Raw genomic sequence first — 68,970 nt, 5'->3', positions numbered from 1 at the left:
TCGATGTTTTATTATACATAGATATAAGTTATTAATATTAAAAAAATCACTGAAATACTTTTCAATTTCAAAGTTAGATATTAAATGTCCTAAAATTCACAGAAACAAACTTTTCCAAGTAAACAATAACAAATAAAAATATAACAAAATAGATTTAAATGAGAAGATCACTTATAAGAATTATTTGTACAGGTACATGTTTTCGCCAAAAAACCTTTGGGTTTACTTTTTTTAAAGTAGTATACACAAAACATATATTGCAGGGACAAAGGAACTTTGGGTTTGCTTTTTTAAAGTAGTATACACAAAACATATATTGCAGGGACAAGGGAAAAAACAGGAAATATACATATAGGATCATGCAGTCACTTCTTTTTAAAGACCGCTAGCATTACATTTGAACAGATGGTTTACTTCTTCAGTAGTGGTCCTGATTCATACAAACAGAACTGTGATTGTAAAGTAAGTACATTATCATTAACATTGACTATAACGTACACATTTAGTCCATCTCAATTGCAATACAGAAAACGACAGATATAGTCTGCTTCATATCTTGATTTTCATAACCAAACTTTGGGACAAAATAGATGACTACAGCTTAGGAATTGTGAATATCAATTTGAAACTTGACCACTTTCCATCAGCGCCTGCATATGACACTTAATTTAATAAACTTAACTAACAACCTTTAAACATCTTGATCTAAGATTTTTAGAAATAGGTTATTTAAGAGGCAGTAGTTTATTGGTGTTCACATTTCATAAATGTTGCAATATTTCTTTTATATGTCATGAAAATATTATACCTTTTCAATTTTTGTTATCATATTCTATCTTTTAGACAATTGTTGAATCTTGGTCCAAACCTGACACAAGAAAAGGATGTAAGCTTAATACAAATGTGGGTAAAAGTTGTAATTATCATGAAACAGGATTATGCAAGAGAAAAGGAGGAACGTGTGGCTGGGAAAATGTTGAGTGTAAAAAACATTAAATCCATAAAAAAATAAAAAATAAATATGATTTTTTAATATTATTTTAAATTACAAGTAAGTTGTGTGTTCAGTTTGTATCAAATATTGAATAAAACAGTAATGTAATTAAAATGTCTTTGGCGTATCATTTTATATAAGATGCAAGAAACTATGACCAGTTATTCATGAGCCGCCAAAAATGATAAAGACAATGTACGTTGTATTGTGTTTATCTGTATTAAGATCGAAAATTGAAAACAGGACTATTGTCACAAGCCTCGGAAGAATATCGTTGACATTAAACTTTCAAGAAAAAGGGACAAAAGATACCAGCGCAAACATGTTAACTCATGAATCGGAAACAAAACCAAGACCAACTTGGCTAAAAAGCAAAATACAAACAGATCATTTTTTGTATACAAAACACAACATAGAAAATAAAGACTGAGCACCACGAACGTCAACCATAGTAATGTCATTGTAGAGGTGTTTCATGAAAGAAATACTTGAACGGTTTGAATTAATCTCCTTCACTGTTTCAAGTGTTTTTCAACCTTCCATATGTTCTAAGTGATATGACAATTTTTATTTTCCTGAGGCCCCTGTAGCCAATTATTCTAAGTCGAACTATTTCCATCAAGTCCCAGTCAATATTGTGGTTGTCAGTTCTAATCCCGCAATAGGTATGTGAACGTTACTCTAATCCTTATGGACTAGGAATATTAGTTTTCCTACGAATATCGTTTGTTATATCTGTGTGTCTAATTTTAGATCAACAATAAGAAATGAAACGAAACAGCTCAAAAAAGTTGAATATTGAGTTTAACAAGAAACAAAAAATGACATCATTCCAAGAATTAAATCCATTTTTTCATTATTTTTTTCTTCAGAATATGCATGTTAATTACATGTACTACCCATGTCTTTTTAGAATAAGTATCAACATTTTTTTCATTATTTTTTTTAATTTTCTAGAGTTCGTTTACCGTTTGGAATACCTGCGTAACAGTATAAATATTCATGTTCCAATTGTTGACACCGCAATCCATTTCATTGAATGTGACCAGTATGTGTTAAACTTGTAAGATGCTTAAAGAACTTTTGTGCTGCATGTTTATATACTGATTGAACTCTTGCTTTATATGTTTAATGTTGTGTGCATGACTCGATATGTATGTTTTGTTTTATTTGTTGTTATGTCGGTTTTAAAAGCTCTTCAGAGCTTATGTTTGTAATTGCTTGCTTATACCGACTCTAAATAAAGCTTTATGTCTTATGTCTTATGTCTATATGTGACCTACAAAATGTTAATGTCCACCGGAATTTTACTTACATAAAAAAACATTGCAGATGTCACACGTGGAACATGATCTGTATACTAGTCCCGAGCACCCGAGATACACACTATTTGTGTATGTTGGAATCCTATTGTTCAGTGTTTAGTTTCTTTATTGTGGTTTGTGTACTGTTGTCATTTTTTAGTTGTTTTGTTTTAGCTATGAAATTGCCAGTTTGGTTTCGAAATATGAGTTTGCCTCTCTCTCTCATATAAGTATGAACAAAACAATAATCTGCATTTTCTCTAAGACAGTGCATCCCAGCACAGGAAAAATGCCTTCAATCTTTTACAATAATAATTATGATTATGGCAAGCCGTTCTCGTCAAAACTATGTTTAAACAATCTTTCGATCAAAACACACACTGAGAATTTAAAATTACACACTGAGAATTCAAAATGACACACTGAGAATTCAAAATTACACACTGAGATTTCATAAAGACGCACTGAGATTACAAAAATGAAAAACACACACTGAGGATTGAAAATTACACCGTGAGAATTCAAAATTACACACTGAGAATTCAAAATTACACACTGAGATTTCAAAAAACCACACTGAGATAAATAAACTGAAAACACGCACTGAGAATTTGAAATTACACACTGAGATTTGTGCGCAGTTTTTGTGCGCACATATCTAATTTGCATACTTAATCTGAATCTATTACAAGCTTAAAACAACTACGAAACAGAACTCGTTAGTCCTTTGATATTGTTCCAAATTATTTAAAAAAAAACCTTTAGAAATACAAGAACAAGAAAAATACCCACTTACTCTTATTATAAAATATAACCATATGGTGAAAAACCTTTTTAAAATTAAAAAAGAAAACATTGGAACAAACTGCAAAAAGAACAAAGAATGAAATTTTTTTACTCAAGTATATAAAAAAAAGATGTGGTATGGTTGATAATGAGACAACTGTCAACAAGAAACCAGATGGGGATTGGCTCTATAATGACAAGAGTTCTTGAGTTCAAGATATTAATCTGTTGAATTATTCATCTCATGAATATTCATTAGTAATTTGTATATTAATCTCAGTGTGTAATTAACAATTCTCATTGTGTCTTTTTAAAATCTCAGTGTGTAATTTTGAATTCTCAGTGTGTTTTTTTTTAATTTTTTTGAATCTCAATGTGTAATTTCGATTTCTCAGTGTGTTATATATTATAGGTTTTTAAATCTCAGTGTGTACTTTTTTCGAAAAAGGGTTTCAACACAGTTTTGACGAGAACGGCTTGCCATATATGATCATTGCTTTAATTTCGTGCATTTTAAATTTTAATGATAATTGATATAAAAACATATGGTATGGATGCCAAAGGGAAAAATCTCCATATAAGTCAAAATGTCCCGAAATAAACCTTTATAGAATCAAAGAACGTTCTTCAATACGGAGCTTTAAATCACACCGGATATAAAGCTAAAAAGGATCCCAAAAAGACTACGGTTAAGCTATGTGAACGGGAAACCAAACGGTCTGATCTATATAAAAAAGTTCAACGAGAAGAACTTATGAACAATATATACAACCAACAACCGCTGAACATCATGTTCCTTAATTAAGACCGGTGTAAACAATTGCAGCGGGTTTAAACGTTTTTATAGATACCAATCCTCACCTTTACCTGCGAGTTTAAAAAAAACGGATTTATATTGTTTTTTCGAAACTTGATTCAGAAACCTATATTACATCCTTTATTCTTATAGCATTGTAATAATTTATTCTTGTAATATTTCATTAATGAATACTGTTTCAACTAACAATAGTTTAACATTACAACATATGATATATAAACCGACACTATGAAATATCAATTGGAATGACCTAACTCAATCAGAATACATTGTTAATATTCATCTCATGAATATTCATTAGTAATTTGTATATTAATCTCAGTGTGTAATTAACAATTCTCAGTGTGTATTTTTAAATTTATTTCATCTCAGTGTGTCTTTTTAAAATCTCAGTGTGTAATTTTGAATTCTCAGTGTGTTTTTTTTTATTTTTTTGAATCTCAATGTGTAATTTCGATTTCTCAGTGTGTTATGTATTATAGGTTTTTAAATCTCAGTGTGTATTTTTTTCGAAAAAGGGTTTCAACACAGTTTTGACGAGAACGGCTTGCCATAAATGATCATTGCTTTAATTTCGTGCATTTTAAATTTTTATGATAATTGATATAAAAACATATGGTATGGATGCCAAAGGGAAAAATCTCCATATAAGTCAAAATGTCCCGAAATAAACCTTTATAGAATCAAAGAACGTTCTTCAATACGGAGCCTTTAATCATACCGGATATCAAGCTAAAAAGGATCCCAAAAAGACTACGGTTAAGCTATGTGAACGGGAAACCAAACGGTCTGATCTATATAAAAAACGTTCAATGAGAAGAACTTATGAACAACATTCACAACCAACAACCGCTGAACATCATGTTCCTTAATTAGGACCGGTGTAAACAATTGCAGCGGGTTTAAACGGTTTTATAGATACCAATCCTCACCTTTACCTGCGAGTTTAAAAAAAACGGATTTATATTGTTTTTTTCGAAACTTGATTCAGAATCCTATATTACATCCTTTATTCTTGTAGCATTGTAATAATTTATTCTTGTAATATTTCATTAATGAATACTGTTTCAACTAACAATAGTTCAACATTACAACATATGATATATAAACCGACACTATGAAATATCAATTGGAATGACCTAACTCAATCAGAATACATTGTTAATACAACCGAGAGTATTGTTTACTATTTGTACACATGTACCTGTATGGTTTTTAATGTATTATATAAACATGGCATAATTAATATATAGAATATGTCCTAAAATTCAGCCTCTCTCATACATCTCTAGACATACACAAGACCTAAAATACTAAAAAAAATCTCAAACACAGATATTCCGAAAACATTTTCTAACAATTTGTTTGTTATGACTCAATTTGTAAGATAGTTCAGGTAGCAAACGAAACTACTTTTTTATAACTATTGTATACAAGATGCATTGTTTATTTTTCGATAGACTATGTTCAACGTTCGTTTCGTAACCAGTGTAAACAGTTTTCATCGATAATAATACCGACGCTTATCGTTGAATTAAATAACACACACAAATATTTGTTTAAATGGTAATCAGACGTTTTGCAGTTTATTTAGAATCATATTCAAAACAGTGTGGTCCTGGCCATTGATTGACGACCTTAATTATCCCATTGACTGGGACAGATTATGTGAACGTTTGTCGGTAACAATCACTGCTTACTATGTATTTGTTAAAGACACTGAATCTGTGGGGTTCTCAACACCTAAATAAAGCAATTCGAAAAACGAATCAGGAATAATACGATGTGTTAATTTATATCAATAATAGAAATCAAAACATTAAGGTTATTCCAGAATAATATTTCGAATTATTTTATTATTAAAGGCATTAAGAACCTTTGGTGACCCCACAGTTTAAATTCTATAATAAGTAAGAAGTGAGCAATGGTCGTTACAGACAAACTTTCACCTAATCTGTCCCAGTCAAGGGGATAATTTAGGTCGTCAATCAATGGCCAGGACCACACTGTTTTGAATACGATTCTATTATCAGATAGCAATTTTCGTTGAGTAAATATTTTTGCGTTAACCAGCAAATATATGCATGCACCAGGCATATTTAGTGACATAAATTAAAAAAATACGTGTGATAGACCACCATTTTGTCGCTTCAAGGTAAGATTTTAACTTAGTATGCCAGTTATATGAGGGTTATAATTATACAAAATAGTCCACCAAAGACTATATAAAGTAAGAAAATAAATGAGCCATCGCTCAATATTATTGGTTATCTCAATTTTGCAAACACGTCGATACCAATTTTAGGAATTAGGTCAAACATGCAGGATATCGGCAAATTTTCATAACAACATCTTGATTACCAAGAACCGCCTACTTTATCAACAAATGAGCATGTCCGAATTTTTTATTGTACTCGGGGAAAATAGATGGTACTCACAAATATCCATCATTATGGCCAAAAAACGTCTTATTTTTAAGAAATGAAAAAATTTATGTCGGCAACACATCTAATATCGAAGGATGTCGGGGACACATCATATACTATTTTTAACACATGGTATTCAACATGTCATGTGACTAGATCTAATTTCTTATTTTTTCAGATAAAACTAATAGTCATGAAAAGACGCAAATCAAACTCAAACCGGCGGAAACAATCACGAATACAACCTGATGTTGACCAGCCGACCAGATCGCCCACTAAATCTTCATCCGGAAAAAAATCAAAACCATGCAAATCCTCATTTGTCATCAAAATAAAAACGCCTGCCAAAAATATTAAGTTTCACCCAATGTCAATTACTCAAGGAATGTCAACAAAACCGCCAATAGACTTGAGCAAAGGTCTCGATAGAGGACCAACAGGGCCATGCATACGATTGTTCAATCCACCCTTTTTTTCGTAATATGTCCTGTACCAAGTCAGAAAAATAGCCATGGTTATATAATAGTTCGTTTCTGTGTTTGTTACATTTAAATGTTGTATTTTTGTTGTGTCATAGTTTTCTTCTTATATTTGATGCGTTTCCCTCAGTTTTAGTTTGTAACCTGGATTTGTTTTTATTTCTCGATTTATGAATTTCGAACAGCGGTATTCTACTGTTGCCTTTATTAAACACCCGCTAGGTGTAGGGCCAGATAAAATGTCATATATATAATATAGTATCAAAAATACTTGGTTCTATAATTTAGCCCTGTGGAACCCCTGGCTTAACTGAAACGAAATCAGATTTTCTCGGAATATTTACAAAAATTGAATCCTGAAATTGAGTGCATGAGATAGAAGCAATAAAGGAACACTAATCCTGCTTTTTTATTATCGTACCTTTATAATGGTTGATAAAATCAAAGGGCAATTACATTGTTAATATATAAGTGTGTCCCCGACATCCTTCGATTTTCGATGTGTTGCCGACACCCTTTTTCCATTTTTTAAAAATAAGACGTTTTTCGGCCATAATGACGGATATTTGTTATCACCAAGTATTCTCCCGAGTACAATAAAGAATACGTACATGTTCATTTGTTGGTAAAGTAACTGGTTCTTGGTAATTAAGATGGTGTTGTGAAAAAAATTGCCGATATCCTGCATGTTTGACCTAATTCCTCAAACTGGTATCGAAGTGTTTGCAAAATTGAGATAACCAATAATATTGAGCGATGGCTCATTTATTTTCTTACTTGTTACAGTCTTTGGTGGACTATTTTTATAATCATAACCCTCATATAACTGGCATAATAAGTTAAATTCTTACCTTGAAGCGACAAAATGGTGGTCTAATTTCAATCGCCGACACCCTGCGTGATGACGTAGATTCCTCCTCCGAAACAGGTAATTTATAAATATAACCATATCAATGATAATTCATGCCATAACAAAACAAAATGCTGACTACAGGGCTGGTGATACCCTCAGGGAAATAAATCTCCACCAGCAGTGGCATCTAACAAGAAAGAGGGCGTAAAAAGGGGGGTATATGCATGGACGATCGAGAAACAAAATTGTCATTTCACGACGAAAGAGCAATTAAAATTTTCCTGCACGTTGATCTTGTTACCACTCTCATGAAACACGCTGAATAGCGAATCCTTTTCACGGCTGCACGTGAAATAAAAAAAGCAAAACACGTTGCATGAAAAAAACTTTTTACCATCCACTATAAACCGGACCAAGTCACTTACAAATATATCATTAGATGGCGTTTAACGTAAAGAAACACTAATCCGTGCCTAGTCTGAAAGAATATTCAAGAAAGAAGTACATATTTAAAACAAAAAAGTTCCTACGCATATCTTTTTTTAATTTGTAAAATATTTTGGCAATTTTGGTATAAGTATCAATTAACTCATCATAGATACCAAGACTAAATTTTGCATGTACTCCAGACGCGCGCTTCGTCTACAAAAAAGACTCAACAGTGACGCTCGAATTCAAAAAAGTTAACAAGGCCAAATAAAGTACGAACTTGAATAGCATTGAGGACCAAAATTCACAGTCAGTCAAATGAAAGGTGACTGACTGTGGATGATTGTAGAACCTTTGTTAAATAATTATATTAAAATATTTAAAAAAAAGCTGTATGCAATTGAAACATGAGACCATTTAATACCTGATTCTCAGGACTGAAGTACAATGTACCTTGTGTTAGTACTTCCGAACTTCGTGGAACCAGTGCGGCCTTATATGCAATTAAAGGTATGGTGATTTTTTCAGCATAGGTAACCAGAACGTATTGTTTTAACATGGAATGAGTGTCACTTCATTTGAACTTATAACAAAAGAGTTATGAAAGCTTGAAATCAAAAAATTTAACATAGAAACAACGGGACCATTAATTAGTGGTTTTATTCCTTAAACTTCTAATAACCTTCTGTATTCTGGTTTGAAATCATAATGCTTTTTCTGAAATCTCAATTCTTTGAATTATTTTAAAAATGTGTAAACTGTAGCTACATTTAACACATGCTAAATTTATGACTTAAATCTTCCCTGAAGATCACTGTAGAAAATGAAGATTTGGAACTTCAAAAACCTTTTGTTTTGTTTTTACAAGTATTTCCACATAAATGATTAATTGACTGTTGCTTGCGTAAAGACAATGTCAAACATTTCATGTATTTACAGGAGTAGAACAAATCATCAACAAAAACAATTGTTTTTTTTTCTGTAAAAGACGCCGTCCGAGATGAAGGTATTAGAAATTGAGACTGCCGCTAAAAAAATGAAGCTACATTAGATACTGACAGAAAGTTTGCGTGTTTATGACTTCTTTAATATTGTCAAATTTTTAACATGTTAACACTGCACATAGAAATAAAAAGATGTGGTATGAGTGCCAATGAGACGACAACTAACCACCCAAGTCCCAATTTGTTAAAGTCAACGAGTATAGGTCAAAGAACGGCCTCAATCACAAAATGGCATTGGCTGACACATAATAGTTAGTTATAAAGGGTCAAAGATATGACGAGTATTTGAACCATTCAAACAGGAAAAACGACTGTATAGTCTATGTCAAAACGAGGCACGAGGAGGACTTATGAAGCACATCAACGAATGTCAACTTCTGAACATCAGGTTGCAAACAAATATAGCGGGCTTCAATGTTTAAACGCAAATCTTAACACAACAACATGAAACAATAGTGTAATATCACAACATAGAAAGACACACTATAAGATATCAATTGAAATGTCCCAACTCAATCAAAAGACGTACTAACAAAAACAAATCATCATTCACTGAACGAATGAACTTGCTCTATGACACAACGGTAATACAAAATCAATCAATCAAGGGGGTAAGATGTAAATCGATATCGGAAACAAAACAATAAACATGGACAAAAAACTGCCAAGAAAATAATGTACACAGGTAAATAAAATTTTGTAGTTTGGTGTACAGTGGGTACGGACATATTTATATAACAAATTGTTTGTTGTTGTTTGTAGTAACAAAGAGCAGAAGTGAAAATCTATTGTCGTACTAAACATTTCTCAAAGGTTGATAACATACCCTAGATACATTCTTTTTTGTAGTATATTTTTAAAGTAAAAGTCACGCAACATACATGAATCAAAGATCCATGGAAGGTTTTTACTCTGATATTTGTTCTGACGAAGAAAAATACAACTTTGGCGAAAAAATAGACATTGTGTTAATCTGCCTTACTATAATTTTCAAGCATCTACAAGTTGTAACTTTTCACCTTAATTCAAATATATACGTTTAAATAGATTTTATACATGTAGGTTAAAAAGTTTCAAACATTAACATGTTTGTTATTGATTTCAACCAATAATACAAACAGAGTTAAAGGTTAATTAAGACTTAACGACTGAAGTATGTAAGAAAGGTCTTTATTAGATACCAAATTAATATTGTGAAAATATTTTATAATATGTTAAATACAATATATTAGATGTCGTCTGTGTTTTAACAGGTTAAGGATACATCTAGTGTTTGTGCATGGTACATTAAAAACAACAAGGAAGCATTGTTTTATATAAATAAATTACTGTTAACAAACATATAGTATTTATGTTTCTCATTAGACAACTTAAAACTATGTCGTTCAGAAATAATAAATTCTTCCTCAAACAAAAATACACGAAGACAAACATTTTGTACCTTAAGCTCAAGAATCAACTTTTATAAAATTTCTTTTTATCAACTTTACACAAGGTGAAACTGTATAATTATATACAGTCAAATATTTATGAATCAAAACTAAATATTTCCCTAAACACCATGAAGAAAAAGTTCAAATTCACCTGTATATATTAAATGTGTACGCAGTTTTCCTCAGACGTTTACCGACATGTGCATGTGATCTTCTTAAATGCAATAAATATGGATTTCGATGACAATATCCCGTAATGTAGGTTAATAAGGATTATTTTAACAATTTGGCGGTGTTATATGGATGATTTACATGAAAGTTTAGTTGTCAGTTTGTTTTAGATTTATGAGTTTGACTGTCCCTTTGGTATCTTTCGTCCCTCTTTCGTTACGATTTCATTCTTCTCAAAGATTCAGAAAGATACAAATACTATCGGACACAAATTGAACAAACTAATGAAGTCTTTATAGTAATATAATTATAACGAGCATGGATTACCCAGTAGATCTATCTTAGATATATAGTAAAATGAGGCATTTGCAAACTGCAAAAAGCATAACAAAAAAAACAACAAGAAAAAATAAAATATAAAAGAAATACTAAGTTATAAATAAATTTGTTCAATGAGTTCTGTGGAAAGTGTGCTTCTGTTTATCAGAACGTATTCATTATATACTGCGAGGAATATACTGTTTTCTTTTATAAAAGTAAAGACCTCTTCGGTAGCACAATAAAAAGATTTTATAACTCCAACTTCAAAATTTTAAAATGCTGTAAATTCCTTAATAATGCTTGAAAATTTATAAAAGTGATAGTTTAGAATAGCTAACAGATTAATCTTTCAGGTGAATGCAGTTAGTATTATGCAACAATTACGAAACCAATTATAATGTTAACTGTGTCTAAAATATTTTTCACCAAATTATTTCCTCTTTCAAATGAAATTAGCTTCTGCATAGGTATCCCTAGAGGGTTGATTTTATTATATGTTGTTCCTATGGCCATTATCTACAAAAGGTGTCTCAGATGTCAGATTAAATGTATAGAACAAATGTTACACCTAATTAAACATTATCTTCTTTTATGTGGTAAGGATGTTGACACTAATTAGAGATTTATGAGAGAATGGAATACCATAGAGACAATAGAATTATCAAATTTGTTTCGTTCTCTGAAAGCTGAACACAATAAATGCAGAATGTGTTAAGAACAGTCTACAAAATGGGGAGTGTTCGTTAATTGCGATTTCATAGTGGATAAATGGTTGGACATTGAATAGTTAGTGAAATTAATTTGAATTAGTATTGTGGAGATACTCTGAACGGACGTCAGATTACCAGTTCACCAGTTGATTATAATTACTTATATGAAGATAGCTTTATATGATAATATCTAAAGCCCCTAGGCAGAGTAAGAACTTATTTTTTGTACCATATGACCAAGAGGCGAGATCATATCAAAACAACAGTCTATAAATTGGTACTCATAACTATCTTGATACGTTCAACTATCGCTTAATTATCAAACACAAAAAAAATTGTTGAAGAAATACGTTTAAGAATTATTTTCCTATATATCACACTAAAATAAATGATTCAACTGATACATACACATTCAGATATGATTCTATTGTAACAGTTGTAGATTGTAAATGTCTTTGCTAAATGTGTTATTATTTTTCAATTTACACTTCATTATAATGATATAAAGTTGACCGACCGATATCGTGTTACAATTTTTCATTCTACTGAAAGTTGAATTATTTGCGGTTTTTACTGTAACCTTTCCCAAATTTTGTGAACAATATAACGTGACTTGATTAAAGCAAACATAATATTCCCCTTATCATATAAATCAGTGGACCTTTACATATATAACTACATACGTGAAAATTGTTAGGATATAGTTTAGTGTGAAAAACATAAGCTTGTTTTAAAAAAAATGTCGCACACAGTTACCCGTGTCTTACTTATCATCCTTTGTTTAACGTATGTTACAAATGGATGTAGGTGTTCTCCTCAACATCCACAAAGAAGATTTTGCCATGAAAATGCTGTAGGTCAGTATGCTTTTTTTTTATATCATATAGGTTAATTAATAAGGTTTTTTTTTACCTAAAATGTATATAAAGTGCAAAAATTATGGACTCAATCACAGGGACATTCATTGAATTCACAAATCTAAGTGGCTCTTTGACACATTCCCCATTTCCATTCTCAATTTTATATTGAAAAATAATTGAAAGGATACGATTTGTTATCATATAGACATCAAATTGTGGTCGTCAAATGTAGTTTATACTGAGTCAAAAATCATTAAGAAATGAGTGCTCCGTACAAGGCTGGTGGTATTTTCTGCTGTTTAATATAGACTACCATACACTCCAATACATTTTAAAAATATTGTCATATATGTGCAGGACTCGGAACCGCGATGTTACTCCAAACCGCGATTGTCACGCTGAAGTGCGAAGGTCTACGCTGAAGAGTTATGGTTAATACGCTGAAGTGCGATGGTGGCATCGTGACTTTATCTTGTTGATATCTACGATGAAGTGCAATGCTAGTTACGCTGAAGTACAATGGTCAACCTATGACTTTGAGTAAAAGCAACATGTACATAAGCTGTTTTAATAAAAAAAAAACCATTAAAAAATGGACACTAGTAGCTACCAGCCTTTCATTTTGAATATGCTTTAACTTCTGTTAAGATCAAATCAAAGACTTTAATCTTTGTTTTAATCTAATATTCGAAGTCTCAATGTCTCCATCTAGCACGCAGGAGTATGTTCTAAGGTGTTCAATGGGGAAATTAGGTTTTATAATAAAACTTAGTAATTGCTTAAAACAGTTTTTCATCTATTTATATATAACTGATGTCGGAACAGTATCCACGAAGTAAAACACCGACAAGTATAAAGCTTTGCTTTACTAATAGCGAGGTTTGTCAATTATTTCACACAAAATAAAGATGAGGATGATAAATTGGGAAGTACAAGTCAGGTTAAAATCTGTCTGACCTGACATGTTGTAGACTATCAGCACTGAAACGATAGAAAAACACTAGATCGACGGTGTTCTTTCAAAACAAAAACAAATCTCTCTTGGGAATAAAACAACATAACATGAACTTGATATAGCAAAATTTAAACATTGAAACATTGCTAGCATAATTTGTTTATTAAATTGTCCACCACAAATCATGTGACGCTTTCGTAAAGATGAATTAAGATTGATTTTGTGATTAGTATACTGTATTTATCGTACAACAAGTCCATAAAAAGTGACATAATTCAGAATACTGCTTAGGCCATTGAGAGTTCAAGATCATCTTTAAGCCGCTTTGCTGCCTAAAATGTTTAAACATATTTTTGTAACCCCAACATGTAATGATTAGAACTGTTCGGGACTTGAATACGGTTCGTTTCTTTCTTTTTTGTCTTACTTTCCTTTAATTTGTAAGAATGACACTTTCATCTACAAAACCCTATTTTCCTGCCATCTGAATCCATTTTGTATTGTGACAACGTCACATTATTCAAACGTCATAAGCATAACCATCGAACTTCATCGCAAGGACCATCATACTTCGGCGTGGTCCATCGCACCTCCGAGTCCTACATATGTATCATTTATGTCAATTTCAAACATAGGAAAATTTCAAGCATGGAAAAAACACCCAAATATTACGAGTGTAAAACCATTATTCTATATATAAAAATGTACAGAAAGGTTCGGATGGTGTTAAGTATATTGAGTATATACGATGACCTATAGTTCTTAACATCTGAGTCAATTGGTCGCTTGTGAGAAGTGGTCTTAATGGCGAACATACCTTATCTTCTTATTCATATAACATGAATGTTTTCTATTGATTTCAATACGTGATGATCCTTTTTCAGTGTTTGTTGGGAAGGTAACAAAAGAAGAACTTCCTAAGCTAACAGAAAGCAGGCATATTAAATATCACTTAAAGTTACTGACTTCATTAAAGGTAGGATACTTTTCAAGATAAGTTTAAAATGTCGTCATATGAGCAAATATATTCAATGAATTTATCTTGTTATAGAATGTTTAGATATATCATTTAATAAGATACATCTAATAGGTTAAAGTGCGGGACATGGTGCACGTGCAATAAACCAATTCGTTTCAATTTGAAGTGTAACTAAACGTACGCCGTTTTGGGATTTTCGTTGGTGCATGTTTAATATACTCTACTATCGTAGGACGGTCATAAAAAGTATCATACAGAAATCAGAAATATGCATATGTTTATAGATTTAAAGGTTATACTTAAACATTAATGTAAATTTCACAATATTTTAGGGAATTAATGGACCAGTTGGGTCATCAATCGTTATACAGACACAACTGGATTCTTCAGCATGTGGTATTAGACTGACCGTAGGCGATAAATTTTTATTGTCAGGTAAAGATTACACCATAACATATATATATATACACTTTATTCATACAAGTCGATATTATTACTTAAATGGCGTGTGAGTGACCTATTACGATGGCTGGTGAAATCCTCGGGGAAACAATACAAATCTCTACCCGCATTGGCATCGACCCAGTGGTAGTAAATAAACATATCATAGATACCAGGGCTAAATTTTGTATATACGCCAGACGGGCGTTTCGTTACATAAGACTCATCAATGACACTCGAATCCAAAAAAGTTTAAAAGGCCAAAATAAAGAACGAAGTTAAAGAGCATCGAGGACCAAAATTCCTAAAAGTCTTGCCAAATACAGCTAAGGTCATCTATGCCTGAGGTAGAAAAGCCTTAGTATTTCAATAATTCAACTTTCTAATTTGTTAACAGTTAACTTATATATATAACCATATCAATGACAATTCATGTCAGCACAAAAGTGCTGACTACTGGGCTGGTGATACCCTCGGGGGAAAAATCTCCACCAGCAGTGTCATCGACCCAGTGGTAGTAAATAAACTCATCATAGATACCAGGACTAAATTTTGTATATACGCCAGACGCGTGTTTCGTCTACATAAGACTCATCAGTGACACTCGAATCCAAAAAAGTTTAAAAGGCCAAAATAAAGTACGAAGTTGAAGAGCATGGAGAACCAAAATTCCTAAAAGTTTTGCCAAATACAGCTGATGTCATCTATGCCTGAGGTAGAAAAGCCTTAGTATTTCAATAATTCAAAATTTTAATTTGTTAACAGTTAATTTATAACTACATTGTTGTATAACCATATCAATGAAAATGCATGTCAGCACAAAAGTGCTGACTACTGGGCTGGTGAAACCCTCGGGGAAACAAATTTCCACCAGCAGTGGCATCGACCCAGTGGTAGTAAGTTAACTCATCAAAGATACCAGGACTACTAAATTTTGTATATACGCCAGACGCGCGTTTCGTCTACATAAGACTCATCAGTGACGCTCGAATCCAAGCGATATAATGGCTTTTGTATATACGCCAGACGCGCGTTTCGTTTACATCAATCTCATCAGTGACGCTCGAATCAGAGCGATCAAATGGTTTCGCACCGAAATGAACACATTCTAGTTTCCAAAGTATATCCTGAAATATCAATCAGAATCGTTATTTGCAAGTCACTACAATATTAAACAATGATAACCAAAATACATATATATATAACTATGACACAAGAAACCCCTGCAAGCGCACTATAAAACGGTTGATTTATACCATAGCCAGGTTGAATTTAGATAACATACATACTTTTAAAATATATACTTGTACAGCACAGTGAAAGGAAAACAAGTCAACCGTACTATATCTGTCAAATGGATCACTAGGTAGCAAAAGGAAACGCAATAGCCTATACTCACTTTAATACAACAATAATAGAATACTCCAACTTTGCGAAACAAATTATTTACACTATACTCTATTCAAATCAATTAACTATAGCAAATAAAGTAGAAAATTGAATGCTATATATTTTTAATGTCAAATAGTTTGTCAAATATCTTGTCAAATTGCTTTCCCTAATATGTTCCCTTGATATATTATTAGAATTCCTAAACTTAGAACTATTAATAATAATCCACAATTCACTTGGAATTCACGTTTTTAAGCCAAAGAACAAATTAAACTCACTATTCACTATATATAAATGTATCCGTTAAGAATGGTACATACACTGACACTGAACTGTTCTCTCTGTGCGATTTCATAGTACTACCTGAAAAAACAAAACAATTTAAGGGTTGTCGAGAAGGTATTCTTATCGGTTAACAAGTCTTTGATCAATAAAAGGGGTGTTCAAGTACTTAACAAAATGTGCTCTTATTTAGTAGGAACTAAATGTAACAAATGAATAGCTTGACATGCTTTAACCCTTTTCACTCCTCGGAATTATTGTATACAATAATAAAACAGTAATTTCCTTACATTTGCTTGTTTTGAAAGAGAGGTAAATATGTTATGCCAACATTAACAACTTGTTAGATTTAATTATGTTTTATGAATTTATTATGATAAGTCAGAACAGCATAAGTGTAGGAACAAAATAAGTTAAAATTATATTAGCCTATGGAGTTCCTCTGCGACATATTTAAAAAATCCACTAAATCGCGGGAAAAGGTTAATATTGTGTAAATGACCTTTTATGAGCCGTTGAAGCCGTATATGAAAAGAACAATTGGTTTTATTTATATACATCATTAAGCGTTGTTTACAAACGCACGTATATGTGAGGAATTCGTTCATTTTGTTAACACATATAAAAACAAGTAAAGTGTAATTTTAAAAAACAATTAATAAAAGTTTATAAATGAATATGCATACAAAAAGATTGATCCGTTATGAGAAAATAAAAGTGCATATATAAAACGAACTCTTAGGCAAATTTAATAAGTGGAAGTCTATAAAAAACTGACAAAATGATAAATTACCAACCAACGGATTCAATGGAAAAAAATGTCACATCTATAACTTTGTACTATTATTTTTGAAAGAATATTGTAAGTTAAATCTAGAGTCAGGAAACCGTCATCTCCCCATTGCAATAAATGTCCATTGTTATCTATACTATTAAACGAGAAGACCTCATTTTTTGTGTCGCTTCTCTTCCTTCCACAATAAATCAATCATCATGCCTCTGTGTCCTATAGGTAACATGCATAGTCGCAGTTGTCATCCATTCTTATGACTATTCAGATTGAGTTATTTTGGGGGAAAAACGACAAAAAGGGAGTCCGGATATGATTCTGTCATCGGACTAACTTTTAGTCATAGATAATATTTCCGGTTTAAAAGATGCACACATACAACCAATCGTATGATATATAACTAAATATGAAAAATAAATAAGCCATTCAGAGCGTTCTCCATAGCATTGGGCTTAGATCGTATGAAACACAACTATTATACCTCCTCATAGAGGACAATAATTATTTTTCGCGTTTATCTATATGTAAACTACGATTATGATACCTAAATATATAGAGACTGTATTCTGTCTACTGTTTTCTTTGAAATGTTTACTACTTAAAGGGTCATTCCACTTGTATATATATATGCCATAAATTTGGGTGTAGAAAGATAAATAAAGAGACGAAATTTCATGATTTTTGAAGAACATGAAGAAAAAATAGTTCAAATGTATTATATGTTTAGAAAATAGATAAAATGAGTAAGACAATGTAAGAGGTGTAGCCGGGTATTTATCGGGCCAACAGCAATACAGGTGAGATATATATACCGAAATAGGTGAATATTTAGGACGTTTCACGAACAGATCGTGGAGATGATTTAAAACTAGTAGATTAGATGAAGTTGCAGAAAAATATCCAATTCAACACAATTATCAATGTTGTATAACGTAGAATATGTTCATATTGAACTAAATAACTTCAATAGAAATAATAAGAATTTCGAATGTATTCCATGGCATTTTTTATAATTCGTCGGCATCTATTTTTGTGGTTGTTTGCATCCAATGCAATGACACTTCATCACTAAAAACGTACATCTATGGCTCAGATCGAAATGGGATAGGAGAGAAAGGGGTAAAAAAAAACACTACTTTTACATTCGTTTGGTGTGCTTGAGCATTTGTGTTTGCCATTGGATTAGGAACTCTCCGTATTGCAGATTCCTCGGAGTTCATTTTTTTGTGATTTACTTTTTTCTAATATTTTTCAAATACATTGCTTCTTGACTGCTTCATTTCCACTGGGGCTTACTATGTTAAATCTGACCGTGAAGTTAGGTTTTTTATTTTAGGTACAGTTGTAAATTGGCCTATTTTATTAAGGTTTGTGGGGTCCAAACTGTCTAGTAATAAATCCTTTTGGATTTAGAAAAAAATGAATATTTGGAGTCCTTAGGCATGCATGCTGAATCTAACCGTATATTTGAATTTGGGATTTTTGGCAAAGTTATTAAAATGGTCCATATTGAGGTCCATATGGTCCGAAATTCAACATTTTTTCATTTCATCAATAAAGAATTATAGCTTGAATGTTGTGTACTAACTTACCCCAAGTGTACAGGGTTTGACATCTGCGGTAGTATCAAGCTTCGCATTACGGATCATTTTATTAAGTTTTTGTGTGTATCAAAGAGCCCTACATCACGTACCGATGCAACTTTATCAGTACATACATATCAGACAGAATAGTTAGCCCCATACGACTTACATTTCACGCGTTAATGACCGCGTGTATATTTTATATCACATGCCGTTCATCTTATACAGTAAAGAACATGCAAGCAACAATCGATTCAAGAACATTTATTTTACCAAAAACTATCCTTCCCCCAGAATATGGATATTGAAGCAGTTGAGGGCTCAACAGAAGACGAGGCAAGTGAAGATATTAAATCATAGTAAAATAGTCAATTGTATAAAGATGTTAATATCAGTGAAAATACACCTACTTCATGTAAAATATTTCTACAGAAAACAGCACTTTGCTGTCAATATAAACAAGCACCTGAACAACAAACCATATAAATGTGGGAAATGCTAGAAGTAATCTTTTTTCAAACATAATTGAAACTAAATGCACCAAATGCCATTTGTCAAAATAAAAACAACCACAAGTATTAGTGTTTTATATGTAAAGTAAAGTTTGCAACTTCAAAAGGCCAAGCGAATCACAAAGCAGAGAACAAATGGCAATTCAGTTCACACATGTATCACTGTATAATTGATCACATTTTGATCCACAAAAAAAAAAATCATCGCATCTTCGAATATTCTACATCAGAAATAATTGAATATACAGTGATAATTCATCGCATCTATAGCCAAAATGGGTCGCTTTTAATAATCGATATTCTATATCATGATGCTTTTATTAGACATACATGAACTTTAATACTGCTATTGTACTTTAAAAAGATATATCACAATGAAAATATGTTAAAACTTATTTTTAAATCAATTTTTCTCTTATTTTTGAAACAAACAAAAAATTCCCATGACCCTTTATTCTACAATAATCATACTCGCATACGACAGTGAAAATGAACTTACCGGATTCGCACTTTATATACACTGACTCATCTGTAGCATATTTTGCATTATTTTTTGTTTGCTCTTTCATTTTGGATTCTGGATATTCATTTGGTGTCTTTCCTTTTGCACAGGACTATTTTATACATTCGAAATACTATTTTCATCAATATCTACTCGTTTTTTGCCTTTGACGACCAATTTATCGATTGTCAGAGTATACTATTTCGTTGTTCTATTCATTAATTGCATTTTTTTGCCAGTGAAACACTGTAAATCACTGCAAACAGTAAGCCAGTGAAACACTGTAAATCACTGCAAACAGTAAGATTGCCCCTAAGCATATATTACATAACGTCTCTACCAGTTGTTCGAGGGCCGTGGTTGTTTGGTCACTATATTATGTACAAAAAAATTCGTACAAATTATAATTTGTATTTTGACTTTGTACAATTTGTAATTTGTACAAAATATGCCACTACAAATTACAAATTGTACAAAATTTGACGAAAATTCACTGATACTTGTACAATAATTCAAAACATGTATTTTGATGGGAAAAGCATTTATACACACTTCATATTTCCTATGAAATGTCCACATCGTGCACCTTATTGATCAAATTCTAATAAAAGTAGTTGTTTATTATTTGTTTAAGCAGGCGAGTGAAATATGGGAGTTGCACAGCATCGTTTGACAATCACATTTACATTTAGAAGTGTTAAACCCGCCTATGCCTTCACATGAAAGAAATTCCGGACCTGTTTCGGAAGTAGCTTTTTAACTGCTTCACATACATTTGTAGCGCAGTTTGAAGTTCAAGAACCTTTGCAGTGAATAAAAATATGTGCCTTTCAGAGCTTTAATTTAATTTTTCGACATACATATCCTGTACAAATTCATACAGCTTTTCCAATTTAATACTCAAAATCTCCAGATTCAATATTTACGCCTCAAATATTTTGATAATCGGTTTGACCATGATCATACTAAGGAATATGTATAATAACACTAACCATTAACAACAATTCTGATAGATACTGCATAGTTTTTTGTGGTAAGATATAAGTTTTGGATCTATTGTCCAAACGGCGCATGATCACTGGCTAGAATGATTGGTGTATCAATGTCAGTTTCATACTTAATTAAACTATAAGCCCAATGCGCTTGTCATTGGAGTACACATGATTGTTCTTTCATGTAGCTTTTCCTGCTAGTATGTTCAGAAAATTTTGGACAAATTTCACCTTCAAAAAATGCCGGCCATGCATATTTACACTGTTATTAGTACATCATCTGAGTAATTGACTAGAAGAGTGTAAATGATAATACATTTTGTACCTGGGATGTATAGCTTTGGTAACTTATTAAAGCAACCCCCCAAGTAATTAGACGTTGCGAAGTGTTAAAGAAGAGGTGAATGTGAAGGTCAAAAGCTGCAATTTTCCCATGCCATAATTAACTTACCGGCTCAAACGAATGATACAAAACTATTTTTGAACTTTGGGAATACAGTGTTCAGTATGTTTTTTTAATAACAATTCTATTGTGGTATGTATCAATTTTGTTTCCACCAAACTCCATAGTATAAATGATTGTACAAGTTATATGTGAATTTTCGACAAAAATTGTACAAACTCAAATTATGTTTATTACAATATGTTTACTTGTACACAACAGATACACGGATTTTTACTAATCAATTAAAACATTGTGCTTCAATTGAATATAATCGAAAAGACGAATAGTTGTTTCTTCATTATAATGTTTGTAGTATCGGTAGTATATGATAAAATGAATCCAAATTACATGTTCCTTAATTAAGCAAGTTAACATTACACATTTTTCCTTCCTGAAGTAGCCATAAGAAGACATATATGTTCCTTTATTAGGAAAGAGGTCAACTAAACTGTGTCAGTCAAGTTTGACTTCCGAATGTAGTTTGAGATTAAGCACTCTTGGAGTGCGATTCTTTATATTTTATATTTCAAGAGAATATCAAAGAAAACTTCGGGCCAATCATACCAATATTTCGGACCTAATTTATATTTCAAAAAACAACGGCAGACATTATCTGTTAACAAAACTCTGTTCGTTACCGGATAATAAGTTAAATAAATTTTTGGAGGATTGCAACACAATTTCATATAGCTGTCCTAAGTATGAAATTGTTCAAATTATTATGGCATATTGTTATTCTAAATTATTTCCCAAAATTGATCACCCTGAAGATCATAAAAAACATTTTATTAAAATGAAGAATGTCAATAAAGGCTTTGATATTGTAAATATTGCCGGTATATTTAACGACCATTCTGTTAAAGAACAAATTCCTGGATACTTTGACAATACTGAGCTACCTCTTATTTGTTATATTAACAAGAAATCTACCTGGAAATTTGTGTTTAATTATAGTCAATTGTATAAAGATGTTAATATCAGTGAAAATACACCTACTTCATGTAATTGCAGTAATTCCGAATATATTTATGGACCTATTTCCCATGTTATAACAGGAGATCTTAACATCGTTCAAGACCGAGAGTTAAAATAATTTCTCAGTAAAGGACCTAAATATCGCCCCCCGTCAATTATTAATTGGAATGAGTTTCGTATTACATCCACGACTCACTCCATACTTACTGTATGAAATGGATAAAACGGGAAAAAGCTGACAAAAAATCTTTGGACTCTTTTTTTTTATTCAGTAATGAAGATAGTTGATATACGTATTCAACATTTTAAAGAACATTTTACTATAAACAATAACCACAATAAACCTATTTCTCGTATCAAACATAAACTAAAAGAACTAGCCAAGGAATTTGTTTTTGTTCCGGCCGATAAAGCTGCTAATAATATTATTATTGTTTGACGTAAATTTTACATTGAGGTTCTGAAAAAGGAAATCACCAATTCACCAACATTCCAACTGACTCCATTTTCAGAAAACGAAATCTGTAACAAACATAAACTTTTAGCCACCGCTTTACAAGCAGAGCCAAATACAATGAAAGTCCCAACTATGTATTGGCTTCCGAAGCTACACAAAACCCCTAACAAATATAGATTTATTGTGTCTTCAAGCCATTGTTCAACTACTAAATTGTCTATTATTCTTACCAGCACACTTGGTACAATTAAAAACATTATAATAAATTGTTCAAATAAGGCCTTCGAAAATAGTGGAATAAATTACTTTTGGAGTGTCAAGAACTCGTTGGAAGTACTTGATAAATTGCATGCTTATATTGGTGATTTTGAATCTGTTCAAAGTTTTGATTTTTTCTACCCTGTATACCACATTGCCTCACATTCTCATTAAGAAAAAATTCACACACCTAATTAAATGGGCATTCAAAAAATCAGAATGTGAATATATATGTTCAAACTCTTTAAGGTCATTTTTTAGTAGCAATAAACAAAAAAACTATGTTAATTGGACATGCTTTGATACTATATATGCCCTTGAATTTTTACTAGATAACATTTTTGTTCGATTTGGGGATTTCGTATATCGTCAGATTATCGGAATTCCAATGGGGACTAACTGTGCACCACTTATTGCGGACCTCTTTTTGTATTGTTATCAGTTACAATTTATGACAAAAATAAGCAAAGACCCATCAAAACAACATCTGATAAACAAATTTAATAATACTTTTAGATATTTGGATGATATGTTGGCTCTCAATAATGCGACTTCAGTATGTATATTAATGAAATTTATCCTGGTGAACTTACTTTAAATATAGCTAATACTAACAATGACCACTGCTCTTTCCTCAATCTTGATATCGATATCACTAACGGAAAGCTGAATACTAAAATTTATGATAAAAGGGAAGATTTTTCATTTCCTATCGTTAATTATCCGTTTTTAGATGGTGACGTTCCGTTGTCACCATCTTACGGTGTTTATATATCTCAACTTGTACGATTCGCTCGTGTATGTAACAATGTTTTAGATTTTAACGAGAGAAATTTATGTATTACTGAAAAATTATTACACCAGGGTTTTCGATATCACAAACTAGTCAGAACATTTACTAAATTTTATCATCGGTATAAAGACATCATTCGTAAATATAGCTCAGCATGCAGACTTCTTATACGTTCAGGTATTTCACATCCAATTTTTTATGGAAATATTCTTTATAAAGCACAAAGGTGTCAGTATTCACCTCATAAACTTACAAAACCTTTGAATAGACTTATTAAGAAGGGATATAATTACGATCCTGTTGTCAAGTCATTAAAGATTGCATATTTTGGCGTTAATATTGAGTCACTGATAAGGTCTTTGCGTCGGAACTAAACACATTAATTCTAAAAACAGTTGTTGGCATGACACGGGTTATTTTCTTCTCATATATGTTATGATGGTATGATACTAAACCCCTAACGGGAAGGATTGTGCCTGATGTTCATATGATGAAATCATTATCTTTCAGTCAGTTTAATTGAAGTCTGGAGCTGGCATGTCAGTTAACTGCTAGTAGTCTGTTGTTATTTATGTATTATTTTCATTTTGTTTATTTTCTTTGGTTACATCTTCAGACATCAGACTCGGACTTCTCTTGAACTGAATTTTAATGTGCGTATTGTTATGCTTTTTACTTTTCTACATTGGTTAGAGGTATAGGGGAGGGTTGATATCTCACAAACATGTGTAACCCCGCCGCATTTTTGCGCCTGTCCCAAGTCAGGAGCCTCTGGCCTTTGTTAGTCTTGTATTACTTTAATTTTAGTTTCTTGTGTACAATTTGGAAATTAGTATGGCGTTTATTATCACTGAACTAGTATATATTTGTTTAGGGGCCAGCTAAAGGACGCCTCCGGGTGCGGGAATTTCTCGCTACATTGAAGACCTGTTGGTGACCTTCTGCTGTGTTTTTTTATTTGGTCGGGTTGTTGTCTCTTTGACACATTCCCCATTTCCATTCTCAATTTTATATTTTATTTCAGAAATAGTAAAATAGTTTACTTTATTTAAAATGTTGTAACTGATATGAGCTATATAATATTGTGTTCTCTTCAAGAAAATTAACTGATATTTTTGACAATTTATCATAAATTCAAATAATGAATATTGAATTATTTCATTGAATTGCTCTACAAAAATAATTAGAAATTGAAAGTCATATAATGCACAGGACATAATTTTGCATTTAAGACATTAACAATCAAAGACTCACAAAACCAAAGGACATTTACATCAACAGTTATAAATAATGATTAAGAATCAACACGAACTCCACTAAAAACCAGGAGTGAAATCAGGTGCTCCTGATAACAATACAATGCAATAACATTCAAAAGTTTGAATGAAAAAACTTTAACATGTTAATATCAAAAACCAAAAAAAGACAAAATAACATCGGAAGCATATCATTACTATATATTCGTACAGGTACACGTTTTTCCATAAAAAACGGAAGAAACTTGATATTACTAGCTCAGCTGGGTTTAAAGTATAATATTTTTTTCAGGTATGAGATCAAGCAAGAAAGACCCGATACGTATTGGTTCATGTAGTGGTTTCATTTTTGATGCCACTCAACTTACCTTTGAGCAGATGATTTACTTCTTCAGTAGTGGTCCTGATTCATACATACGGAACTGTGACTGTCAAGTAAGAACTATACTATTAACATTTGATTAGAGCAAATGATTTACCTGTTCATTGATGACTCTGTTTCGTACAGATAACACGTTGACGGTAGAGTAAGAACAATCCCGTTGACATTACATTTGAGTTTCCTCTTTAATAGTGGTCCTTATTTAAACAAACGGAACTGTAACCGAAAAGAAAGTTTAATACCGCAAATATTACATTTGAGTAGCAGTCTGAACTGTTCATTGATGGTCTTTCTCCATAAGGACGAAACTGTGACCATAAAGTATGCTCAATACATAACACTAAAGCAACTGATATACTTGTTTAATAGTTGTCCTGATTTATATTGACAACAATTCTTACAATACGTTTTTAACATTTTGATTTGTACTATTTTAGAAAATCTAAATCACACAAACTAACACTGCACGTGCATGAAAGTCGCATATAATTATATTGGCAACAATGAATGAGTAACTGAAACGGACATATCAGGTTTGAATTAGGTACGAAGCATTCATCTGTTGTAAAGCTCTTCCGATCAAAAAAAAAGATAAATGAATAGACAATGAATGTTCATTGTTAAAAATACAGATTTGTTTACCTGTTTTTTTTTTAAAATATATTGTCTTGGTTGATAATTATCATTGAAAAATTAATAATCTTTTTATTACATAATTGTCATACGAGTAAATCCTTGTATATCAACTGCATATTGTACACTGTGTTCTGGCTAATGCATGTGTACTCGTATCTTACAAATCTTGTGGTATTTAACGGATTTTCTGTTTTAAAAACGAAAATACTACTTTGTAGACGAAAACACTCGATACGCATTACTGAGTAAAATTTTATGTGTGATGCTCTAAACTAAACCAGTAAAAACCGCTGACTCAGATGTACATATTTTAGAATCTAAATTACAATTAAAACCACAACGGAATAGGAACAAATATCTAAAATCAATTGTGATCCTGGGTGGAAACTTAGTTTTTATATATTTTCTATACTTATAAACTGATTATTAGGGAAACGTATATTATTACGCATGTCAATGTCGAGCATCGAATATTTGCCAGGCCTTCCGGCAGATCGTACCTAGTACTGTACTAGATAGTTTGAATACTATTTCATACATTTGTTAGCTCAAACGTCGATTATCGATATGAAATAATTAGTTATACAGTTATGTTAGCAAGTCAGTCTAGATATAACAAGTTTAATAGTCTTAGGTTTGATTGTTGGTTGCTTAACGTCCAGTGGCAAATATTTCATGCATATTCAATAGTCTTAGGTAACAGGCATCAAAACAAGTCAAAATGTTTTCTGTCAGTATTTTGTTTAGAATGACTTTTAGTAGGTTGAATACTTTATGGTACTTATGAAATCATCGCCGACATAACTCGGATTTACTCGTATGACAATGATGTAAAAAATAAAGATTATTTTATATTTCATTCAATTGATGTATTTATGATTATTAAATGTTATTCTTTAGACAATTATAGATCCTATACACGAACCAGGACGATTTGACCCAAGAAAAGGCTGTAAGATTCCACCAGAATTTGGATTATGTAAAAGAGAATACGGAATTTGTAGGTGGAAAAATCGATTGTAAAAATGCATAAAGAAAGATGAAAAATAAATTAGTTTATAAAATGTTTGTATTGAAAAACTTTTTTTTCGTATACGAAAGAATATTCATTTGAAAAATAGGCCGACAAGTGAAAACATCGCAGTTAACTTCACGTACGATATGAAATATATGCTTACATTTATTAGCAGTGCGATGCCAAGATCTACAATGATTTGTCATACAGTAACACATACACCATTTTCCTTAAAAGAAAATGCCTGTACCACATCAGGAGTATAACAATTTTTATTCATTCGTTCGACGTGCTTGAGCGTTCGATTTTGTCATTTGATTGAAGTCTTTCCGGTTTGAATTTTCCTCGGATTTCGGTATTTTTGTTATTTTACTGTTCAGCTCTGTGTTATTGTATATTATTCATGTTATTGTACATTTAATAGAAAGTGCGAATACAGTGAATATTATTTGTTAAATGTTTTCCCAGGATCTATGGATTAAAACAAAAACAGATATCTGTTAATCAAGTAATATATAGTTTAATTTACATTTCCAAAGTTAATATTAACTTTTGTCCTTGGACTTCAGTTTTCAAAGTCAATAAAGTGTATGTCAACCCCATTAAAAGACAGTAATAGTGCATTATAAGATCTTTTCTTGCAAGGTTGATAATTGATGTCTTATGTTACATGTATGCCTGCATACATGTATTCATTTTAATGAAAATCATTTCATTATTCCTTTAGCAACAATATCAAAGTAAAACATTTTAGAAAGTGTGGTCAATCAACGATACAGAGATTTTAAAGAATTGGTTTTACAAGACAACTATGTAAAACACACCAATTAACTGAAATCATTCACAAGAATCTAAAACGACAAAATAAATGAAATAATATCCATTTATATGATTTTTTTTTTCATATTGGTTGAATTTTCATAATTTGATACAAGTTTTTTCACTTTGTTTCTTATGTCTAAACACGGTATATCTGTCTGGATTTGTCTGAAAATATTATAATCAATTTTTATTAGCAGTATTCATCTCAATACAATCTTAACAGTCTTACCTATGTTATATAATAAGATATAAGAAGATGAGGTAGAAGTGCAAAGGTGACACCTCTTTATTCAAGTCACAATTTATAATAGTTAACATTCATTGGTCATGGTATGGTGTTCAATTTTGATAACACCGAATAGAAAGCTATTAATGGCCCAAGTGATTACTAGTGTAAAACAGGAAAACCAACGGTATAATCTATATAAAAGCGAGAAACTTATGAACCACAATAATGTATGAATGTATGGTTATTGTCAAAAATACGTGTCTGAAACTTCCAATACTTAAAGCCATATGAAACAAGTGACCGGTGAAAAAAAATGTCTATCCTATTCTTGAACCATTGCATGTATGTATCGTAAACTTAGTCCTCTATGCATATGTTTTAATTTTTTAACCAACCATATCGTATAATCGTCATTTTTTTTCTTTCTCTTTGTCTGTTATGAAGTAAAAATATGGCAATTCTTAAACGTCATGTTTAGAAGCCGAAATTTTCCGATTGACACCTTATAGTAAACAATCAACAATTTAACGTGGATATTGATCACGTGTTTAACATGTTCTTCAGATAAAAGTTTGTTTTAAGAACTGATACATGCGTAAAGCGATCACCGGTCACGCTGATGTCACTTTGCATACGGAAAATATATCGGCTTATTGTTCCTGGAAGCAAGCAATTCGAACAAAGAAAACTTCTTCTTAATATAATCAAATTAAAGAATTTTCTTCAGAAAAAAATGTATTTGTACATGAGTTTTATAATGGAAGTTATCCATTTAGTTATAAAAAACATATGCATTTTTTTTAACTTGGGGTTTCATATGACTTTAATTTGAGTTGAAGAAACACAATCAACCCGTTCGTAACCAACAATTGAATGTCGATATCTTTTCAACGTCCATCGTATTTATTACCCGGAACCTCAACATATACATGAAAATGAAAGTGTGCCTCAGAACTATAAAAGTCTATACAATTTTAATACTTAAATTTTTTAATAACTAGCCATTTATCAGTTATTGCTAGTCGCATTAGGATTCATACATACTTTGAACAGACTTATCTATTGTAAACAAAGTAGTTAAAGGGTATGCCAATCACTCATCAGGGTAACAAAACGGAATGAATCACATGAAGATAAATAACATAAAGATCTAACGGATGTGTCGACAGAATAAATGTATGCTGAATTGGATCCATCATGGATCACAACAGGCTAATCCAATTCAGTGAAAATGTAATTATCGAATTTAAAACCCAGTAAGTAATATCAAAGATCAGACAACTATTATTGTAAAAAAAGATTGGAGACCGCAAATCAAGTTGCTAGTGAGTTGAAAAAACGAAATATATCTATCAATATATATATAAACAGTTAATTAGTTTAAATAGAACACCCCAAAACGAAAAGTCTGTACAGTGTTAACATTCACTTTTGTACGTATTGATGTTGACAAACTATGAAGCACAATCACCATGAATGTGTGCTACCGTATTACAGATAACACACCAGTGTGTTCCCTTGATTTTGTTCGATATCCCAGATCTGTTGTTTTAGTGAAATTGGTTTTTGACTATTGAATCATATGGTATACTACGTTTTTTTATGCGATAGCTGTTATCATTTTTCATTATAACTCACTTATGTATTATATACTTCAGGAACATATTTTTTGGTAGTATTTATGTTATTTTTTATTTCAGCTTAAAGAACTCCAAGCATTGATATTGTACAACTATTGTCTTTTGATGCGATAAATATGTGTTTTAAGGACTTTTGACAAATTGATAATTACTGAGGCCATTGGTCGAAGTTAATATAACTTTTTCAAAAGGCAATGAAACACATATCTACCGAAACAAAAGACAGAAAAGGTTGTCTTCTTCCATATTCTGAGAGATAACAGAGGTGAAATATAAATGTATGTAATGACAATAAAATTGAGAATGGAAATGGGAATTGTGTCAAAGAGACAACAACCCGACCAAAATAAAAAAAACACAACAGCAGAAGGTCACCAACAGGTCTTCAATGTAGCGAGAAATTCCCGCACCCGGAGGCGTCCTTCAGCTGGCCCCTAAACAAATATATACTAGTTCAGTGATAATGAACGCCATACTAATTTCCAAATTGTACACAAGAAACTAAAATTTAAATAATACAAGACTAACAAAGGCCAGAGGCTCCTGACTTGGGACAGGCGCAAAAATGCGGCGGGGTTAAACATGTTTGTGAGATCTCAACCCTCCCCCTATACCTCTAACCAGTGTAGAAAAGTAAAAGCATAACAATACGCACATTAAAATACAGTTCAAGAGAAGTCCGAGTCTGATGTCAGAAGATGTAAACAAAGAAAATAAACAAAATGACAATAATACATAAATAACAACAGACTACTAACAGTTAACTGACATGCCAGCTCCAGACTTCAATTAAACTGACTGAAAGATTATGATTTCATCATATGAACATCAGGCACAATCCTTCCCGTAAGGGGTTTAGTATCATACCATCATAACATATATGAGAAGAACATAACCCGTGTCATGCCAACAACTGTTTTTAGAATAAATGTGTTTAGTTCCGACGCAGAGACCTTATCAGTGACTCAATATTAACGCCAAAATATGCAATATTTAATGACTTGACAACAGTATCGTAATTATATCCCTTCTGAATAAGTCTATTCAAAGGTTTTGTAAGTCTATGAGGTGAATACTGACACCTTTGTGCTTTATAAAGAATATTTCCATAAAAAATTGGATGTGAAATACCTGAACGTATAAAAAGTCTGCATGTTGAGCTATATTTACGAATGATGTCTTTATACCGATGATAAAATTTAGTAAATGTTTTGACTAGTTTGTGATATCGAAAACCCTGGTGTAATAATTTTTCAGTAATACATAAAATTCTCTCGTTAAAATCTAAAACATTGTTACATACACGAGCGAATCGTACAAGTTGAGATATATAAACACCGTAAGATGGTGACAAATGTATAACTAAAACCAATTGTAAACGATTTTGACATAAATTATACACGAAATCGCAGGCGATTTTTTTTGCGCGGTGAAAAAACCATATCGACTAGTGAATATGTTTCTTTATTCAAAATCTAACGCATTTACAAAAACCTACTGAATTCATATCAATATGAAATAAACATAAATATAATATATTATATATAATATATAAGTATTGATATTGCAAAAAGTTAAACTGCTTAAATTTAAAAGTTTTCAATGATTGTTGTTATCGGATTGTACGTTAATAATGATATTATGTTAAATCATTAGGAAGTTACACAACATGTTACGCTGTTCGTATTTAGAGAAAATAATGGCCTTCAGAGTTACATGTGTATTATTTGGCTTATTATGGTTTACATATACATCATATGGTTGTAGGTGTTCTATTCCGCATCACCAAAGAATATTCTGTAGAAAAAATGTCGTTGGTGAGTACTTAGGTGCTTTAAACCTAGATTAGCAAATTTGACAACTAAATATTCAAGATATTGAGACAAATATACTCTGCATTTAACATCTGTGCATGAATTATGTGCATATGTATAGCCTACATATTCATACTATTAGCAATATTTGCGGTAGAACCATTGATAGTTAACCTGAAGTAATGAAAATGCAGTCTTACATACATTTTAGAAAGGTGAATTTTGAAAATCTAGCTATCTATATATCTAGAATATTGGATTTTTTAGAAGTGAATAGTGCATACTTGAACTAGTCTCTATTCGTAGTTTTATTGCCAAATTATTATCATCTATGTTGGTTAATTATATTCATGACTACTAGTACTTGCAGTTTCAGTTGGTAGGACGTTTTGGGTTGATTGTTTTAAAAAGTGTCTTTTTGTTAAGCTCTTTCTAATATTTTTTATCGTGTAGCCTACTGGATTTTGATGAATTAAATCTGAAGTTCCTTCCACTTTACAGGCTAAGTCTTTCATCGAAGGAACTAATTGTCAATATAAACTAAAATGATTTTCACATTATTTTTTTCGAATAACATTATAAAGTTCTAAAGATAATTTGTGTATCCTTATAATTTAAAAAGAATAAAGATGCAATTCCTTGGTGACCTCGGCAAGGAAATGATTTTTAAGCCATACAGAACTAAAACAAATTAAAAATTCGTTATTTTTCCCGCCAAGGATGATTTACTACCAATTTTTGATAAAAGGCCACTTAACCAAATGGTATGTACTTATTCAGCTTAACTGAAAACGAAATATGAAGTCTTATTTTTAATTTAAGCTTGCAATGTAAGGCTCTAGTTTTTTAGTTTCTTATCGTGTACAATTTGTATGCAGGCAAACATTGTTTTACATCTGTTTTTCTTCATAAAAATGTCCTGGTGTGTTTCCGTTGTGTCGTTTGTTTCCTCATATATTTTAGTGCGAATTCTCATTGGTATAAGACGTGTCTCGGTACTTTTCTATCCAAAATTTATGTATTCAGTTTTGATGATATATTTGTTATTCTCATCGAATTTTGTCTAATGCTTAGTTCGTTTCTGTGTGTTTTACATTTTGATGGTGTGTCGAAGTACTCTCTTATATTTAATGTGTTATCCTAAGTTTTAGTTTGTAACCCGATTTTTTTTCTATCGTTTTATAAGTTTCGAACAGCGGTACACAACTGTTGCCTTTATTTATTTTTTAAGCATGCGCAAAAAAAGGAACAATTCGAAAAAATCAGTCTATATTTTAAAAAAATAACTAAATTCAGACTTGCGATCATAACTTCATGAACTTGCGATATGAATATTTAATTCCCATTGGATTTCCGGTCCAGACCTCACGGTCAGGTTTAGAAAATAGCTACGGAATTAAAACTGATTATGTATGCTTTAGGTCGGATCTCCACCCAAACTCATAACATTTTCCTTCAGTGATGTACACTCTCGTCCCCTTACAGGTAAACTATTGCATGCGGGCGTTGTACAGTTCGGGACAAATCCCTCTCGTCGTCGATCCCGTGACACCAATGCAGTCGTTTTGAATATTTGCATAGACTACCAGAAAAAACAACATCAACACAGAAAGTTTTTTTTTATTGGAAAAAAGGTATTCGATCCGTTATTTTATCATTTTTAATCACCTTGGTAAGGAGTTGTGAGGTTTATGAACACATCTTTCTCCCTAACAAACAAATAATATTCATAAAAACAATTTTAGAAACACAAGCTTTTTATCAACATGGTTATTTAAAGCAGTCTCTAAGCCGCTCTCGTGGAGTTTTGTTGCTAGTTGAATATACATTTAAATATGTTTCAGATGTATTGTTGATTCTTTTCAGTTTTTGTGGGAAAAGTAACAAAAGGAGAACCTCGTATGTCAACATCTTATCACTTGAAGTTAATAAAATCATTAAAGGTAAGATAGAGTCAGCATATTGCAGTAATCATAAAACAAATATTCACATAATCATATTAATTCCGACAGCTTAAGAAAACCAAATTATGGATGGTTTTCATGTAAAACAGTTGGTTATTATTGTAGGCAAAATTGTAAGCAGAAACTCATTACGCACAAAACAATTTACGTCAAATACAAAGATCTTAAGACATACTTTCGAATATACCTGGTCGTATGTGTACATTGTTATATGTTTGAGTATAGTGTATAGGAATTATATAAGTTTATTTATATAAATATTTAAGATAGAATTATAGCCCATTTATTTTATTTTTAAGTTGTTGCATCTTATCAACGTTAACCTTACAATATGTTTTGTTTCCCCTTATATATATATATACGTTCTAACATAGAGTTGTAATAAACCTAAACATAAAATTGATAAATAAAATCTCTGCGTGTAGATGTTACTTTAAGGGAAATACTAAATATTATTTAATTTTTTCAGGGAATTCGGAAACCAGTGGGTTCATTAATCATTATACAGACGTCTCGTAATTCATGTGGTATTTCATTGTCAAAAGGCAAAAAAGTTCTTATGTACGGTACAAGACAAAATGTAACATTCATAACTAATAGTATTTTGAACTTTAATCCACTGACATTTTAGTTACTAGTTTACTACTTGCTTGGAATTATAACTTTGTTTATATGAGCGTCATTGATAAGTCTTATGAAGACGAAACTGGCGTCTGGTTGTATCTAATTATAATACTAGTACCTATTATTTGTTTTATTCATATGATTCATTAGCTACAATAGATTTATTATGACAAAGTCGTATACAGCAATGTAAAACACCACCTCATTTTAAGAACACGTACAAAAAGAATTATTATACACACCTCTAGATTTAAAGGTCGTATTTTTCCTTTTCCCTCAGAAGCGTCTTTCAGATTGAAATAAACAATTAATTTTCCCATAGGCGACAATGGTAGCCTTTTTCGAGATACAGACTTTAGAAAGTTGATTTTTTTAACGAAACCTTGCTAGAATCAAAGAAAAGTTATTAGGACAGTATTTTTTGGTCCAAAAAATATAGGTTCGCGTTGCTTTTCTTAGCGTATTTTGTACTTATCTCCCATGCCTATCAATTTTGTCCTTAAAAATACGTGTCTTGTCCTAGCGTTGAAAAGTCATCTCAGTGCCTTTAGGGCTACGGAATAATTTTTATTTTGCCTTTCATATAAAGCAAAGGGCACGAAGTCTCTAATAATAAAAAATAACGGGCGCACATATCGACCAATCAGGATTCGCCATACTCTTAATTCTGAATACCATGTTATGCTCATAAAATGGCTGCGCCCATAAAATCTAATGGTGTATTGTAACCTTCATTTTATTCATCAACATTATATTCGTCGCACTTATCTAAAATTTATCGTCCTTCCCCCTTTTTTCAGAAGGTCGTCGAACCAACCGGTAAAACTCTTTACAATGCGATAAGCTGAATTTTTTAATCTACATTTAAAATGATTTAGTCTAAAGGACTGATATTTCAAAAGAAAGTCGATATTCCAATGGATACTTATTGTGCACACCTTCTGGCGTATATGTTTATGTATTCGTAAGAAGTATAATTCATTGAAAACCGCCGAAAAGACAAAAGGAAAATCACCTTGCAAACTATTTAATTTTGATTTCAATTAAAAAGATGATGCCCAATCGCTAAATTACTAATATTTTAGTCAGTACTTGCATCTCATATATAAAAGTGACTTGATACTAGTGATACTATTGATACACGAGAGACTTCTTCGTGCCTTGAAAGTTTTTCTAATACTGACACATATGGACGATTTAGCACTTTACTAATCACTTAACAATAAACGGGATGATTTCTACTTCCCAATTATCAATTTTCAATTTCTCAGCAGTAACAAACTCTCGATTGCTTATTATGCTGTATTTATACGTTATGTACGTGCATGTTTACACCACACTGAATGCATACAGGAGTATGACCCTTATGTAGAAGCTGATGCAACAGAACAATGAGGAAGCAATATTAAGAATTATACTACATAAATTTTATGAACACCATAACTAATTGATTGACTATATGATGTGTCTGTATCTCAACTAAGCAATTAAATTTCAGCACGTCTTCTTTTGTGACTTAATGTCTATGCCGACTGTATGCCAAGCTAGGGCCGTTCCCTATTCCTGAATATGACTATTGTACGGAGTTTGAATTTGCATTATTATGCGACGTGTCTCGGTATATCTTACAGTTTGCATGTTGTGTCGACTATATTCTTATATAATTTATGTGTACGTTTCTCTGAGACGCCTGTGTATGAGCTGTATTTCTGTGGTGTAGGCTTTTCATTTCAGCAATATTTGTTATTTGTTATCCAGCGGAAGGTTTTGGTAGCCATTAAACCAGGAATCTATTTCTATAAATGTCCTGTCCCAATTAAGTTATACGGGAATTAAAAAAAGAAAGATACCAAAGGGACAGCCAAACTCATAAATCTAAAACAAACTGACAACGCCAGGACTACAAATGAAAAAGACAAACAGACAAACAAAAGTACACATGACACAACATAGAAACCAAAAGAATAGACAACACGAACCCCACCAAAAACTAAGGATGATCTTAGGTGCTCCGGAAGGGTAAGCAGATCCTGCTCCACATGTGACACCCGTCGTGTTGCTTATTTGATATCAAATCCCGTAAATAGTCTCAATCGGTAGGTCACATCCATGAAAGGGAAGGAAATTTTAGTTACGACGTAAGGAACATATCCGATATCATTTAAGTAAGTTATGTGTTAATTATTTCGTTTCTTTGTATTTTGGCGTTTGTTTGTTTTGCTCTTCAGTGTTCTTTTTGTTTCTTTGCTTTCCTCGCAATCGATGTTTGACTTTTAACACCGGTATACTTGTAAGTAATAACTTATACCTTTTAGTCATGTGTTTCTGTACTTTGTTATGACATATCTGTCTGTTTTACTGTGATTAAGATTATAACACAATGTTGGTTGTTGTTCTCCTATTTTTGACATTTTTACTTTGTTATTTCCATTTCTTTTTTTGTCAAAGCAATTGAATTGTATGTGACTGCCATTCAAAAAGTAGGTTCAATTAGCTATAACAATCAATTAAATCAATCATTTCAAGCCTAGGAGATACATGAACCAGGTCAGAATATGGCAGACGTCATCAAATCGTTTGATGAATTTGACTTTCCATTTAGAATGTTCCCCGGATTCAGTAAAACTGTTGTTTTACTTTTTGAAAGAGAGCTTATATCACAACTAAAAGAAGTATCAAAGTATTTCCTTATATTTTTATTCAAATTTGCATCAATGTTATAAATTATTAAACGTGTTGTTCTCAATTTATAACATCACTAGGTCGATACCTCTAGTGGTGGACTATCAGTCCCCAAGAATATCATCAGCTCAGTAGTCAGTGCTTCAGTACTGACATGATTTAACAAACTTTACTAAAATTGTCCGTTTATAAAAATTTAAATTATTATGAAAGATAGGGTTCCACTACTTCAGACAAAATATGGCTTTTTATTTTGGGTATTTTTTAACATATAGCTCTTCAACAGTTTTCAGTACTTATATATCTTTGGATTTCAAATGTGTTGCTTTGAGCGTTCCTGATGAAGGTAAATCCAGAAAAGCGCGTCAGACGCAAGAAATTATTCAACGTTTTGTTTTTAATTTTTTATAACAGATCATACTAAAAAGGCTATTTAAAACTTTTTTCTTTTAAAATGTGTATTATTAAACTGCTGATTATTTGAAGAATTGTTTCCATTATTGATGATTGCAAAAAAACACATATTATATTTGAAATCAAAGTAAATCTAAATGTAAATTGTGTATAAATCTAAATGTAACTTTTAAAAATTGCGATATGTTCGTTGTTGTAAAAGTATTATTCTAACATGACGTCCTTCAAAGGCTTTGAGTACACACCCGGGTAAAATATTAATATATTGATAGGGCTGTTCCTATTGTACTCCCACGTCATATGTATTTTACTGAATAAGCTATCCGACGTCATAGAAAGAACAACGACGTCAGAATATAAGCATTTTACGGGAAAATACACGCTTGTGAAACCGAAAATCATCACAACTAGAAAACGTAAGCAAACGATGCTAAAATGTGATATAAGCCAATTTTTCAAATAATATATAAGACATATAAGTAAATTATCATTTGATTCACCCAAAACTATCTAAAAACATTATTGTAAATAGTTTAGCATGTCACTAATTCAGTTTGTTCCGTTCTTTTACGCCAATTGAATGGTGTGTTTATTTATGGGAACGGCAAATATCTGCCTCTACTTAGAGCGCGTCGATCCAAAAGAATTGCCGTATTTGTCCCATTAGAATCGAAATAATTCATGGGGGCTTGAATGTATCTAGATTTTACTACGGGTTGTCCCTTTATGCCGATATTTTACCCCTCCAAATCGCTCAGGGTAAATTTAAATATTTGTCATAAAGGGCCAACCCGTGGTAAAATCACGATATATTCAAGCCCCCATGAATTATTTCTTAAATCTACAATGGAACTCGGTGGTAAAAAACTTATTTGAGTCGGAGTAATTACTTTTTAAACAGGTTATCAAGTAAAATGGTTTTGATGTCTTTAACTTTAGAAACAGAAATTTTGAAAAAAAGAGAGACAAAACATACAAAAGTCACATTGACACTCCAAATTTGAAAAGAACTGTCAAAGTCAAAAAGTCAAAGACCAAGAAACAAACATCTGTACACAAAACACAACATAGAAAACTAAAGACTGACCAAAAGAAACCCCATCACCATTTAAGTATAATATCAGATAATCCAGAAGAATGAGCAGATTCTGGATCACATACGGCATCCGTCGTGTAATTCAAATGAAAACGGAGGTAAACATTGTTCAATTAAAATGTTTTCCGTATGTAACCTTTTTTAAAGCTATAGAAACATACTTGTTTGTATGAATTACACGTTTGTGGTGAACTGGTAAAAACACATTAGGTACAAATTTCTCCACACATAAAAAGGTTAAAATTAATTGATTTTACAGCTGGGGATTTTTAAAGTAGTAGTAACCATTTTAAATATAAATATGTTTTAGGGTATAGAGATAAGACGGGAAAGATATCAACCAAATTATGCAGTTCTTTTATTCTAAGAACAACCAGTCTATCATTTGAACAAATGATTTACTTTTTTAGTAGTGGACCTGATTCATACAAACGGAACTGTGCCTGTAAAGTAAGTACGCTATCGTTAACATTATTTTTAGGCAAACTGTTCAGTGGTGGTCCTGATTCATACAGACAGAACAGTGTCTGTAAAAAAGAACAATATCTTTAACATTACATTGAAAGAAAATGTTTTCATGTGGAATGTTGCTTTTGGTTATTAGAGTCAAACTGTGACTGTAAAGTAAGTAAGGACAATACAACTGAAATACATTAAAGCAGATCCTACAGATTTTGATTTGTACCACTTTTTGAATAGTATCTCATAGTAAATATTCCATTGCAGTGTGTTTGTTTTATCTACATTTACTTGAGGTATAAAGGAGATTCGAGATCTCCTTAAACATGTTTAACTCCGCCATATTTTTGCCTTTAGTCTTTGTTAAATGTGAATGTTTTTCTTTATCTTTTTTAGTTGATTTGTTTTGAAGTTTAGTATGACATTTTACCCGAACCAATGCACATCTTTATTGCAGGATCAGCTAAACCCCCTTTTACCTCTGTGTTGAAGGCCAACTAGTGGCCTTCGGCTGTTATTTTTTGTTCTTTGGTCGGGTTGTCTTTTTGACACATCCAAATTTTCCTTCTCGATTCTAATCAACATATGAATATCAGGAGCAGGAACTGCGAACATTTAAGATATACATTAGATATCATACCTAGTGTATGATTGGGCTCATTTAAATCAGTTTTTAATTATTGTTTTATGTTTTGTATACTATTGTTTGTCTCTATTTGTTTATTGTTTTAATGTTTTTGCCATGCCATACGCAGATGATTTTCGTCTCAATTCTTTAATGAAATAGATATCCCATAAAAGATAGACAACATTTAAGTTCTCCTATTACACACAACAAATTAAACGTACATTTAATTAGATTAGTGCAACTAATTTGCAAAACTTTAATTAATTGTTTAAACTGATATCACAGCAGTGCAATATTTTATAAAGAACATTCAATAAATAACATTAGACCAATAGCATGAATAGCAAGTTTACGATAAAACTTGGTCGATGACACTTCTGGTGCAGGTTTGGTCCCCGAGTGGTTTTAACAGCACTGTAGCCAACACTTCGGTTTTGACATGAATATTAATTATATTATATAGATGTATGGCTAGCAAATAAGACGGGTGAAAGATATCAGAGGAACATTCAAACTTATAAATCGAAAATAAACTGTCAACGCAATGGAAGCGAAAAACAGACAACACTAGTACAAAAATGCAACCTAGAAAATATAAAGACTGGGCAACACGAATCCCATCAAATATTTGGGCGATCGCATGTGCTCTGGAAGGGTCAAGAGCTACTGCTTAACATGTGACATCCGTCGTGGTGTTCATAATATTACAAACCGAGTAATAGTATAATTTAAAAGTTTACATTCATGAAAAGGGAAGGGGTTGAAGTTGCGACGTAAGACACATAACTGACCAAACCTCAACCGACAGTGTCATCGAATATATTGAGACAGCTATCAATTATATGGTAATTTTTATAAATGTACTGTTTGCGAAAGTATTCGAAACACTTTAGATTGATTCCCAGGCATAGCATGCATAGATAACCTTATCCGTATTTTGCAATAATTTTGAAGAGATTCAAGTCCTTAATGTTCTTATATAGACGAAACGCGCGTAGTGCGTATCAAATTATTAGCCTGTTGCCTTTGATACATGTACCAACATACACGTAGTACATTAGGACGAACTTAACTTGATTGTATAACACGCGATAATACTTAAAGTATTGTGATGGTGGAAAGGCCTTTTACATACACATTATGGTTAAAGATTCTTATATTTCTTTTATATTTCATGCAAATATTACATTTGTTCATTATAATATTCTGCCTTTTTAGGAAATTATGAATTCTTATTCTAAACCTGAATTATTTGACCCCAAAAAAGGGTGTAAGATGACGAATGAATTGGGAAATAGATGCAATTATCGAAAAACAAGATTATGCAAGAGAGAAGGAGGGAGGTGTAGCTGGAAACATGTTGAGTGTGAAAAAGCATAAAAAAAAGTTTGAATGAATTAGACTATTCAATATTAGTTTTATTGTTTCGGTATGACTTAGAATATTAATAAAAAAAGTTTATAAACCTGTTTATAGGTCAACGTCATTTAAATAATTGTTTTACATGGTTCACGTTTTATTTGTGAATAAACGACCTTTTTTTCTTGGAAATATGGACTTCCATTATAAAAAGTTTTTATTTTCTTTAATATATGGTTTAAATGACTTTCCACGAATTCGAACTCCCTTTGCAGGGTTTGGTCTTTGGCTTCATCGAATATTAGCTTTTTTCAAAATTAAACAAAATTCATTTTATTTCACCAGGATAAATTGTATGATCAGAATTTTATGGATCTAAATACAAAGTTCATATGGGTCTTATTTGCTGACAGTTCATCAGTCTTTGCTTTCAATTTGTGAAGAAAGAAAAACAGGCGTTAATTGCGGTCCCAAATAAATATTCAGTTGTTATCAATGACGAGTTTAACCCATGAGTGCACTAAAGACGGACTTGCTAGTGTAAGGGCCTAATAGTTATTCTTTTCTAAATTGATGTTTATATTATTCCTAAATTAACATGACTTTCATTTGGATATACGCTCATTACAAAAACACAAACACAAATTAATCTTTGCGTCTTCAAATAATTAACAAATAAACAACACAGAAATAATGATCCTACCTTAATGGGAATTATTCTAATATTCTCTCAAAAAGCTTCTTTATCGTCCCTCTTTTGTCGATGATTCAAAAATGTTTTTACATTCAAAGAAATAAATCAATCCGTATCTTCCTGCGACCTTGGAAGCTGCGTGGTATTAATAGAAATACTTAATCACAAGTAAACACTGTGGTTCTGAGTTTGAATCATGCATTTGCACCTTACTAGGACTGTCAGTTTTCTACTACGAATGTGGTTGTTCTCTCTTGGAAACCGGCTTCATCCACCAATAAAAACTGACAGCCACGAAACTTCATAAGTGATAAAATTCTTTTACAAGTAACAAGATGGCATTATTGCACTTATAGACCGAAAATTAACTGAGAACGTCATGGCTAAAAAAGAAAAAGACAAACAGACAAACAATGGTGCACAAGACACAATATAGAAAAACTCAAAACTTAACAACACGAACCCCACCAGAAAACTGGGGTGATTTCAGGGGCTCCGGAAGGGTAGGCAGATACTGCATCAATTTCAATCCATATTTTGCTTTTTTTTCCCAAGCTAAGACTTTACATGTTTTCTACTACTTGTGTCTACCAATGTTTCAAACTGTATTGCTTATGACTTTTTTAAAGTTCACTAACGCCATCTTGGGTTCATTGACCGTTATGGAATATCACCGTTGTTTGTTCTATGGTCGGGTTATTGTCTCTTTGACACATTCCCCACATTTTCATTCCCAATTTTATTTAAAAGAGGGACGAAAGATACCAAAGGGACAGTCAAACTCATAAATCTAAAACAAACTGACAACGCCATGGCTAAAAATGAAAAAGACAAACAGAAAAAACAATAGTACACACGACACAACATAGAAAACTAAAGAATAAACAACACGAACACCACCACAAACTAGGGGTGATCTCAGGTGCTCCGGAAGGGTAAGCAGATCCTTCTCCACAAGTGGCACCCGTCGTGTTGCTTATGTGATTACAAATCCGGTGTAAATAGTCTAATTCGGTAGGTCGTATTCATGAAAGGGAAGGGGATTGTAGTAACGACGTAAGGAACATATCCGATATCATTTGTGAAACGGTTATTCCATAACGGTCAACCAACTCGTGATGGCGTCCGTAAAATTTACGAAGGGATGATTTCAACCTCACCATTTGGAACTCTTGGTTTATTAGCTTCCTTGTGAGCTATTAAACCAAGTTTACTTAGTTCATTTACTAAAACTAACATTATCAAGATGTTTCTTTTCTTGCCAAAAACATATCTATATCTTTTCGTCGAATATGTGACCGTTACAATTAGACATCCCACATAAATTACAATCCATATTTTTATTGTCCAAGATCAGACTATGCATGTTTCTTACTACTTGCGTCGTCGTTGACCATTATGGAATATCACAGTATCGACAAATATGTTTTAATTGTCATGACAAAATCTCGGCGTCTATTCGTCGAATATGTGTCCGTCAAAGTAAGACTTGCCACCCTATGCTTACTGGATTACGAAACATGACATGTGTCACGTGTTGAACATGATCTGCTTATAATTCTGGAGCAACTGAGACCAATATTATTTGTTATTGTTCCAATGCTCTTGTTCAGTCTTTATTATGTTTTGTGTACTGTTGTAAGTTTTTTTAGTTTTTTGTGCTTGCTATGCCTTTTCCAGTTTTATCTCGAATTATAAATTTGCTCTATCTTATAAATAATCACCGAAAACATAATCTACATTTTTCTTCCAGACATTGTCCCGTGCGCGAGACAACTTGCCTTTAATTCTTTACAGAAATGCTCATTACCTTTATTTTGTTCCGTGTTTGACATTTTGATGATGAAAATTGTTTACTTATCGTACAGGAACGAGGTTTTTTTAATTGTTTTTAGTCCATTTATAACGTAATGACTCGTCAAAAGTGTACAACTGGTCAATATTATTAGCGTAACTAGTTTGTACATTCTAAAACCATATATAATAAGTAAATACGCAAGATATTTTCCATCAAGAAATTCGGTTGCATTTTGTTTTTAACATGTTTCGAATCATAGTGCGGAGCTTTTACTTTCGGTTTACATACACGCCATCGTGAAATAATCACTTATCACATATCGATACTGATTGATCGCTGCGGTATAGCCTGTTTGCGCTAAGGTGGCGTCAGGCAAATACCAATCAATCAATTTATTATTATTTGTTGCTTCATGATGTGGCTATTATACAGCAACAGCTTTTAGCTTAAATGACAGACTTTTCTCGTCTTACGATAAGACATCAAATGTCAGAAAATGGAATATGTGTATTTCAGTTTAGATCAACTGGCATTCATTTATGATCGTTTACATGTGCATATATTGCACACTGAAATGAACTATTGAAATATCAATTATAAATACGTGTTTATTTGCTTTGATCATGTGCAATATGCAGGATTTGTTTTGCTAGAAAAAAAAACTAATAGATGCAATGGTTACAAAAAATTATTATATATATTTTACAACTCTTGACAATATATAGGCCCTCCTCCAGAGTCGTGTCTGCTTATTTGTAAATGTTTTATTTTCAACAAGTAAAGTAAACAGAATCTTAAAGGCATGAATGTATAACGCTCACTCTTAAAGTAGAACGTCATCATTTTCCTTCAAACTAAATATTTATCATATTTTTATATCAATCAATATCTAAGACTCCAAATTTCAATTACTTAATCAGCAACCCCATGTACACATCTTACCTTAAATTAAGATAGAGCGAAGTGGTATTCAGCTTTTAAGAAAGCTTAAACAAACTTGTCATTTTCTTAGTTTTCGATCATTGGTGCGTTTTTGTTTTAATCTGTTGCAAACAAGCGTTTACTGGAACGTAATATGTGTTTGCAAATAACGAAACAGGCGTTTGTCATTAACGTAATGGGTGTTTCAAAATAACGTAATAGATATTTTCAAACAATGTAATAGGTGTTTGTACATAACGTAAAAGAAGCGGGACAAACAATTATAGATGTTTGCACATAATATAATAGGCATTTGGACATAGCATGATATGATTTTGCATATAATGTAATTGGTATTTGCACATAACGTTGTGGGTGTTTGCATACAATGTAATAAGTGTTTGCATACAATGTTTAGGTGTTTAAACATAACATAAAAGGTCTTTGCACTTACCGTAATACGTGATTACACGTAATGTTATAGACATTTGCAAATATGTATAAACACAACATAAATCCATCAGACTATAATATCATAAGGTTTTCATAGAACGGAGATGTATCAAAACAAAACGTATAGAGCATTCAGCATAACAATCCTATTTGTGAAAGGACGCAATTATTAACTGATTAACTCATCATAGATACCAGGACTAAATTTTATATATAGGCCAGACGCGCGTTTCGTCTACAAAAGACTCATCAGAGATGCTGGAATCCAAACAAGTTGGGGAAAAAAAAAAAAAAAAGGGGGCAAATAAAGTACGAAATTGAAGAGCATTGAGATCCAAAAGTGTTGCCAAATACAGTTACTTAAATGACAAAGGGAATATAAAAGATTGTAAAGGTGTCTAAGTTGTGAGGTATTCAAATATATATAGTAGAAACAGCATAATTTGATGCATGTTGCACAAAACAAAGATTAGTAATGACATATAAAACAATTGTTTGACCAAACAAACAACTATTTTTATATAACACAGAGATGCAGTGTCAGGAAATAAAGGAATTTACACATACCAATGTAACAATACGAGATGACAGGACGTAATGGCAAAGTAACAAAATAGCATTAAATATTTACACTATAAGACAGTTACGGCGTCCCATAATATATGACTAAAGTTTTTAATGCTGCATACACAGGTTTCTATAGTTTATGTTTCAGGATTATACGTAAGTATTGATTATTTAAATATATATATATAAGGAAGGAACATAACGTGTTACCTAATACGTGTTCACAAAAAAATGTCTTCAAAAGTAACAAGAGTATTTCTTGGATTGTTATGGTTAACAAGTATATCAAATGGATGTAGGTGTTTTCCTAAGCATCCACAAATAATTTCTTTGTACGAGGAATGTCGGTGAGTATATAGTTTTACTTAAACAATAAAAATGATATTAACAAATTCTTGGTCTGAATTGTGACATTCATTACTCAGCATCTAAGTTGTGTTTAGAAATATTATTCATAATTAATTTTTCAACGTTTCAAAACTTTGCAGGGCATATCAAAGTGGTCGATATTTGGCGCTTGTCGAGCATTATAAGCACTCCCACACATACAGCATACATTTTAGCACCAATCGTGTCAACTATTTATGATTTACAAAAGTAAAGTTTGAAAACATTTGTGCATCGAACTTGTTAAAAGAGGGACGAAAGATACCAGAGGAACAGTCAAACTCATTAATTGAAAATACACTAAAAACACAATGGCAAACAATGAAAAAGACAAACGAACATATAATAGTACACATGAAAAAACATACAAAACTAAAGACTGAGCAACACGAACCCCACCAAAAACTGGGAATGATCTCAAATGCTCCGGAAGGGTAAGCAGATCCTGCTCCACATTTGGTAACATCGTATGGGTGTTGCTCATGTTATATTTTTTTCGGTAAATAGTCTAAATAAGTAGGTCACATTCATGATAAGGGAAGGGGATTTCGACCTAAGATACATATCTGATATCATCTGTGAAACGGTCAACCAACTCGTGATGGCGTCCGTGAAATTTACGAAGCATATACAAGAATGAAGGACATTTAAACTTTTAAATTAATCAATACACGTGCTATGTCATTGATAAACCTTATAAATGGTTATCATTGATTTAAACGGGAAACACTTTTACCCTTTTATAATTGTTAATATATCTTTTTTACCTTAAATGAGATAAAACATTTCCAGAGCAAGTGAACTTTTAGAAGGATTTCCAAATAGGATTCTTCAAAAAACAAATTTCAAGTCAGCGTTTACTGTTGTCAACGGCCATTTGAAAACAACATTCATATTTTTTTTCTCCCCCCACTAACTTTCTATTGTGGTTATTGTACCATTTTTTTGTCACAGTGAATTTTTCCATAGCAGAAACGATTGAAAAAATGATGAAATAGTCTGATTATCAAGATTTAAAAAAAAAGTTAATCAATGTTTTCTATTAGCAACTTCATATTGAAATGCAAACTACGAAGCTCCGTTCGACAGATGTCGTATGTACAGTATATATTAAATGGATTGACATAATAGAAAGGTTGACTTTATAAAATTTTCAGCTGTGTCCACTTTCATTATTTAGAAATAAAAAGTTGTAATTGATATTGAATGGAAATTGAAGAGATTTGATACAGAAAAATGTATCAAAATGAAGTTGTTGATGAATTTGATATACCGTGGCCATGATATATTTCGATTAACAAAATGAACAATAGAATTGCACAGATAAATTCGAAACCGAGGTTATGTCAATTTACCAAAATTATGAAGACTTAATCTAAATACACATACGAAATATCATGTGTCCTAATAAATTGTATTTCGGTGAGCAATTTGAAACTGTTAGGGTTTTAAAAAATATATTTGGGATGTCTTGCTTGGAAATGCCCAATATTCTTGAACATAGGATGAATTCAACTTCAGCAATTTGGAAATCTTGGTTTGATAGCCTCTTTATCTTCTTTAAATGGTTTGTGTTATAACGCAAAGGTTTGCCTTATATCGCAAAGGTTTGCGTTTAACGCAAACATAGAAAGAAAATTTTAAAACAATTGTGTGGCGCTAATACGTTTCCGCACCATTTTGTCTCAAAAAATGTTTGATCAATTGAAGCATGTCTGCAATTATTAAAAGTTGAGCCTAATATATATTGTAAAACAATTATCATTTTAAGAACAAAAAGACGTGTGCAATGTTCGATGTCTCTGTTTGAAACTTACAGTCCCTTTTTGATATTCCTTTCCATGTAACTTCAGCGTTACGATATATCACAAGAACTTGCAGAGAGAGACTTTGCGTAATGATATGAATTTATAGAAATACAATTATAAACAAGATTATAATCTCTGATTGTATTTTCTAATGAAATTGATATAAACATATAAACCAATATCTTAAACGTGTGACCTTATCGCCGTAAGTATCATATACTTGCAGATCACAATAAATATGTCACAATAAAAAACTGCAGTTAAAACGATATCTCACAGACCAATCACAACGTAGCCTGATCTTCAGCACGCTGTGGTGTTATATGCAACACAAATACTATCATTATTAACTTAACAATGGAGAACCAACAAAAATGAAAACCCCCAAAAAATTTATTGATTTGTATATTAATATTTCTTTCAAGATCAATTTAGGTATAGTTTATTAGTTACACATGGAATTGGTTTTTTTTTTAAACGGTGTCATCGCGTTATTGTTTATGTACCACGCACAGTAACGACAATATAAAAAAATGGTTGAATACTATTTATTTATTTATCTAGTATTTAAGTAATTTTGCACTTTTTTCTCGAAAGTTTGTTTATAAAGCTCTAAACTTTCGCATATAATTATTTGGAATTCAAACTGGTGTTGACCGATTCGAACTAATATTGAACAATCGTGAGTTGGAAGTAAAAAAAAATATGGATGGTACCTTTCACATGTTTGATGTGTTTTGATCATTATCAAATCATTTAATTAATTCCAAGAATGTCGAGTAAAGTAAAGTAGTGCTGATTTAAAACTGTTGTTTTCTAAAATAACATGGTCAAGATATCGTCGTATATTAAAACGAAACAAAAAGAATAAAAAAGTCAATAAAGCAAAACTCAATCATTCTAAGATTAAGCCACACTAATGCTATTCAAATACCTCAGGTGTTTTTTTTTTTCATTTTATTTTAACATTTACAAGCTGTAAAGTTTTTTAAAACTTATAAGTTGAAAACAAACTGAAAAACCGGACCAAAGTATATCAACCAACAACATAACAAAAATCACGAATTAAACTTAGGGAGGATTGACACACACTCTGTTGACTCATTTGTTCCTGCAGGGTCAGAAATGTATGCTTCACCACTGGGACCAGTCATACTACACTCGTATATACCAACCCGTAATTTTATCGAAGAAACAATTTCAGTTTCACCACTTGAAACTCTTGGTTTCCTAGCTCGCTTGTCAGTAACAACGCAGCAACCTATCAAACATAGTATAATAGGAATTATAAGCTCTTCGTTCTCGTATAAGATTGAAAATTTAAAGGGATGAATGCGTTCAACATGTCACCAAACAAATATGTTATAAATGAGAAATTTGAGTATCTTGAGAATGTCAGTTTTGGTAATTGTTTGTATGAATCATAGAAAATATTGAAATGTATCAGTATAGGATATTAATCATAATGAAGACAGTGTTAATTGGTTACTTTTTTTGGCATAACTTTTCGGTAACTGTTTTTGTTTGAGTGCCTTCGGTGAGTCTGGAGTAAATTTAGACGAAACTAGCCTCTGGTGTTCATAAGCATGAGTCTTGTTTGCATAAATTAATTAGCATTGGTCAATCATTGAGTTACGTTTAAATCACGTCACGTAAAGCAACAAAGCACTAATATCAAAATGCTATTCCCAATATCAAACGGATTTATATCAGAATGCAATGGGGGAAACATATTTGAAAACAATTTTTTTTTAAATGTTATACAACAAAACTACTACAAAACACTCCACACACAATAGAAGATTAAATCTGGAACTTTCCATTCGAATGGAACTATCAAAATAGAAAAAGAGAAAGATAAAACAGAAGTGACACACCCGGGGTCAAGTATGCCATTCGTATACCACAAGAGATCAACTGCATTGCCTGAAAAATAGTTTGAAAATTTTGAGTAATCATGGGAATGTGTAGATTCTAAGCTGACCAGACTATTGAGGTACACTATTCATACGTTCTTTGTAAACATAACAACAGTGCGTTTGCTGTTTTCCAATAAGCGTTCCCAGACAAAAATTCTGGAAAAGAAAACCTTTATTCTACAATTATGGTTCGTCGCTATATGGTTTGCGATATAAACAAAAATATGCATATTTAATCGTCGTCAACTGAAATTTATTTGTTTCAGTTTTTGTTGGGACAGTAACACAAGAAATACTTCCAACGTCAGCAAATGACTTTGATATCAAATATTACTTTACGCTTGTGACGTCACTAAAGGTAAGATAGTTTAAAGCTGGTGGTACGAAAATAAGATACATTATATCTTAATTGTGAGCAGATAAAAAATAAACCATGATACACAAAAAGTAAAATAGTATAAGGTTATGTTAAACTGTACTACGTATGATACGAATATAGCAGACAATACTATACGATACACGTAGCTGTATGACAAACAGGTTCTACAGATGAAACATATAGGTAGATATATATACTTAAGATACGTGGGGATCTATGCCAAACAATAGTTCTCAATATCAGGCAATACTATATTACCTTTAAAACTATATTCAATAGGACTGTACAAGACACAACATGATTGATAAGTATATGGCCGAGACAACTAAACAAATGTGCAATAGGACTCTGTCATAAAACACTAGATAGTTCATTTACATTTATATAATTTCAGGGCCTTATAAACCTAGTTGGACCAATAGTCGTTGTCCGGGTATCTTCATAGGGTTCACTGTGTGGATTTAGACTGACCGTAGGGGACAAATATCTAATGTCAGGTACACAATAATACATTATCACTGTAAACACATTGTAAAATTCTTTACAGGTAGGATCCAAATGTTTTTTTAGTTCTTCTTTGCATCATTTTATTTATTTTTCTATTTGTATTCAGTTCATTTCTAGTTTATTTTACAGTAACTTTCTCACAGTTTTATCACAAAAGTATTGGAATTAATGGTACCAATTTTAATAGAACTTGAGAAAAATAAATATGTTTACTCTTGGTGTTTTTCTAACTCGTAGTTAACCCTTGCTAAAGATGGTTGTCCGGTTTGTTGCCTACAACATACAACATGATATATCCCCAGCAACGTCCGAACAGAATTGGAAGGTCAAAACGCTTGTCTCGTATTGAGAGAGTGGTAAGCTTTCTGCACGAAAAACTCTTGTAACAACTCGTAAATATGTTTCCGTATTGCATTTACCCATCTTTTTCAAATGACTCTTATAATTTCCGCCCATAATCTTTCACGATCATATTGGGCTCATGGGTTTTTCTGAACACGTAAGAACTATTTTGTCATTGGTCGTTATTTAACTTATAATCAATCAATATAAATGTAAAACAAATTTAGACAGATAAAACATAAAATAATTCGTTTTTTACGAGCAATACAAAGGTATCTGTCATACTGTTTCTGAAAATACAGTAATTCTTTAAACCAATAATTGCAAGGTAAGCTGCAGAAAGTATCTAATTTACAGTTTGAGAAATATATACTCAAAACATGACTTTTTTTAGGTTTTCGGAATAGAAAAACAAAAAGGATATCTAGTTCAACATGTGGTAATTTCCATTATAAGGAGGCCCATATTACATTTACGATGATGCTCTATCTGTTCATTATTGGCCAATGGTTATACAAAAAGAACTGCAGCTGTAAAGTAGGTACAAAACTCTTTATGTATTGGATATCAAATCGTGTAGGTACAGTAGAATTACGAATTACAAATTTTCTATAGAAATGCATGCAAAATCTGTCAAAACCGTTTAGTCAGATATCCGCGAAAATACAAGTATTTATCAGATAGTTCCCAAAGGTACCAACATTTTAATTTAGTACTCCAGACGCGCGTTTCGTCTACATAAGACTCATCAGTGACGCTTATATCATTTACTGGAAAATTGGAACGATAGAAATTGTAAATTTCAAGAAGGATCTCATTTGATAATTGTCATTAGTCTCATAATTGATATGATTTGATAAGTTGTATCGGTGCTTCATTCGGTTTCAGTTAACTTGCATGTAGGAAATAGTTATAAAAGGTAACAGGATTATAAAATAAACTTATTATGGTTTTCTATAACTCTGTTTAAAATTATCCGTGTACCTCGTGGTTAAACATTAGTTGATGGTGAAATGAATATTGAGTTAAGTCTGCCAATTGATATTTTATCGTATGTTTTTATATGTTGTGATGTTATGCTATTGTTTCAGAAAAAGGGAGAAGGTTTGGGCCCATTAAAACGTTTAATCCCGCTGCAAATGTTTGCACCTGTCCTAAGTCAGGAATCTGATGTACAGTAGTTGTCGTTTGTTTATGTAATATATACGTGTTTCTCGTTTCTCGTTTTGTTTATATAGATTAGACCGTTGGTTTTCCCGTTTGAATGGTTTTACACTAGTTATTTTGGGGCCCTTTATAGCTTGTTGTTCGGTGTGAGCCAAGGCTCCGTGTTGAAGGCCGTACTTTAACCTATAATGGTTTAATTTTTGAATTGTTGTTTGGATGGAGAGTTGTCTCATTGGCACTCACACCACATCTTCCTATATCTAATAACTTTGATACTAGTTAGGTTAATAGTGGATTTTTTGGCAGGACATTTATTAACTAAAGTTCCTGACGTTTCACGTAAACCATGGGTCACGAATTTTGCAAACATATAGTGTCAGAAATCGTCATAATCTTGAAGTAAAAGGAAATGCTAAGGAGATGCCTTTGACAAATAAGTATATAACCATTATCTACTTTTGATTCTTCTCTTTTGTGGTTGAACCAATTTACAGATATGTTAACCTATAAAAGATATTTTCCGTAGTCAACTGAAGGTACAATAATAGGTGTGTCTTAAGTAGACGAAACTCGCATCTGTCTAAAGTTAATACATGTATAAATAGTAGTATGTTTATGATCAAACTTATCGCAGATCAAATTTGTTCCTTCATAGTGTGTTAATTTACGTTTTTTGATTGAATTAAGCCTTCCAATTGATATTTTATCGTGTGGTTGCTATGTTGTGATGTTATGCTATTGTTTCAGAAAAAGGGAGAAGGTTTGGAACCATTAAAACGTTTAATCTCGCTTCAAAAGTTTGCACCTGTCCTAAGTCAGGAATCGGATGTACAGTTGTTGTCGTTTGTTTATGTAATGTATACGTACAAAAATGTATTTCTCGTTTCTAGTTTTTTTATACAAATTAGATCGTTTGTTTTCCCGTTTGAATGGTTTTACACTAGTAATTTTGGGGCCCTTTATAGCTTTTTGTTCGGTGTAAGCCAATGCTCCGTATTGAAGACCGTATATTGCCGTATAATGGTTTACTTTTATAAATTGATAATTGTATGGAGAGTTGTCTAATTGGCACTCACACTACATCTTCCTATATCTATTAACTAAATTCTAACTACAAAAGAAATTCAGTAATGCCTTGAGGAAATAAAAAAAAAATCATTATATTTCATAGAAATATTGATGTCGTCTGTACGTTAAGGTATATACATTTTCCAACTTATTCGGTACCCTTGAATTATTTGGACTTTTGGGAAAAACTAAAAAAAAAACTAACCAGTGTCTGAGCAGAATGTTCAGGAGCATGTCAGATAATATCTCATCATTTTACTCAAAAACATTGATCCGATGATTCAAAGACCTTGTTGATAATTATTCCATATCAACTTCACAAATAATACACGATAGGTGTGTACATATTCTACATGTAGGTACTGACGTTGTTTGTCATTTTAATAACGTGTTATTATAGTATTCTTTTAATTGACTTCATGGATAATAATTTTACTGTTTTGTTGATTATTTTTGTGGTACTCATTTGAGGTGACGCTTTACTGATACATTCCGGCATGGTTTTATTGTTCTATCATAATTGTTGTATTCTTGTTTTTAATATGCCTTTTATGTATTCTTGTCTTTCGGTTTTGCTAATTAAATGTGCTTTGTTTGTGTGCTTTTTCATGTTTCTTTCCTCCATGTGACGAGGCATTGTACTTACACATCCCGCCACTGTGTTATAGTGTCATGGTCAATGTGTTTTTTTTTATTAATCAATTTGTGATTATAGCGATTAAGATAATAACACAATGTTGACTGCTGTTTCCTCTTTTTTGGCTTTTGTATCTATTGTGTCTGTTTGTTAAGTTCACACATCGTTGTCAATATGATGAAATTGTATAAGACTTTCATACAATTGAGAGGTTAAGCTAGCTAAAACAGCAGATGTTAATCCCCATTTTGACATAAGTACATGTCAGGAATATGACAGTTGTTGTCAATTCTCTTTGTGTGATTGTTGTGTTTGAACTTTTGACTTTGCCAGTTGAATAAGGACTTTCCGTTTTGAATATTCAATGGAGTTCAGTATTTGTGTGACTTTACTTGGCAGAAAAACAGCAATTATTGCAGTCCACTATGTGCCTTTGCTAAGAACACATTTATCATAATGCTTCATTTTCACTCTGTCAACTTTTAGGAAATAATAAAGCCAAATTTCGAACCTGAAACTTTTGACGAAAGTAAAGGATGCAAACTTCCTGCGGAATTGAATGCTGACTTTGATTGTTATGACAAAACAGGCTTGTGTAAGAGACAGGGAACAGTGTGTAAATGGAAAAATGTCGACTGTTAAAAGACACTGCTGAAATAAATTAAATTATAAAACCTATTGATTCTCAATGTAAAAGCTACAGATTCTATGTTAATTTCATGTTGAATGTGTGACTACACGTTGCTTAATAGTTCTGAAAATATATTAACCTGTCACATATTCCAAAACTTCACAGTTAGTATTGTTACTTTTGTATCCATTTACATGTAGTTATGGAGCTGAATATTTAGTCTCATTAACTTACGTGTTCGGTTGATTTGTGAATAACAGATTAACGGCAGATAGGTGGAAGATACTTAAAGGAATATTCAATATATCTTTCCATATTTCTGTGCTTTGCTCTAATCAGAAAAACGACATGAAAAAAGCCAAGCATTACAAATGTTGTTTTTTACAGCAGTAGACATTGACCACGTTTCCAACATTTCCAATACAAAAGTTTGACGTTTTGGTTCTAACTTTCTACTTATTGCAATTAACTGTGTCTTAAAGATGAAAATCAACATCAATATTTTAAATGCAAATAATAAGCAATATATACTGCGACCAGCCTTAGTTTTATCATGTGTAGAGTCAATGTTAATTTCACAGATGACGTTTATAAGTATTTTCCCTTGATGTTGCTGCATTGTTAATTAGAAGTATTTGATTATACTCCCGTTACACACGAGCTCACTCCCAGGTATCGGTGGGGTCCGTTTTTGATTTCTGTTTTGCATTCATTATACACATATATATTAGTTCAAAAGAAATAATTTAAAACTATGTTGCCTCTTTACCCATATTTGAAGGTAAAGTGAACAAATGAAAATAAAATGTTCGACTCTCATAACGTTCTGTAACTATCTATTGACAGGTGTATTGTATGTGATCTTATAAAAATAATAAATTTACAATAATTAACAAATAAGTTTATAATACAGGCATTTCAAGAAATGTTTAGGAGATATTTTTACCTATTCAGATAAAATTTCAAATAAAAAAACATACTCATCATGCATATACTTTTGTAGGACCATATAATAGTGAATACATTTGTACATATCAGTCTAGTTTAAGACAACTTGTGTTTATCCAACCAGCTGTTAAACTAAAATGTTTCATTGGAGAAAAATGCTTTGACCAAATGGACTTCGCTTTTCTATCATTCTGTGTAACTTCTTATCCTTCAGCAAACGACCGTGTCCAAAAAATACCTGTCAAACATATGAAACACTTTAATCCATAGTAAAAAAAAATAGTATAGACTTGCTAGATGTGTAGAAAGTATGCCGATACCAGAACTGTTTAACAAAAAAAATACATAGAAGATAAAAACATCTCCTAAAAGAATCGAGGGCAAAGGGATATTGCACACCAATGTCTAACATCAATCCATGTGTAGGTTAGCATATGAAAGTTATAATTATTTTTATGATGCTATCTTCTATGTAACGTTCCATTTATTATTAAAACGCTATAACGTCATTTTGAACTATAACCTCCAAACTGTTTCAACAAATATCCTTGTTTCTGTGATACATATATTACAACAAAACATGTGCTGTGCTTGCAAAACAATTTTAAAAATTTAACATTTGTCATTTATTTTACAGAATGTTCGGGTTTCATTGTATACTTTGTGTTCTCTGCAGTTTTGTCTTTTTATGTTTTTTTTTTTTTCAATTGATTCAGTGGGGATGTGTAGCAAATCCTTTAATGCCCTTAAAATTTGTTTCTGCATTCATCAATAATTACAGTTTAAATGTACAAAAAAATGCAACAACACGAATAAACAAAACACTTATATTTTAGAACGTTATTGCGATTAAGATTGATTGTAGTTAGAGAAAGAAAAAAAAAGATTTGGTTTCATTATAAATCAGCGTACGTTTATAAATGTTATCAACATTTTCGTGTAGAACGACCTAAAACAGAAAGGAAATAAGTGTACAATTAAAAACGACACTTGTAAATTGTGATTCCTCATTAAAATTCATTAAAAATTACTTATCTAACAGGAAACATTGTGTTCGAGTTGACTCTGAGCAATTGGCAGAACATATACAAAGGAGTATCACAAGGTTCTATTCTTGGTCCTATATTTTTCAATATCTTCATTAATGATATATTTCACTTCAACACACACAGTTCACTTTACAATTACGCTAATGACAGCACATTATCTTATGAAAATAGAGATATAGACACCTTTATCTTCACACTTGAAAAAGACAGTTTGGCTCTGATAGAATGGTTTTCTTCCAATCAAATGAAGGCAAACCCTGAAAAAATGTAAGCTTTGGCAATTGGCAAAATAACAATGGGCAAAAACAATACATTTGATCTAGCAGGTAACAAAATAAAATGTGAAAAAGAGGTCAAACTATTAGGCATCACCATTGACTTTGAACTAAATTTCAACACACATATATCAAACATCTGCAAAAAAGCATCCAGACAACTAAATGTTTTAAAAAGACTTGGCAAATAATTCAGCAAACTTGGAAAACTAACAATATACCACTCCTTCATTATGTCAAACTTTGATTTCTGCTCATTGTCCTGGCATTTCTGCAGCGAGGCCAACACTACAAAAATTGAAAAAAAGAACAAGAAAGAGCACTTCGCTTCGTTTACCAGGATCACAATAGCACATATGAAGACTTACTTTTAAAATCCAAAATACCATCGCTTAAAGTAAGACGCATAAGAACCATGATAATAAAGGTCTTTAGAACAGTCAGTCATGAAAATCTAGTACACCACCATGATCTCATAAATATAAAAAAATAAAATAATAATCTTTCAGATACCAAAATTTAGCTGAAGTACCTGACGTAAGAACAACAAGGTATGGCTTGAAATCTTTCAGATATTCTGCTGCCAAACTATGGAATGAGTTGCCAAACCACTTTAGAACTGAAGCATCTTTTACCCAATTCAAGAGTCTAATAAACTCATGGAATGGCAACTCATGCCATTGCAATGCATGTGCTTAGTTTTTGTCATTTTATTTTACAGCTTGAAACATTAAGTGCTGCTTTTTGTAACTGTTTGTTTAGCTTTCTATAATTTGTGAATGCTGTGCTTAAGTTTTTATGTTCGCTTTTATTGCTTATGCTTATGCATGTGTATAATATATAGTATTCAAATAGTGCAGCCTAAATGTGCATGAAATGCATGTTCTATGTCTTTTATGTTTTAATATTTATATTGTAAAAGACTATTATGTAAATGTATGTATTTGTCGGTTATAAAAGTTCAAAGAGCTTATGTTTATTTGTTATGTAACATGCCGACTATAAATAAAGCTTTGAATTGAATTGAATTGATTCATACTGATTATGTTTTTGTGTCTGAAAATTTGGCTACATAACAACCCGAAAGCAAAGAGCTATTCGGAAATTACTTAAAAAACTCCACGTGTCAATGATGGAAATAAATATCAAAGCTATGAATAAAATCTAAGAATTATTTCAGGATGTGTCCTTATTGTCATATAGAAAAAAACATGTATGCGTTACAAGAACATTTGAGGTAAATTTTTAGAGATACAAAGTAGTGTGAAAATTGTTCCCTTTATATTCTAACTGATAACTAAAACAAAGGTAATCTCAGTCATAAACATTAAACTCATTTTCGACAAAGTATGGACTTTCGTCTCTATTTCTGTTTTTTTTTATATTTTTAAACATGCCTATACTATATATTTTTGAGAAACATGTATTGTTCTTGCTTTACAGTATGGGATAATATTATAGTTTGTAGCCGCCTGATTACTGATAATCGATAATTGTCAAGATACATGTATGTTGTCGCTGGTGGATATTTGTCTCATGTGCAATCATATAACACATCTTTACTTGTATATGAAGTAGGGGCATATGTGTTATTGCCGTTGTCAAATTATTCACAACTGGCCTAGAATTGTAACATTTTATTATTTTTCATGTGAATGGACACTTGGCTAATTTTTGAATGAATATGTTTATCACTCCTCTGTTTTACTGTATTTGTGTTTTTGACCAAACTAATCGTTTACTTTTCGCAACATAACTGTATAAAGAGGGACGAAAGATACCGGAGATACAGTCAAACTTATAGAACGAAAATAAAATGACAACGCCACGGCGCAAAAAATAAAGACAAACAGAAGTATTATAGAACAAAAGACACAACATAAAAAACTAAAGAATAATCAAAACTAACCCCACCCAAAAACTGGGGATGTTCTCAGGTTCTCCGGGAGGTTAAGCAGATTCTTCTCCACATATAGCGTCCGTGCATTTACGGATTGGATATTTCAGCTTTGCCCTTCAAAACCATTGGTTTGAATAGCTTCCTTGTGAGTATCAACCTTCAATAAAAGAAATTGTATTTCTGGTTAGCAGCAAGACATTGCAAAAGTATGTTGCCATTAAAACATTAATACAAATGTCTCTCTACATTAATTACGCATCGATTGATAAAAAAATATATAACATTCGTTATAAAACGAATACGATTGGCTAGTCATAACTGTTTAAAACGGAGCCAAAATGTAGAATTGTAGAATTGAATTAGATTTATGTTTGTCTCTTATAGGTGATATGTTTAAGTTTGTAACCAGGTTTTGATAAGAAATTTCTGTCATCAGATAAGAATGTTTGACATTTTTTTACTATATCCATTTATATTTATAAGTTCACTAGGCAGAACAAAACTTACAGTCAGAATACGAAAACCAGAGGCGTCAGAAAATATAATTTTTTCACGAAAAAAGTGCAAGTGAGTGTCAAATATTGGTACAATGCACTTATATATTCTATTTTTTGCACAACACAGGTTTTATCATAAATGAACCATTTCGATTGCAAGGGCAAAAATATAATGACTATTTCAAAATACCAAAACAAAATTCTGCCGGCTTCAGAGATTATCAGAAAATGTTTTCAAGTGTTACTACTTGTATCAAACCTTTCACTTTCAATGATTTACTGTATATGCTGATAGGATTTTTAATGTGGGATAATATTATATTTTTCCATCCTTCCCATGTTTTGTTTACTTCTGCCATATTGACAACAACTTTAAAACAGCAATAATTGCGTCATTTCTATTTTTTTTCCTTTGTTTCATTTTCGCATAGTGATTTCGAGTCTTAAATCAATATAATTGTCCATTTTTTCACTTTTGGTATATAAAGGCAACAGTGGTCTCTCGTTGTTAAAAAGTAATAAAAGATGTAAGTTTCATTATAATACGATATTCTGATTGGCTAACATGTTATTCCGTAAACAATTGCATCAGACAATAACATTTATCATGCATGATGACACGAGGTCCCACAATAAAGTGCACAGGTGAATTAAATAAAACTGGATAAAACACGTGTTTTAATGTTCCTAGCTAAAAAAATGTAATTATAAGTATTGAATGCTTCTTTTTGAAACTTTATAGGGTTGTAAAAGCGTTGACCGTGCGTACATTTTTAGAATGAAGCGCTTTCGCGCTTCATACAAAATGTATTTCGGTCAACGCTTTTACCACCCAATAAATTTACAAAAAGAAGCATTCAATTCTTAATTAAATCGATTGAAACAAATCAAACATTGGTTACAAACTAAAACCGAGGAAAACACATTAACAGGAACACTGACGTGCAACATAAACAAACGCCAACAAACTTAGAAACGAACTATTTGATAACAAATGCCATATTATAGACATGTTATTTATATTTATATTCGATATCAAGCAATGTCTCAACTAGGACACAAAGGAGATATTTCGTATATAGCAATTGGACAGCAACCGAAAAAACATAAATAACTATCAAACCACAATATCCAAGTATCTTGTCCATTTATAAAACACATCATTGAGACTACCGAAACATAATAATTCTAATACAATGACTTCAATAGGAGGTCAAGTCAACACGTCAACACGACATTTCATGTAAATTATGTGTCTGTTTTGTAACCCACGGTGCTTTGCAGAATGCAATGTTTGAAATTGATAAGTTTTTGTTGGCCTTATTTTCTGTGATATAGGATAGAGTATTATTGTTGAAAAAGAAAACAACACGCAGTCACATGTAACCCATTATTTCAGAATATTTCAAACGTTTTTTAAGAACTCATGAGAGTTCTACTAGATTATGGATACTTCGTAATTAATAGTTGAAATTAGTGTCCAGTTACCACTGGTTACAGTTATGAATAGTGCATAGATGTAGTATAAGAACATATATGTTGTTTCTACATTATATGTAGCAATAAATGAAAATACCTTAGCAAGAAAATAGAATACTCCAAGTTATTTCTTTTGGTTTTAAATCTGTACTTACTAATCATTTTTTTGCAAATTGAATACTACAAAATCTACAATGTTGTTGTCCACCAGTTGAACAAAATAATTAACCACAATAAAAGTGTTCTTAGTGAAAGTAACCTCATATAGTATGCAGGATGACTGTTTTTCGACATTTCCATTGGTCAATTTGTCAGGACATTGTTTACCATTTTGTATTTGTGAAATTACTATACAAATTCCAGACATTATATTCTACTGTTATGTTATAGATAAAGCATATTTTAAGGTTTTTCTTGTCGTAGAACACACCGAGGGATGTCAGGATTGATCAAATGCTTTGAACAATCCTGACACCCCGAGGTGTGTTCAACGACAAGAAAAACCTTAAAATATGCATTATCTGACTTATATACCGTCAAAAAATATTAATTTTATAAAGATTTGTGAAATTTAGTATCCTTTTTTACCGACAACACTAAAGTGGGATATTCCTTTCTAATGCGTTCAGGTTTTAATACGCCCTGCGGCTCATTTAAAATGTAAAATAAAACTCACTAAATAATTTAGATATAAACCTTTTAAAAATTGTTATCCATACACAATAAAAATATTACTGTAACTGCATGAAGTAAGACACAAATGTTTTGTTACCATCCGATAACGGTGTATGACAAATACAAGAGACATTGTTAGTAATTCATTGTCCCACTCAGCTTATGGAAAAGGGGAGGGCTATGTTTTTTCGTTTTGATATGTTATTTCAATCGCGGAAAAGTTGTTATTTATTTAACCATTTTACTTGAATCGAATGAAAAATTCAGAAAGATTGTCTTTCGAATAGCAATACATTTTATTAAAAGATAATCAGGATAAAATCATATACCCTCCGCACCCGACCCTTTCGTGAGTTACGTTAATGCTTTTCATTAGAATATAAGATTATTTTATTATTTGATCATTTAATAGAGTAAAAGTTATACATAAATTTAAAAAAAATTACGAACTGACACGAAGACGAATATAAATACATGTAGGTCACAGTATGATTTCCTAATCAGTGTGTATCGTTCTGAACATGCATGAAATATTTGCCAATGGACGCTAAGCAATCAACCTATTCAGTTTGACTCAACAAGATTTTCAAAATCTTACACACGAATATGTTAAATCTGGATTTATTTTATGAAAGTCTACATTAAAATTCACCTGACCTATATGATAATGTTTCTTTATCATAGTGATAAATCAACAAAACTTCACGGTATTTGTTTCTAAAATTAAATTGCGGGTCTACAATGAAGGTTTCTTTTACATCTATCATCGGTTGAACTTTAGAAAATAAATTTCCAAATCCGCAACAAAAAACTGTTAGACGAATAAAATTTTGAAGTAAATCATAGATTGCATGTTAATCAAGGAAAATAATGACCTTACACAGGTCATTATTTTATGCCTTGGAGCATATACCATTGAAACATGGTATCGTCCGGGTTGATTCTGAAAAAGAATGACCTGACGTTCTGAAAGACAATAACTCCATATAGGTATATAAGTTTAACGAATATTTACATGTATATCTAACTTCCCCAGCATTTTGGTGTTAGTCGATATTTGTTTGCCATCCGAATTGTTGCATCAAAGGATTTTCGCCAACAATATGAAAACATATATATATATATATATATAGAGAGAAATGACATGTAAAAGTAAGGTTTGCAAATAGAAGAAGGAAAATGAAACGTAATCATGTAAAATTAATGTATAATGCCTGTAAGGAAAAAAAAGAAAATCATTAAGTGCAATTGTAACTATTCAATTGAAATTGTGTAAACAGAACATGTGCATATAAATTGATTGAATTATCAATATTCTAGATATTATTATTGAAATTTAAACAAATTATGACTAACGCAATGTAATTTCAAGAATGGAAATAAACTGTAGATTAGTAAACAAATTAAAAATTAAAAATTTCAAAACCAATAAGTTAAATAAAACATTGAAAGCATGCACATTTTTATTAATGTATAGCCATTCTAATTAAGCGAAAGCATAAGTATAATTATTCTCTATGTATATCTAAATCATTTGCAATATTGTGATACATTAAACTAGTTAATAATATTAAATTTAAGCATGTATAACATAAGATATTTTGCTATATTCTTGGTATAGCTTTTGTGTCTTTATCTTAAACATGGTCAGCTGAAGGACGACTCCGGGTGCGGGAATTTCTCGCTACATTGAAGACCTGTTGGTGACCTTCTGCAGTTGTTTTTTTTATTTGGTCGGGTTGTTGTCTCTTTGACACATTCCCCATTTCCATTCTCAATTTTATCAACAAGTTATAAAACATGTGAGATGAATCTAAAAGGTTTTGGTCAGTTGTAAAACTAAAAGATTTCTTGTATGTATCGATTGGAAAATTCAATTGTGACAACTCTCCACCAAAAAATTAAACATTGAAAGGATTGTTAGCAAATATAGGCATTTATATGGTCTTTGACAATGAAGTAAATCCATATCGTATAGTTCTCCAAAAAGGACATCAGCAGGAAAAATGTAAAACAACTCAACTGAGTAACTTAATGACCTAACTTATGACTTATGAGGTATATGTTTATACTTTAACTGGCTAGAGAAAAGTACTACATATATATTATAGCAATACCGGTTCATAAATATATTTTCATGTTTGATATCATTTTGGTCTGGTGTGTATAAATATTAACTACAATAACTATCAAGTCACTTATTGTTTTGTTGTTTTCTTTCTTTTCATTATAAACGATGAAGTAATTTCCAAAGAGAACACACTATTTCCACATACCACAAATGTCTTTAAAACCCAAACAATATACTCCAACATCTTCATGATGACCACAGTTATGAACTCCCCATGATAAATGCTGGCATTCCGTTATGCGGTTTTCAGTGCCATTGCAATGGACGTTGTCCAGCCAAATCGTGCCATTTCCATCACTTACAGTGCTGCCTAAGGAAAATCCTGTCCTGTATACCGATGTTTGTAAATAAAGATAAAGGAGCTGATTTGTTTCGTTTACTGTGTGCAGCTGTTTTTCAATGTCGCTACAGTTTATATTGATGTGAACGTAAATTTACGTTATTTTTGCTATTAATTCATAATTTAACATGTTTACATTTATTATATGACGACATAATTACATGACGATCGGTAAATAAAATAAATAGGAAAGTACCTTATCAAATTGAAAAATCAAAAACTCGAACACACCAAACAAATGATAACACCTGTCATATTTCTTACATGCTCCAGTCATATATGTGTGTGTAGACTGAAAAAAGGTTGATATAACCGGGTTTATTGCTAGTAAATCCTCTCACCTGCATAACAGTCGCATTAAACGATGTGTGCACTTACAAAAAGACTTATACTGCAATCAGCTATTTTACTATACAGATAAAGCTATACGTATAAACGTTAGATTGATACGTCAATGACCCCAACTAACCTATAAGCTCCGCCTCCTTATTGTATTTCATCAACAACGTCACGTCACGTCCATGACAACATAAAGTAACAATGGTTAAACTTTTGTGAATTTATACTTTTATGTCTTCAAATTGGTTTTTTATATACCATGATTATCAAATGTTATTAATTAAGTTCATTTTCCCTTTCTAATTCCTCAATATGTCAATCGACCCAAAATTAATCATATTGTTTTTCTGTTTATCTCGGAGGCAAAGACCCTCAAACATTGGCCTTACTGTGTTGTTGGTTGGACGACGAGGACATGCACGTCATATTTTGGCATGACATTTATCGATAAAAGGTAAACACGATTTCTGTCTTACAAATGGTATCAAATGTATCATTTTTAGAAAAGCGACATTGATTATTGAGGCGTATGCATACCTTTTGAACGAGTTTTGTATCTAGTATTTTTCCAATTTTTTAGTTTCATTTTGTTTTCTTCAATTTTTTTGGTTCAATTTGTTTCTAACACAGACTAACGTCACGAATATGAACCAGCACTTGCATACCTTATCGACGATGTATTTTTGTCCTATTTGGTTATAATGAAATTCCAAAATCTTTTTTAATATATAAATATGTATATATATTAACGGAAAACGCAAATGGTGCTGTAAAAATTATGATTTTATTTGTTTTTGGTGTTCAAATGCCCCTTTTCAGCACCGCATTTAGACTATGTCGCGGGCGGCTATTTTTTATTGGCAGAGGAAGCAAAAGTGCCTGGAGAAAACCACCGACCTTTGAAAGGATTACTGACAACCTTAGTCAATTAAGTTTGGAGTCGAGTGCACCATCACGAGCGGGGTTTGATCTCACAACTTCAGTGTTGACTGGCTAGTGATTACAGTAATTCTACTTCGACAACTCAGCAACTGAGGCCCACGTAAAGTTGCTGTAATTTCACTCTGATTTCTTACAAATGATACTTGAGATTTTCTCAAACTAAATTTTATAAAAACGAAGGCGTACTTCATTTAAAGATGTTCGCTAGTCATGTTTTGATTTTTGTCAGATTTTCAAAATCCCTTGTTTTATCAATTTGAATGTCTTAAAACAAAATGCCCATTAACACCGATTTTTCTTTTTATAAATCGTGTCCTGTTATGATTATAAGACATCTGTAAAAGTTTTTTTATTTTACTAGTTTTTAGTGAAAAAAAAAAATCAATGATAAAGCTATGGAAAATCAAGAGAGAAAATTTTGTCGCCGACACTTCAATGGCTAATATCTCAGAGTTGCAATCTTCCTTAAACAAGTTAAGGTCGTTAACTATTCACTTTAGATACTAAGTATTGTCAATAAATTCATATCGGGTGAGGCGATTGATCCGATAAATTCCGTATTAGGACAATTGAACACTGTGTAACGAATTTATCCTGATTTTGTTATATTACATATTATTATATTTAAATGCAATATAATGACAACGTCATCAAACAAATATATTTTAGATATTTAACCTAAAACTGTGAAAAATTAAAATATTAGGACTATGAAGCAACTCATTTTTAAAAAAAAATTATTAGGTCAATGGTAGAAGGGAGATAATCCCAATTGACGTCATAAATAAGGGAGATAATTCCTATTGACGTAATAAAAAGTTGTACTGAAATTTATTAGGACAATATCAGCCAATCAAATTGCAAGAAATTACTCTAAATCGGGATAAATTTATTTCCGGTGTTTTACTTAATTGTTTTGGAGATTTATATTAAACGTTTTTTATGAAATACAATTTCCTGTTATTTGTTACAATCTTTATAATTTATCAAATTCCAAACTAAAGACGAAAGTCAATGTTTTTTGTGACTTACCACCAATATTACATATTTCACAGAACGACAGTCAAATGATGCAAACTGATTTGAATATATATAAAAAGATGTGGTATGAGTGCAAATGAGACAACTCTGCATTCAAGTAACAATTTATAAAAGTAAACCATAATATGTCAAGGTACGGTCATCAACACGGAACCTTGGCTGCACCGAACAACAAGCTGTAAAGGGCTCCAAAAAATTATTAGTGCAAAACCATTCAAACGGGGAAAAACGATCTTATTTATATAAAAACGAGAAACAAGAAACACGTCGGAATTACATAAACAGATGCCAACCACGTGCACTGTACATAGTTATCAAAGGTACCAGAATTATAATTTAGTACGCCAGCCGCGCGTTTCGTCTACATAAGTAAGCCTGTTGTAAGTCATATTCATGACTTACAACAGGCTTATAAGAACATTGTTATCAAAAGTCAGTTGTGTGAATCTGAAAAGAATGTTCATTTGGTGCAGTACAATTGTAATCGCTTTTGTGATTTAAAATTAATTAAAACAATATAGGCAACACTTATAGATTTCTTTTAGTAATATGAAATTTTCCTTGGTTATGATTACCTCGACAGCAATTACCGTAATTGTGAGGATTTATGTCTATAATAACATGATTGAGCTACTTATGTCAGAATATGTAGCAAAATACAACGCACGATGTTTGCGAGGTGTTAACATGGTTTTAAAAACCTATGAACAACTACAACAGTAGAACATTCTCTTGTTCTAGTTTCATTTTGTTAAGTTGATTTCACTGTTATATCTGAGTTGCCAGTTATTGTTTTACCATAATTTTTTGTGTTTGAGTACATATTTATCAAAGGTACTAGGATTTTAATTTAGTACGCCAGGCGCGCGTTTCGTCTACATAAGACTCATCAGTGACGCTTAAATCAAAACATTTATAAAGCCAAACATATACGATATTTGATATACAACCAGTTCATGTACTAAATAACTTTATATTTTTAACCTGAAGCCAAGTTGTCGACAAACTACAAATGCAGCAGCCCAATCAAACAAATCGTCACAGACAGTTCCCCATGTACCGTTGTAATAAATCTCTAATCGTCCTTCGGCTGAACTAGTCCCATTAACTAGACGTATTCTGCCTATAAAAGACGTGCATGGAAATAAATATCACTTAAACATGTTAAAGGGTTTTAAAAAAACAACAACACATGTATTAAAGAAATAAAGCATTATCAAATCGTTTTATCAAACTTTTAAACCATTGATGAAATCCTCTGGATCTGATTAAACAAACGAGATTTTATAAAGATTGAAAAGAATACTTGAGATATGATAACAGATAGATAACTTCTTAGTTAAATAATTGTTTTAAGTTATATTTTGTTTGCTCATAAAAAATAATGAACTTGATACCGTTGCTAAAGAATTTTTAACTTGTTGTAATTCAAGTTATAGCCTTGAAAAACACATGATCATTTAGGCAGGAATGTGACAGTTTTGTTCTATTCGTTCCGTTGGTTGATTCTGTCAGGCTTTATTAGATTCGCTTTACATTACTATATTTACATATGATTATTAAATATCTTAGTAAAAAGTAAAAACACAAAAATACGTCCAATCGCGTCAAAGAGTAAAAATGTCAAAAATAGGGGTACAGCAGTCAATATTGTGTTACCATCTTATTCACTGTAAAACGACAAAAGGAACGAAGAAGAGCAAAAAGGCATACAACAAATTTAACATACTGATTTTGTTTATCTTATACGACGATTTATGTATGTAAAGTCTACCCGTGAAAGTGTTATTAAACACTGCCACATACAAATTCAATGCTAGGTCAATGTCAGAATAATATAAACTGTTCTGTATGAGTCTGAGAAACACGCCCTCCTCAGTTTGATGCCATATACAAACATTCCGGGTAACAAACTAAAGCTGATGGTAACACATCAAAAAATAAGACTTCTATTAGAGGTGACGACTGTAAAAAAATCAATATCTGGATAAACTAACGCATGATGTCTCGCATAAATTTTACATTGATAATAGCACATTGGATAATCTGAGTCAACCAAATATACCTATGCTTTTCAAGTTACTGCATCATATCAACTTACAGGAGAACCGAGCGTCACACATTGATTTACGCAATTCAAATCTCAATTCGCTTCTGTATTCATATAATATCTATAAAAAAAGTTATGCTGAAAGTAGTTGTGTTTATTTCTAAACATAGCAACATAGCTATGTTTTGTAAAATATTAATTTCATCGTGGAAAACGTTCTTCACAATCAGGGGTTCATTAAGGGATGAAAATAAGTTTGTCAATAGTTTTACGATTTAAAAAGCTATCAATGTATTAGTTTAAGTTGCAGTATAAAAACAATAAAATGTCAATGTCATATAAATATCATTAGTTTTGGTACCCCGCTCAAAACTGTGGAAGGGGTCGGTAGAACTTGCCTTTCCCTAGTTTTTCAGACAAATGTTTATATTTTTCTTTCAATGACATACTTTTTGAAAGTACTTACCTGTTGAAGTGCTGGCAACATCAGTCCTATAATATTTAGTAACGGGTTTAATATTTATTGTTAACAATTTTATTTGGATAATAAATTTTTATTGAATAACAAACCTAAAATTCTGAATTATGTTTTTTCAAAATTTGTTGAACCTTTAGGACAATTTTAACATCTTTCGTCATGACCCAGGTATTTTTATATTTTATTTTACTTGATTTTGTTTATGACAATTGCTTTACAACATACATTGTAAACATCAGGTATAATTCTTCATTATTTAAAATTACATTCAACCGGGACATTATTATACTGTGAAAGTAATAAAAAAAAATCAAGTATGCCTTTATTAAAAATTCAGTATTAAATCATTGGGAATAGATATTTAACCCGTGAGAAAATATGTTTCTGCAACTTCACAACGTACAGTATAAATGTCGCCAATAATAAGAAGAACCACATGGTGCTGAAAAAGAAAAAGATATCACATTTTATTGACATCGTCATATTCATAAAAAGTAAAATTGCAAAAAAAACCTGATCTCCAAGAAAACTTCAAAACGGGAATCCCTGCATGGCAAAATAAAAGTTCCAACACGTAAAAAGAAA

General features: G+C 31.6%; 2 protein-coding genes and 1 long non-coding RNA gene across 3 annotated transcripts; 1 reads left to right on the top strand and 2 right to left on the bottom strand.

Moving 5' to 3' along the window:
• The first annotated feature begins 12,377 nt into the window (after nucleotides 1–12,377).
• LOC134681705 (metalloproteinase inhibitor 4-like) lies at nucleotides 12,378–27,250 on the top strand. The gene is made up of 5 exons (XM_063541345.1): nucleotides 12,378–12,584; nucleotides 14,427–14,518; nucleotides 14,854–14,956; nucleotides 25,492–25,634; nucleotides 27,118–27,250. Exons 1-5 carry the CDS (start codon nucleotides 12,467–12,469, stop codon nucleotides 27,238–27,240), a joined length of 579 nt encoding a protein of 192 aa, XP_063397415.1. The 5' UTR covers nucleotides 12,378–12,466; the 3' UTR covers nucleotides 27,241–27,250.
• Nucleotides 27,251–55,155: 27,905 nt separating this feature from the next.
• On the bottom strand, nucleotides 55,156–62,172 carry LOC134681704 (uncharacterized). The gene is made up of 3 exons (XR_010100667.1): nucleotides 62,080–62,172; nucleotides 58,423–58,570; nucleotides 55,156–55,427 (listed from the first exon to the last, which is right to left on the bottom strand). It is a non-coding gene; the product is annotated as an uncharacterized LOC134681704 (long non-coding RNA).
• A 415-nt stretch (nucleotides 62,173–62,587) lies between these two features.
• Nucleotides 62,588–68,823, bottom strand: LOC134680655 (scavenger receptor cysteine-rich domain-containing group B protein-like). The gene is made up of 4 exons (XM_063539784.1): nucleotides 68,789–68,823; nucleotides 68,374–68,399; nucleotides 66,842–66,980; nucleotides 62,588–63,522 (listed from the first exon to the last, which is right to left on the bottom strand). The coding sequence occupies exons 1-4, from the start codon at nucleotides 68,821–68,823 to the stop codon at nucleotides 63,327–63,329; spliced, it is 396 nt and encodes a 131-aa protein (XP_063395854.1). The 3' UTR covers nucleotides 62,588–63,326.
• Between the last annotated feature and the right edge of the window lie 147 nt (nucleotides 68,824–68,970).

Source organism: Mytilus trossulus, chromosome 8 (assembly GCF_036588685.1).
Source record: "Mytilus trossulus isolate FHL-02 chromosome 8, PNRI_Mtr1.1.1.hap1, whole genome shotgun sequence".
In the NCBI taxonomy this organism is placed as follows: Eukaryota; Metazoa; Mollusca; class Bivalvia; order Mytilida; family Mytilidae; genus Mytilus; species Mytilus trossulus.
This window is presented reverse-complemented; position numbering and strand designations above follow the sequence as displayed.

Bases quoted from the DNA above. Each gene is read 5' to 3' on its own strand.
- LOC134681705 (XM_063541345.1), top strand. From the start codon at position 12,467: ATGTCGCACACAGTTACCCGTGTCTTACTTATCATCCTTTGTTTAACG. The intron at 12,585-14,426 runs GTCAGTATGCTT...ATCCTTTTTCAG, and splicing joins TTGCCATGAAAATGCTGTAG to TGTTTGTTGGGAAGGTAACA. The intron at 14,957-25,491 runs GTAAAGATTACA...TATTTTTTTCAG, and splicing joins CGATAAATTTTTATTGTCAG to GTATGAGATCAAGCAAGAAA.
- LOC134680655 (XM_063539784.1), bottom strand. From the start codon at position 68,823: ATGTGGTTCTTCTTATTATTGGCGACATTTATACT. The intron at 68,400-68,788 runs GTACGTTGTGAA...TAAATATTATAG, and splicing joins TTATTGGCGACATTTATACT to GACTGATGTTGCCAGCACTT. The intron at 66,981-68,373 runs GTAAGTACTTTC...CGTCTTTTATAG, and splicing joins TGTTGCCAGCACTTCAACAG to GCAGAATACGTCTAGTTAAT.